The sequence below is a fragment of the Oryza sativa genome, chromosome 12, assembly GCF_034140825.1.
Source record: "Oryza sativa Japonica Group chromosome 12, ASM3414082v1".
Lineage (NCBI taxonomy): Eukaryota > Viridiplantae > Streptophyta > Magnoliopsida > Poales > Poaceae > Oryza > Oryza sativa.
In genome coordinates, this window is record NC_089046.1 from 13,693,214 (window position 1) to 13,765,302 (window position 72,089).

Here is a 72,089-nt window from a genome sequence, read left to right on the forward strand (position 1 = left end):
GTTGTTCGTGCTAGAATCTATAGATACGAATCCGTCTGAAGCTGATTTTGAATTTGAATTGCAAGTTGGCTTGCGAGTTGCGACACAAGCAGCTCGCTTCCTCCGTGCACCGTGCCTTCCAGAAGCCAGAAGGAATCAAACCGGAGCACGTAACTAACCACCATCAGCGAGCGTCTTCCTCCTCGTCGTCTTCAACCTCTCGACTCTCGTGTCTCGTGCCGCCATTAGCCACCACCAAATCCCCAAACAACCACTGCTCCCACTCCCGTCTCTCCAATGGCTGACGAGTTCCCGCCACCAGGTCCTCCTCACCCTGCACCAATGGCTGATGGTGGCGAGCCTCCGCCGCCATGGGCGGACCTCCCAATCCACATCGTCCGCGGGATCGCCAGCCGCCTCCTGTGCAAGATCGACCGTCGCTTCGGCGAAGGCGTCTGCCGCTCCTGGCGCGAGGCGTTTCTGCAAGTCGGGCCGCCGCCTCCCCCGCTCCCGCTGCTCGTCGTCGCGAACGCCGGCGAGCACGCGTTCCACTGCGTCCCCAGCAACTGGCGCACCCACCCCATCCCCATCCCCATGCCACGCTTCGCGCACCACCGCTACTTCGGCTCCTACGACGGCGGCTGGCTCTTCCTCTCCATCAGCCAATCCAGCCGCCACGGCCTCCACAACATCAACAAGAACGTCAACTCCAAGCGCTTCAGATTCAGCCTCCCTGACCAGCGGCTATACCAAATCCGGCCGACGACAGCGGAAGCGGATAAGTTTATTGTTATCGTCGCCGCCACCCTCTCGTGCCAGCCAACCGAACCGGGATGCGTCGCCGCCGGCATCATCGACTTGCACAGCTTCCCCGACCACCCAAGGTACATCGCGTTCTGGAAGATTGGCGACAAGTCCATTCCGGCGATGAACTAGGAACCGGAAGTGGTGGAGGACCTCCTGTACAGCCGCCATGGCGCTGGCGCCTTCCTCTTCCTCACCAACGGAGAACACATCCGTGAGCTCCCTCAACCGATATTCCCGCCCCCAGGCACGGCGAAGCGAGTCAGGAACGAGCTCTACTTCAAGCCGCGCGGCGACGACGGCGGCGGCGGCCGGCCGGTCCTTGCTCGCTACCTCGTGGAGTCCCGAGACGAGCTGCTCATGGTCGTCAGGTTGGGTACCCGTAAGTCATGTACTGCTCGACCTCGCCGTGGCCGCTCGCAGTAGCCGCCGCCGCCGCCGCCGACACCGACCTCGGCGTTCCAGGTGTTCCAGCGAGAAGACCAGAAAGTCAAAAGCATCAACGACATCGACGGCGTGGTTCGAGTTGAGCACTCCTGGATCAAGCTGGCCGACCTTGGCGGCCGCATGCTGTTCGTCGGGAGAGGCTGCTCCAGATCCTACGAAGCGGCGGATGGGTACCCCGGCATGGAGGGAGTCTACTTCCTGGATGACCGGAGCTTCTACGACCGGACGACCGTGTTCAAGAATGACGACAAAAGGAAGTATCACCGCAGCGACATCGGGAAATGGTCGGGATCACCACCGCAGGTCAGGCACTGCTTACCGGAGCAAGGTCCGTCGAAAACCTCCCCTCCGTTTTGGATTCTCCCCTAAGTGAGGTGATAAGTTTCGGCAACAGATGAAGTAGTTAATTAGTTAGAGATCATGTTAGCGATATGTTTTGGCAACAGATCAAGTAGTTAGTTAGTGCAGTGCGTGGTTGATGCCTTCATCAATGCTGTGTTGCTTGTTTGATTCGAGCTTCTTGCTGAGTTCGATGGTGATCTCGTGTTGAAATACTGAAATTGTAGCTTTGCTGACGAAAAATCCCATAATTGGGTGAAGAAATTCTGAAGATGATGAATTACCATTCACTTAGTTTCTCTGTACTTGCACTGCAATTCAATGCCGTGCTGTTTGTTTGTTTCAAGCTTCTTGTTGAGTTCTATCATCGATGGTGAACTCGTGTTGAGATTGTTGCTTGCTGGTGCAAGCTGATGAAACATTCCTCAATTCAGTGAAGAAATTCTGAAGATGAAGAAGTACTTTTCACCTTGTTTCTCTGTACTCGTTTTAACAAATTTGCATTGCAATTCAAGCTTTGTTAAGTTGTAGCGATATTGCAATGCACGGATTCTTCTGTTTCTTTATGACAGCCAGTTGATAATTATACCTTGGTAATCATGATACAGTTGTAATGATCTGCACTGCTGAACTTGATTTGTCTGCATATTTAGTCCTAAATCATGTGCACAATGAGGCTGATCGAGTGGCTGATAGAGAGTTTGATGGTATTGCGCTGGTGAGATAATCCTGAAATTATTCTAGCTGAAACCTGAAACTGCACTCATTTACCAAAAATCACCTGCCTAAAGCCAGCTATGATCGACCTGCACTTCAATTGTTGTACACCTTTTGATTCCTGATAAATTCAGTGCGGACACCTTTTGTGACGCAGAACACACCCCTTTTTACTTCTTTGCTTTTATTTGAAGCTGGTTTAATTTGCATGCAGTCAAATTATTTCTGTATGTTAATTGAGTCCACTTTCCTTGGTTGAACCGTTGAAGTCATTTATGTGCTCAAATCGAGAACATTGAGGTTCTTGGCTCAAATGCAAAACTCACAAAGTCTTCCATGAACATTAATGGGATGCATGGTGCTTCTTATGTCGATTTTACAAACCTGTGAGCTTCTATAATAGTAACACACAATTTTTCCAGCTTGTCCATGCACTGTCCCTTTTTTGTTCTTCTGAAAAGTAGCTGCTTGGTTCATTTCTCTGAAGTATTGGCTTGTTGCATACGGCTAGTTGACCTTGTAAATAGGCTTTTAAAACTGAACACTTGTAGCCAAGAATTTTGTTTGTGTGTGTTACTCTGCACTTACCATCTCCTTTTTTTAGATCATACTTGAGCTATTGTTCTGGTACCCTTTCGCATTTGGATTATTCATGAGCTTACTACTTAGCGCTTTGTGTTTCAATGGACAATTTGCAGACATGTACCGCATGGTTATGCTTTGATTTTTGTGGCCAGTCCATGTAATTTCCTGATCGATGGAGTTATTATACTTTGACTTGCTAGAGGATGCAAGAATTCTGAATGGGTTTATCTTCCTTTAATTGATTTACCATGTGCAGAGCTCTCTGAGTAAAACCTGAGAAAAAAACGTCAACAGGATTAGGTTTCAAGCTGAATATGCAGATTCCTCGTTGTCTGAATGTGTGTGCAACTGTGCATTGCAAGATCATTCATGTGAAGCTAGGTTATGCCACCAAAAAAGAGTATTAACATGATAACATCTCACCTGTAGATGTAGATTGAAGATTCTAGCAATGCAGATTGTTGAAATGTTTTTGTTCCCATACTGCCAGCTGTAGTAATCTAGGAATCCTCCTAATTTGAACTGAAAATGAATGTGATTCAGTCATTGGGTTTTCTGTACCTGCTATTTTCTGGTACCCTATTCATTTTTATTCCTATGAAGTTGCATGTAGAAACGGTTAGGTTGGGCTTACATCATTATTGTCCTGAAATTGGTAATTCCATGTGAAAATTTAATTGAACAGTGCTTCATTGCTGGATGTAAAGTGTGCTTGTGGTATCTGGTAGCTCAGGTATTAACTCACTGTGAAATGAGAGGGTCAAAGCAGAACTGCAAACATGAAACAAATTGACTGACTAACCTGAACTCATATCTTGTTCATAAGAGTAACATGAACTCATTTTCTGTCCACAAGAGTTACTAGTTCTTTGATACTTCACTGAAGATTTGTAGACCATCTCAACGGTGTGGAATACAGATAAGATAATGGATAATTGTACCTTTTGCTATCTGCAGTCTGCAGACTGCAGATTATCCATTTTATACCTAGTACGATGCCAATGCCAATTCAGTATTATCTAAAAGGTATAATGCCAATTATCAGCACCGCTGAAATTAGGCCAAGTTTAGTTCCAAACTTTTCTTCAAACTTCCAACTTTTCCATCACATCGAAACTTTCTTATACACACAAACTTCCAATTTTTCCGTCACATCGTTCCAATTTCAACCAAACTTCCAATTTTGGTGTGAACTAAACACACCCTTAGTCTGCAGGTTCCAGAAATGAAGTTTCATGCAGAAATGGTTGTGCTGGTATTACATCATTTTGGTGCTGAAATGGATAATTCGGTGGGAAAATATGCTTGTCAGTTCTTAGGCATTCCTGATAGATGGTGTCAGGCATTTCACTGAATGATCTAAATTTTTATGCATATAATGTAAAGTCCGCTCGTGTTATTGGTAATTGAACTACTAAGCTAGTCTGATATAATCGTCAACATTATTTGACATTTCAGTAATCTTTTGCAGATGAGCATATCGATCAGCTGCAAAGGAATACAGAAAATTGGATTTTTTGGGGGAAAGATAATTGGATTTTTTTTAATCTGCAGATTGTCCTGGTTCATCAGTATTGCTGTAGTTGCTAACCGGTACTCATAGACTCCTTGGTACAACCGTACAACGCTAATTCGCCATCTTAAAGAAATGTTACAATGCCAATTTATCTGCACCACTGAATTTAATCTGTACCCAATATTCAGTCCCAGATCATGTGGAGGTTTGCACTTTGCAGAGTGCCAGTTCTCTGGAACTTAAATTTTCCAATACCTTTTAAACAGAACGAAATTAAGGTGCTTCTCAAAACTAGTTTTGAATTCAAATTGCAACCTGCAAGTTGCCATCGATCAAGTCTTGCAACGCAAGCAGGCTCCGCTTCCTCCGCAGCTTCCAGAATTTGTTCGAAACGAAGCAAACTGGAGCACGCAACTATCCAACATATATACTACTAGCAGCAGCGTCTTCCTCCTCGTCGTCTTCAACCTCTCTCGTGTCGCGTGCCATTCGCCATCGCCACCACCTCCACTACTCGATCCCCTCCCATCCCTCCGGAACCTCCACTACTACTCGCCCCACCAATGGCTGACGGCGAGTCTCCGCCATGGGCGGAGCTCGTCCCCGACATCGTCCGCAAGATCGGCCGCCACCTCCTGTGCGAGATCGACCGCCACCACGCGGATGGCCTCTGCAGGTCCTGGCGCGACGCGCTTCTACAACTCCGGCCCCCGCCTCCGCCGCTCCCGCGGCTTGTCCTCCCGGAAGCCGACGGGCCCGCGTTCTACTGCGTCCCCAGCGGCTGCCGCCCCCACCCCTTCGTCCTCCCGCCCGCCGCGCTCCGCGCGCGGTGCTTCGGCTCGTACAACGGCGCCTGGATCTTCCAGGCCGTCGACCAGGCGGCGAACCACGTCCTCCTCAACCTCATCACCCACCAGCAGCTCAACCTCCCCAACCTGATCCGTTTCCCCTCCTTCCGGCTTCCGGGATTGACATTTGACTTCGAGGTCGCCTTCGTCGCCGCCACCCTCTCTAGCCAGCCGACTGATCAGGGATGCGTCGGCGCCAGCATCATCGGCTTCAAACGCAGGCCCCTCAACCCACGGCACATCGCGTTCTGGCGCATGGGCGATGAGGCGTTCTCGCAGTCCATCGAGTCGAGGTGGATTGACGAGGAGCTGGAACTGGATGTGGTGGACCTCCTGTACAGCGGCCATGGCGCTGGCGCCTTCCTCTTCCTCACCCGAGGGGAAAACATCCGTGTGTTTCGTCAACCGATATTCCCTCTCGGAGACATGCAGACGACAGTGCTCTACTTCGAGCGGCGCGGTGACGACGACGACGACGACGGGCGGCCGGTCCTTGATCGCTACCTCGTGGAGTCCCGGGGGAAGCTGCTCATGGTCGTCAGGTTAGGAGATCGTGAGCCTGGCCGCTTGCCGACCACGACGTTCCGGGTGTTCGAGAGAGAAGACGAGCTGTTCAACAACTACTGGACCAAGCTGCCCGACCTTGGCGGCCGAATGCTGTTCGTCGGAAGAGGCTGCTCCAGATCGTACGAAGCGGCAGATGGGTACCCCGGCATGGAGGGCGTCTACTTCCTGGACGACCGGAGCTTCCACGACCCGATGGTTGTGTACAAGGATGCCGCCCAACGGCGGTATCCCTGCAGCGACAACGGGAGATGGTCGGGAGCACCGCCACCAGCGGAGGTAGAGCGCTGCTTCCCAGAGCAAGGTCCGTCGAACTACTCCCCTCCGGTTTGGATTCTCCCATGAGGCGCACGACACATGTTTTTGGTTGTTGAAATTGTTGCCGGTGATCAGGCTAGTCTGTGATCGTTGCTAAGCTTTCATGCCTTCATCAGCATGTACTGTGTTAGTGTGTTTATTCGTTGAGTTTGGATGGTTTTCTCGTGTTAAAATTGTTACTGGTGTAAGCTGAAGCAGGATTGCTCAATTCAGTGGAGAAATTGATCTGCAGGTGACTTACCGTTCCCTTAGTTTCTGTCTTCATGTTTTTTCTCAAATTTGCATTTCAATTCAAGCTTCTTTTACTGAAGTTGCAGTGTTCACAAATGTCTTGGGAATTGGAAAATGCAGATTGTTCTGTTTCTTTATGATCGATAGTTGTAACATGATGCAGCGCTAATGATCTGCAGTGCTGAATTTAGTAGCACTAGCTGGCAGAAATATTAATATGTAGTAGGATTGACCTTATTCCACTTCATTGTTTCTGATGTAGATGATACTGTACTGCAGAGATAGTTACTTGTTAGTCCAGTATTATTAACTGAACAAAACTCATTTTCGAACAAAATTCACTTGCAGATAGCCAGCAATGATGGATGCGTAGTTTATTTGCACCTTTTTGCTGCCTTAAGTGCCTTTTTCCCCTTGTGATTTTGGATTGCAGCTGATAATTTCTGTGTGGATATGTGCATGTTTGTGCTCAAATTTTCTGTGTCAGAACACATCCTTTTTTGGTGGATGTCCTTTGATTTGTCCGAAGTGAATTTGCATGCAGTCAAATTTAGTTGTAAACTCTAGCTGTCTACTTACGCTTGCAGTGAGCTGAGAATGTGAAAACATTGAGTTCTTAGGTCAAGTACAGAATCCACATGGTCTGAAATCTGAATGTTGGATGCCCGGTGCTTCGTGCGGTCTCTGGTATACAAAAGTGGTGTGCATCCATAATAGTAGCACACTATTCTTCCAACTTTTCCATGCATTTTCCACTTTGGTTCTTCAGATACAGTAAATAGCAGCTTGGTTCATTTCTCTGAAGTTATAGTTTGCTGCGTATGGCTGGCCTTTTGAATTGGCCGTTATAACTGAACATTGTTAGTATGTTTTGTTCCTTCTTTCTGGTTTTGTAGCCCAAAATTGTCTTTCTGCTTACGATATACTAAATGTTGTCTTTCTGCATGAAGATGCAGATACCGTAGCACATCCAGCAGACCGAGCCCGACTGTTTCTTTTTCTCGATTTAAGATTTTCATGCTTTTGATATCTCGCTCTACATATTGTTGGCAACTTTTTGTGACAAGTTGATAAGCACGATCGCAGCAACTAAACGCCTTGCGGTAATATGGAGTCGCCAAAAATCGTGATGGCAACTTTTTGTGACAAGTCGACAAGCATGATCGCAGCACCTAAACGCCTTGCGGTGATATGGAGTCGCCAACCACCTCGATCTAGCCAAAAGGCCAAATCAAGATGGGTTTTGTAGAAAAACAGCTAAACCGGTTAGCAGAGCCGATTTAGAGATGAAAATCAGTCTCTAGACCGATTTAGATCGATATGAGGATAACTACCCGTCTCGTGGGCAAAACGGAAGGTTTTCAGGACAAACCTACAAAGAGGTGTCGCACTCTCGCAGCGGCGGCGGATGATTTACGACACAAATAGATAAAGATGGACTAAAATTAGTGTAAAGTAGAAAACATAGCAGAAAAGTAAACATAAAAGAGAAAACGATTCAAGTATATTGTGTGTTCGGGGGATTACAATTGAACCGGCCTTGTCCCTCTTAAATAGGGGTTGGTCTTGCCCTCTACAGACTCTTCTCCACGTCCAACTCGTGATAGAACCAAAGGAAACACGAAACATGCCTTCCCAAGCAAGGAAACCCGAGACCCGTTGAATACAGACTCGGGCTCGGACCCTGACGGTTTGACCGGCCAAATACCTGCGGTCAGACCGGAGTTCAGGCCGCGGTCAGACTGCCCACATACCTGCGGTCTGACCGGTCCTGTGAAGGAAACCCATCACTTTCCAAACTTTGGCAATTTTCCCCTATTTCGCCTATAGGTGCCAAATTTGGGTGTAAACAAATGCCCCCCTTCCTTTTTTATGAACATCGTGAATCTAAAAGCATAGAACATGTTTGTCTTAGGGTGATAATACGATTACCGGCCATAGAACCTCCTAAGCATATTGCCAAACACTCGGGAAGTATTTCTTCAAGTATTTCCCATTGATTGCTCGCAGAAAAATGCTGTCCTTGAAGTGTCTCTATGTCTTTCAAAGTTTTCAAATGCTTGTCGATGACGTCTTCAAAATTGCTTCGCATTAAGGTTTTGTAATCTTTGACCAACAAATCGTCTTACTTGATATACCGAAGAGAGCCAAGATTTACCTCAAACGGCAAAACGGCTTTTTGTCCATAAACCAACTCGAAAGGAGTGACTTTGGTAGCACCATATTTAGATATCCTATGAGCCCAAAATACTTCCGAAAACACTTCATGCCACTTCTTTTGAAGTTCTTCAATCTTCTCTTTGACTAATTTTAACAATGTTTTATTACTTGACTCGGCTTGTCCATTAGCCTAAGCGTAGTAAGGAAAAGAACTCAACAACTTAATCTCGTAAGATTCTGCAAAACATTTCACCTCCTTGGACATAAAAGAAGCTCCTCGATCCGTAGTCAAAGTTTAAGGAATACCGAATCTATGAACAATATGCTTCAAGATAAAGTCAATTACCTTCATATGAATCATGTTCTTGAGCGCTTCGGCCCACTTGGTGAAGTAATCCATCGCAACTAGCACGGACCGATGCCCTTTTGATGTCGAAGGATAAATTTGACCAATGAAATGCAAAGCCCATCCTCGGAACGGCCATGGTTTGATGATAGGATTCAATATAGCGGTAGGCGCCAATTGAACATTGCCGATCCGTTGACAAGCTTTACTCTATAGTACTTGAAACAATCATCAATCATCTTCGGCCGATAGAACCCCGCTCTCCTAAGCAATCAATTCATCTTATGAGCCGATTGATGAGTTCCACGAATCCCTTTAAGTACTCCCATAGCAACTTTAGAAAAAGTACTTCGTCTATATTTCGGCGATATAACTCTCCATTAAGCAAAGTGTATTTGAATGCTTGCCGCCGAATTTTTGATCAACCCTAAAACTAGAATCTTCAAATATTCCATCAAAGGGATTCTCTAGTTTTCTTCTGACTCTTGGGCACAAATGTCTGAATTTACAATTAATTTGGCCTTTGAACCAATTGTAACATGCCCCCCAGCTCTCTGCCCGGGATCGGTCAGACCGGCCACGCAATGCCGGTCAGACCGCCCTGTCTACCCGGTCAGACCACCGGTCATCCGCGGTTAGGCCGGCTATAATGCGACGGTCAGGCCATCCCCAATCTGGAACTTCACCAATTTTGCCCAAAGATTTAAAATCAAGCACTGGCTTTTCTAATATCAAAAATACTCCTTTCTTCACATATTAACCAGATGCTTGGTGTATCAAATTATTGGACTAAAATTCCTTCTTTCTAGACATATGAGAAAATTATAACACCCAACTAATATGTCTAGATGAATACCAATTTAAGTGGCTTTTGAAACAATAATCATCAAGGTATCAAAACACTTAGCCACTTGAAGTATGATCAATAACGAATCACCAAAGTCATATGCCTCTCACACATGAACTCTAATAAACTACAAATGTTAGTAATCGGCTTGAGCATGTTGGCAAAATATTAAAACAAAGCCAATGTTCGAAACATAACAACTCTAGAACAAATCATCACATTGACCATTGACATTAGACGAATTACTAATAAGCAAAACTTTCATGGTGCAATAAATATGAATTATATATATTATATGGTGATCCATAAAAACACATATGATTTGGCTTTAAATAAATATCAAAGACTCATGAGCCAAATTAGACTTTAAACAAATCATATGCCAACTTACCAATTCCACTACTTAGAACTAGCATTTGCAACATGTATGTATAATATCAATTTGATAAGCAAAAACACACATGTGCTAGATAGCAAGCAATGTTCTAACATGGCATAGGCATATAATATAATGATGAACACAATAAACCCATACCTTGCCTTAGCATCCAACAAACGGCGGCTCAAAGATGTGACATTGTATCCATCGCCGTTCATCTCTCTCGATTTCTTCATAAGCATATTAATGTCTTGCCCCCCCGAGCAAAATCAGCTCTCTTGATTGCACGATTTCGAAGGCAAGATGAACACCGCACCAACATCCATAGCATCATGTGGAGGAGAGTTTTCTCTAATGACCGATGATTCTTCTCTCATGAACTTACCACTACTCTGGGAAATCACCGGTCTCTTAACTTTTACTTCTTTAGGTCTTCACACTTGCTTAGGTGTTGTTCGAGGCTCTAAATTTTCACAGTTTTGTCCTTCACATCTTTGGCCTTCTTTTCTTTTTGACCTATGGCTCGAAGACGCTGTAGCCTCCTCATTTGAGAGCGAGATAAGCCAGAAGGTATCCACTTCGGCTGTGGTTGTTTTTCAGGAACCAAGCAATGATTCTTGATGTATTTGGTTGAAGTAGAAGCTCCTGTGTTACTCTCAATTTTCCCACTCTTCTCCAATTCCCCCCGGTCAGATCGGCCTCTAGGCCTGGTCAGACCGGCTACAAGTTGTCGGTCAGACCAGTCAGTAGGGTCGGTCAGACCGGCCACAGGTTGGCGGTCAGACCGGCGAGATGTCTCGGTCAGACCTCCACTTTTGACAATCACGGTGTCGGCTCCGATCTCCTTTGCTTGTATGGTTTCCACCGCATCTCCAGTAGGTCTTTGAACATCTTGAGACTCCTACTTGATAGCAACGACCTCCGGAGCTTTGGCTTATTTTCTCACCCACACCTTCTTCACCTTTTTCACCTTTGATCCACTGGACCGATTCTTTTGTGGGAAATGGTCTTGACTAGAGTTAAATGAATGACTTGGTACTGACCTAGGTGATTGCTTCCATTCTTGATGAAACATCATAGATGGTTGAGGCATCCACGGCATGTAATACATAAAAGGATAACCGTATAGTGACATTGGATATGGATAACACGGTGTTAAAACTAGAGGTTTGTATGAAGTTGGTATAGTTGATGGCTCCGATTGCTTTGGTGTTTGACCAAATCTCTTCCTACGAGATGATCTTGGTCTTTTCGAATCACTAGTTTGATTATCAAATCGTTGACCAGCTAATCCTTTTTTGTACTTAGCCATAAACATCTCAAAAGTGAGCTTCGGCTTTTTGGTCTTGTTGGAACTAGATGACTCATCTTTTGTAACCTTACGATCTTCAGCCTTCACATTATTGATCTTCATTGTCTCGGGCCGAAAATCCCCAATAATAACACTTTTCCCTTTCGTAGATTCGGTTTGACTAGACTGAATCACTACTTTCTTGTTGTCAAAATCAATAGGACTAATATGAAGAGGATTACTAACAATTCTGGTCTTAGGCATAGGTGTAACCGAAATAGTTTCACAAATGACTGATGAATGATCAATCGGTCTTTGCTCCATCAAGCTTGCATCTTTGAAATAATCATGAAACTCATGCTCCATTTGTGACCATGTAGAAATTAAATTGCAAGCAAGTAAACTATACCATGTTGATGCAAAGTTTGACAAAGAAAGAGGAAACAACTTTAACTTAAGCAAATCTTAGGGATAAGTCCATTTTACACCCCCCAAACTATTACTTTTGTCTAAACTACACCCCCAAACTAAAAAACCGGGTATTCAACACCCTCCAACTGTCAAAACCGCTGAATTAACCCCCCCAGTTTCAGATCTGATGGTTTTAGCCTACGTGGCAAATGACATGGCATTCAGATTGATGAAAAAATATTTAAAACTTTTTGGGCACAATCAACAAATCAAAGTCTTCTCCTGTGCTCCCCTCCTCTCTCGATCCTGTTCTTCGCATCCATCCATCGCTGCTGGTCGCACCGTCCTCGACATCCGCGTCCATCTGCTGTTACGTTCCTGGCCCTCTCCTCCCACCCTCTACAACCGGGTGAAATGCTACAATGGTATATCCATGCGCTTGCGGATCATATCTGTAACCGCAATATACCAGCATTATTTCTAGTGCTATTGCTGGGAATTATATTTCCATTAATGTCGCTAAGAAATACCAACAATATTGCAGATGTAAACTAGCATAATCGTATCATACGATCTACACATGTAAACTAGACAGCAAACCATGAACAGATTGAATATGTGAAACATGTTGAATGCATACCGAAGGTTTTTGGAAAACCAGCTTCTCAGCAAGGACTCGTGGTACCATGCGTTGACGACAGTGCACATCACGCGAGCGAAGAGGAAGACCAGCCGTTGTGGACGAATATGAAGCAGTCGTGCAAAGCGCTTTCTAAAATCCTTATTGCCGCCTTTTCCCGGTGAAGGACGTCTAAGGCGAAGGTTCCGGAGACCTGTTCTCCCGATCGCCGGTGCACGCCGGCGAGCGGGATGGAGTAGAGTACGAGCGAGGGCATAATATAGAGGAGGAGGCAACCCTATATTGATTTTGCATGTGCCACGTGGAGGCGGTGACTCGATTTATATAGAGATATCAGGACGCTTGATCAGGGGCACCTGCACGATCTCCACTCCGCGCAACCGAACTAGATAAGTCGTGCGTAACTTATTCGGACTTTATTCCGTTTTCATGCACTAGATTATTCGGCATGTTTCCAAAAAATAAAATCGAATTTCCTGCAGCAAAACAAAATTGCAAAAGGAAACAAAACAGAATTTCCTGCAACAAAACAAAACTGCAAAGGAGACCACATGTCACGTCTAGAAATTCACTAGTAATTTCCGAACTAATTTGTGCATTAAAACCCTCGTCCAGGAATCGGCCGAGGTACACAAACTGACAATTTAATATACGGATTTATCAAAATAACTAAAGCAATAAATACTTATATAAGAGGCACTTAGTCCTCACCACGAAGAAAACTGCAGCGGAAAATAAAATCTAGCGAAGCTTTAGCTCCATACCCATAGGCAGCTCAACTGGGGTATAAGCCAAACGTCTTCTCCTTCACAACTTCTTCAACTGAGGTTTGATTGATTTTCATAAGGCAAGTCACACGGATCCCAAATAACCCTTTGAGCATATTGAACCCGTTTAAAGCTATTGTTTTATTTCAACTTATGCATTATTTTTGAATGTCATCGGGTGGTGAGCCTTTCCCATTTAATTATGGCCGAAGATGACTTTATTTTCCTATGGGTTATAATTTGATTAGCGTGAACCTTATATATTGGTTTGGTTCAGCTAGATGCTTATAATAGATGCTTAGCCATGCTTAGAAACACTAGCACACTATTGGGATGATTAATGTTTCACTGTTACTTAATAATGGATATTTAATGGTAGCTCACGATGGTCAATCGTGATTGGTTATTAATTACTTGCCAACTAAAATTTGATTAATGGTAGGTTGTGAGCACATAGTTTTGATGGTCGTGCTCATGACAATTAAGGAACGATTCGCGAGCTACTGTTGTGAGACATTAACTGTACTAACCACAAGCCAGCTTGGGCAATGGCTGGACACTTTGTGTAGCAAGGCTCATTGTGGTGCGCCAGACTGTGAAGCGGCGAGAAGTGCGTGATGCCTCTGGTTATTCAGGGGGTGATTATGATCTAGAAAAGGTGCACTACTTTGAGTTGAGTTATGCGAGGGGTCTTGTCACAACTACATAAATGGTGACATGTTCAGCATGGGCACATAATGATATGGTGACATTTTGTGGAGTTGTGTCCTGTGGGTAAATATGTACATCTCTGGCTATAGTAAAACTATTCGAATAGCCGTTCCTGTGGTTATGGGCGGGGTGAGCAATGTTTTTCGTGATTAGTCCCACACTGCTCATTAATGATAATAATGTGATAATTAATTTGGCTCCTGGTTTGGAATGGCTAATTTCTGGTTTGGAGGTTTGATCTGTACGACCGGGGTTGGTTGTTCAGGTTTGGTTGGGCCTGTGCAGCATGGATGTGCTGTTCAGTGTTGATTAATATTGATGATTAATTACTCTATTGTATTACAATTCTTAAATGTTTGCTAAATGCTGCTTTTGCAAACGAGTCTATATTATACCATCCTTTGGTATCCTTGTGCACTTGCATATTTGTTGTGTGGCTTGCGGAGTATTCCATGTACTCACCTTACAATAATCAATCAAACCTCAGTTGAAGAAGAAGGATCCAGAAGGAGAAGACGTTTGGCTTATACCCCAGTTGAGCTACCTGTGGGAGTAGAGCCAGAGCTTCGCTAGACCGTTATTCTGCTGCTCTTGTTTTTCTTTTCTTTTGTAAGTATGTAATGTTATTATTATGATGGATTTGTATATTAAATTACCAGTTTGTGTACCTCGGCTGATTCCTGGATGAGGATTTTATGCACAAATAAGTTTGGAAATTACTTGTGAATTTCCGGGCGTGACAAGTTGGTATCAGAGCCATCTGGACTGTAGGATAAGCCAAATGGTCAAACTTTAAGGACAAATTTTCCGAAAACATGATTTGTGAAAAATTTCCTTTCTTCTTTCTCCAGAATTCTCTGCAAATCATTTTATCATCCTCTCGCCTCCCTCTTTCAACTTGAGTAGTTGTTAAACTTATTGGAGAAACCCGAAGACGTCAATGTGGTTTACTTATGGAGGCCAAGTCAAGTGAATCAAGGAATAAGAAGATGACGGTCGAACTGAAGTGCAGAGCTTTCATAATGGGATGAAGTTTGGATCCTACCATAGAACCTAAACCACCAAAGTGACTTTGAAGAATAGTTAGTAGGGTAGAACGTTTGTTGCTTGCTTGTGTGTAGGTATGGTTGCATTCCCAACATTGTTGTAGTTCAGTGCTGAGTGTGTAATTATACTAGGTTGCTTACTTAATCAACTTAAACAATATAATGGACTACATACACCAGAGAAGAAGAGGGTGGCCAAGGCGTACAACAAAAGGGTGAAAGCAAAGTTGTTTCAAGTTGGAGACTTGGTTTGGAAGACAATTTTGCCTTTGGGTACTCGATCCAGGAAGTTCAGTAAGTGGTCTCCTAGTTGGGAAGGTCCTTATTGAGTATGCGGCATTGTTTGAGGGAACGCATATTTTTTGGAGACACTTCAAGGGGAGCGTTTTCAGCGAGCAATTAATGGGAAATACTTGACGAAATACTTCCCGAGCGTTTGGCAAGATGCTTAGGAGGTTCAATGGTCGGTAATTGGATTATCGCCCTAAGACCAAAAAACATGTTCTGTGCTTTTAGATTCACGTTGTTCATAAAAAAGGCAGGGGGCATGTGTTTACACCCAAATTTGGCACCTAGGAGTAAAATAGGGAAAATTGCCAAAGTTTGAAAGTCTGTCGGTTTTCCTATGTGAGGGCCGGTCTGACCGCCGTGTATAGGCTGGTCAGACCGCCGAGTGAGGGCCGTTCGGACCGGCGGTGTGTGGGCCGGTCTGACCGGCAGAGTCCGAGTCATGGACTGTTTCGTCGGGTCTCGAAGTTTCCTTGCTCGGGAAGGCATGTTTTGGGTTTCCTTTGGATTATATCCTGAGTTGGACATGTAGGAGGGCTTATAGAGGGCAAGACCAACCCCTATATAAGGGACATGGCCGGTTCAATTGTAACTAATCAATCTACAATCAATCAATCGAATCGTTTTTCATATTACTTTTAGTTTTCTCTTAGTTTGTCCATCTTTGTTAATTTGCGCTGTAAATTGTCCGCCACCGCTGCGAGAGTGTGACACCCCTTTGTAGGTTTGTCTTGAAAACCTTCCGTTTTGCCCACGAGACGGGTAGTTATCTAGAATCGGCTCTGCTAGCCGGTTTAGTTATCAAAACCCATCTTGATTTATCTTTTGCTAGATTGAGGTGGTTGGCGACTTTAGGATCACCGCAAGGTGTTCAGGTGTTGCAATCATGCTTGTCAACTTGTCACAAAAAGTTGCCAACACAACGTACCCCAGTACCCTAATCATCCGGTCTACGAGTATCACTCGTTGATAATGGCGTGCTAGGTAGGGGGACTTGGTGCTCAAGGTTCTGCCAATATGACTTCAAGCCATCCTGACAACAGTACCAACAGTACCAATACTGGCGTCAATCAAGGAGTTTCCACATTGCTGGTGTGGACTTAAGTCGGATCTATTGCCTCTCTAGTCTACACCGTTACGCCAATCTCGACTTCGAGAAATGACATCTCGCCGACAATTCCTCCCACGCAAGTGGAGAACGGAATATCGACGACCCCAACACCTGGAAGAAATCCTCAAGTGGCTGCACAGAAACCTAGAGCCGACAAGGATATCTACCCAGAAACCCAGATCTTGGTGTCCTGTTCATAAGACATCCAAGCATACTGTACAAGATTGCCCGGTGATACTCCACACGAAGGCCGAACTCTACGCCTGTTGGGAGCGTGGGATTCAACGCACTTCACCGACGGGTGTCACATACTGCCCAATCCATAAGTCAAGATCTCACTATCTCACGAGTTGCAAAATCTTCCTTAAAATACTCAAGTCGACGTGTCCTTATGTCCAACAACCACAAGTTCAACTTCAGTGCGTTGCCAAGGAACGAGACGTAGCAATGACTTCAGATTGGTTCGTGGGTTTTGTCAGTGTCAACCCTGACGAGCCATCTGTACTACACCTATTGGAAGATCAAGAGTCCTCTTCGTCGAGTTTGCCACGAGATGTAAACGTGATCAATATTGGTGAGACAAGTACGTCCGCAACAGCTAGGACGCCTGCTCAACAACTGCAGAACCTCGACGTGATATTGAGATAAAGCCCTTTTGACCCCATCCTAAACCCTGACGTCGATATGTGGGCAACACGACAATGAGAGACTGTGACCAATCTCAATAGCGCGTTTGCAGATACAACAATCGAGCCTTCACCTCAAGATCCATCACGAGGAAATGGTGAACCAGCTAATGGGAACGCGGAAGCGGAAAACCCTATTGGAGAGCGTCCTCACCGTGCTCAGTCACCACGGGCAACACGATATCCAACTCCGCCACTTCGTGAGAATCGCAACCTTCGCGAACATGTAGACGACCGGCAGAGGGAACGACGAAATCGGAATGACACTGACTGTCATCGGCGTCGTTCTCCCTCTCGACAAGGAGGGAACACCATCTACCGTCGACACCGACACCGCTCCCCTTCACGTTGAGGAGGGAACAACGATCGAGAAGGACGCCCCAATGAACATCGAGATCCGCAGGCCCGCAATGATCGCCGAGATAACGATTGTTGTGACGGTGGCGGTGACAATCGGCGAGATCAGGGAGCCGATGGACGAGTTCAGGGAGACCATGGTCGAGATCAGAGGCGAGATGGCGACGACAGATGGGAACGTAACTCTCAATCTCCCGCGTTGGGACGAGACCGACGACACGACCACTGATCGGGTAGCCGAGCCCCCGACCCAAGTGATCCCTTGTCTTCATCTACGTCATATTCTTCATCAGACAGACCAACTCAACGACACCAGAAATGCGGGCCACCCTTTGCTCTAGATGGCCGATGCAGAGCATTCAGAACCACACTACGAGACGTACGATGGCCCGAAAAGTTTTGACCAGGAGCGATCGAGAAGTATAACGGAAGTACAGACCCAGAGGAGTTCCTTCAGGTCTACTCCACAATTCTGTACGCTGCTGGCGCAGACAACAACGCACCAGCGAATTATTTACCAGCTGCGTTGATAGGTTCTGCTCAATCATGGTTGGTCCATCTCCCGCCCCACTCAATTCCCTCATGGGAAGACTTATGGCAGCAATTTGTCGCCAATTTCCAAGTAACAAACAAGCGCCACGCGATCGAGGACTATTTACATGCTCTAACTCAGAACCAAGGTGAATCATTGAGGGACTATATCCGGTGCTTCAATGAGTGCATGAAATCATCGATGCTTTTGTTATCCATGCATTCAAGTCAGGCGTCCGAGATAAGCTGTTCAAAATTATCGACAGATGCGCTCACACAGACGACGCCCTAAGATGGAAGGAAGGAAAAAGCAAGGTAGGGGAAGAGAATAAGCCAGCCAACAAAGACGCACCAGAGTCGAGCAAGAAGAGAAGTCATAAGAGTGGGAAGCGCAAACCTTCGGGAGAGGTCCATGCTGCCAAGCAAACGGACCCACCCATGTGCCCAAACCCCCAGAATGACAACTCACGAAAACAATGGTGCCCTATACACAAGACGAACAATCACTCCATGGAGGATTATTACGTCTTCAAAAAGGAGCTGGTGCGACAATTAGCAATCGAGAGAGGGTAGCGAGTACGAGTTGTCGAAACGGCTGTAGAGACGGCCACTCCCGACTTGGACTCCGCATTCCCAGAATACGACCTCCATGCCTCGAACATCTTCGGCGGTTCTACATCGTACACCTCAAAGAGGGAGTACGAAAAGATAGAGCGAGAAGTCTGCTCCACGTCGTGGGGGCTATTGCCAAGATGAGATGGTCCAAACACACGCCCAAACTCCCAGACAGACGACTCATGAAAACAATGGTGCCCCATACACAAGACAAACAACCACTCCTTGGAGGACTGCCATGTCTTCAAGAAGGAACTTGCGCGACAACTAGTAATCGAGACGGGGAAGCGAGTACGTGTTGTCGAGGCGACTACTGAAGCAGCCACCCCAACTCCAACTTTGCATTCCCAGACTTCGACCTCCATATCATGCATATCTTCAGCGCTTTTCCATCATACACCTCGAAGAGGGAATTCAAGAAGATAGAACGCGAAGTATGCTCCTCATCACAGGGGGCGGCTACCAAGATGAAATGGTCCCAACACAAGATCGAGCTCTCAGAGGCGGACCACCCAAAAATTGCAACCACACCTGGCAGATATCTGATCGTGGTCGAGCCCACTATTCGGAATATCAAGGTAGCACGGGTTCTCATCGACGGCGGCAGTTCCATCAACCTGCTTTTCACCAGTACCTTAGACGCCATGGGGATACCACAAAGCGAGCTGACAACCACTCCAGAATCATCATTGAAGCCGTTGGGTAAGATCACACTACCTGCCACTTTTGGACAAACCCATAACTTCCGAACAAAGCATATCATCTTTGATGTCGCAGAGTTCGACAGTACATACAACGCCATTATTGGGAGTGCACTCACGAAGTTCATGGCAGCATCTCACTATTCCTATCAAGTGCTCAAAATGCCAGGACCAAAAGGGACAACTACTATCCAGGGAAAAGTTGGTGGTACAGTTCGATAAGCGGAACCTCGACATGGTCGAGCATAATCCTAACCTGCTCGCCACAACTGAGCAACCCAAGAAAATGAGCAAGCCCAACAAGATGCCGAAACTAGACGACGCGATCAAAATCATACCGTTGACCAGCTCCAACCCCGACAAGACCGTCAAGATCGGGGCAACACTGGACGAAAAATAGGAACTCACGCTCATCACCTTCCTCCGCGACAATGCAGACGTGATCACTTGGCAAATGTCAGACATGCCGGGAGCCCCAGGGAGGTAATTGAGCACAACTGATGGTACGACCCGACGCCAAGCTAGTTAAGCAAAAACAACAGAGATTCACACCCGATCGGAAACAAGCCATACGAGAAGAACTCGACAAACTTCTCAAAGCTGGCTTCATCAAAGAAGTCTTCCATCTAGTGTGGCTCGCTAATCCAGTAATGGTACGCAAAGCCAATGGGAAGTGGAGAATGTGTGCAGACTTCACCAACCTCAATAAGGCGTGTCCCAAGGATCACTTCCCTCTCCCTCGAATAGATCAACTAGTGGATTCAACAGCCGGTTGTGAGCTCTTGAGTTTACTTGACGCTTACTCCGGCTACCACCAGATCAACATGGCAAAAGAGGATGAGGAGAAGATGGCATTCATCACGCCCTTCGGTGTATTCTGCTATGCCAAGGTGCCGTTCGGATTAATAAGCACAGGAAATACCTATCAGCGCGGGATCCAGAGAGCACTTGGTGATCAACTTGTACGAAACATCGAGGCCTATGTGGATGACATCGCCGTCAAAACCAAGACGAGCGATTCGCTAATCAACGACCTTAGGGAAACGTTCGACAGCCTCCGACGATATCAAATGAAGCTTAACCAGGAGAAGTGCACGTTAGGAGTACCGTCAGGGAAAATACTCGGCTTCCTAGTCTCGGGATGAGGAATCGAGGCCAACCCTGAAAAGATCAAGGTAATCGAGAACATGAAGTCACCCACAAGACTCAAGGAGGTCCAGCGGTTGACAGGATGCATGGCTTCGCTTAGTCGTTTCATCGCAAGGATGGGTGAACGAGGACAACCTTTCTTCACCCTGCTCAAGAAGCAGGACATAGTCAAGTGGAGCTAAGAAGACAAGAACACGTTCATCGTGCTCAAGCGCTACTTGTCAAACCCCCCTGTACTCGTTGCTCCACAAATTAATGAAGAGTTATTCCTGTATATCATTGCCACACCTTAATCTGTGAGTACGGTTATTGTCGTTGAGAGGGAAAGAGTACAATACCCAGTGTACTACACCAGCGAGGCCCTCCACGACGCAAAAACTAGATACCCACAGATCCAAAAGCTACTCTATGCTGTGATTATGACATCAACAAAGCTACGCCACTGCTTCCAAGCCCACAAGGTCACTGTCATCTCTTCCTTCCCTTTGGGTTTCTAGCTGAATATGCAGATTCATCGTTGTCTGAATGTGTGTGAAACTGTGCATTGCTAGATCATTTATGTGAAGCTTGGTTATGCCACCAAAAAGGAGTATTAAAATGACAACATCTCACCTATAGGTGTAGATTGAAGATTGTAGCAATGCAGATTGTTTTGTTTTTGTTCCCATACGGCCAAGGGTGTGTGTTTATTCTTTGGGTGTAAAGTTTTTGAAGTATACAGTCACACATTTGAAGTATTAAACATACACTAATAACAAAATAAATTACAGATTCTGCCAGTAAACTGCTAGACGATTTTATTAAACCTATTTAATCTGTCATTAGCAAATGTTTACTGTATCACATTGTTAAATCATGGCATAATTAGGCTTAATAGATTCGTCTCGCAATTTACACACTAATTGTGTAATTGTTTTTTTTCCCACATTTAATACCCCATTGTCACGTTCTGATAAATTCATCCCGAAATAAAAATCATTCTCTAAAAGGAATAATAGAATTAATTAAAATTCGAAAAGAAATTGACAAACACTAAAATATGTACTAGAAAAATTCGAATGTGGCCCGAAGAATTTTTGTTAAATTCTCCTTGGTCTAAAAGGAGCTGTCAAATTTTACTTGAATTTTCAAATACGTACTAGAAAAATTTGAATGTGGCCCGAAGAATTTTTGTTAAATTCTCCTTGGCCTAAAAGGAGCTGTCAAATTTTACTTGAATTTTCAGAGCAACGGAATTATTTATTAAGCAACAACAACAATTAACAAAGTTTACTAAAAGAAAACTAAAAATAAATCCTCCTTCCTCCTTTGGCCCAAAGCCTCCCTCTCTCTCTCTCCCTCGGCCCGCGGCCGAAGTTCCTCTCTCCTCCCTCTCTTTTTCCTCCCCTCTCTCCCTCGGGCCACCCCTCTTCTCCCTCCTCTCCTCCTCCCGCCTGGGCCTACCCCGGCCCAAGCCGAGCGGTCGCCTCCCTCCAGCGCGCCGCCCTCGCCCCGCGCGTGCGACCTCATGCGCTGATCGCGCGACCGCGTGGGTCCCACCCACCCAGGACGTCTTCCTCCTCCCGCCGGCCTCCCTCCTCTCTCTCCCGTGAAACTCTATCCGTTTCCTCCCTCAATTCCGCGCGATTCAAGCATTGGATTCCAAAATTGATTTGGGGGAATTAATCCCCTTTCCTTCCTCTTCAATTCCCCTAATTTCCCTCATCAATCGCGCATCATTGCACCCGGAACGGCCGCGCCATTCATGGCCACCTTCCATGGCCGCCGGCTGCCAATCCCGCCGCTGTTCCCCGCTCCTCCCGTGGCCGGCCTGTTCCCCTCCGCTATAAAATGGGATCCCCTTCCTCCGTTCTCTCGTTTTAGCCTCCTCCGGCATCTCCCCGTGGCCGCATGTCACGCCCAGAAATTCACAAGTAATTTCCAAACTTATTTGTGCATAAAATCCTCGTCCAGGAATCAGCCGAGGTACACAAACTGATAATTTAATATACAGATTCATCAAATTAACTAAAACGATAAGTACTTACTTAAGAGGCACTTAGTCCTCACCATGAAGAAAACTGCAGCGGAAAATAAAATCTAGCGAAGCTCCGACTCCACTCCCACAGGCAGCTCAACTGGGGTATAAGCCAAACGTCTTCTCCTTCGCAACTTGTCTTCAACTGAGGTTGATTGATTATTGCAAGGTGAGCATATGACATACTCAGCAAGCCACACAGCAAATATGCAAGTGCACAAGGATACCAAAGGATGGCATAATATAGGCTCATTTGCAAAAGCAGCATTTAGCAAAACATTTAAGAGAAGTAAAACAGTGGAGTAATTAATCAGAAATTTTAATCAACACTGAACAGCACACCTATGCTGCACAGGGCCAACCACCCTGAACAACCATACCCGGCTGTACAGATCTAACTCCAAACCAGGAGCTAAGCAAATTATTACCAGGTATAACATCCATACTTATTGTGAGAGGTGTGGGACTAATCACGAAAAACATTGCTCAACTCGCCCATAACCGCGGGCACGGCTATTCGAATAGTTTTACTCTGGCCAGAGGTGTACCACTGTACCCACAAGACACAGCCTCAACATCATGTCTACCATGCGTCACGATACTGGAAAGTACCCGAATAGAGGCTGTGACAATACCCTATGCACAACACAACTCACCACAGTGCACCATTCCCGGATCATAGTCACCCCCTTATAAACAAGGTATGGACTCCCCAGCGACCCCCATGGGCTTATCTCTGCCACTTCTCAGTCTGGTGCTCCGCAATGAATCATGTTATACAAAAGGTAAAGCTGTTGCGATTGTCCTTGACCAACGGAAGAAGATTCACCAATTTGGAGTGGCTTGATACGCTGCCTCTGGCTACTACCTTGTGCCTCCTGGAATACAGTCATTTTCCTTTTACGATTGTCCATCCTGTTCTTCTTGTCTTCAAGTCGAATTGCTTTGTCAACCGGCTGCTGAAAATCAACATAGTCATGGGAGATCAACGTAACTGACAGTTCATCCTTTAAGCCTTCAAAGAACTTCTCCTGCCTTTCCTCGTCAGTACGCACATCTTCTGGAGCATAACGTGCCAGACGGTTGAACTCATGAAGATACTCTGCCATGGTATGATCCTTTTGCTTCAATGCCCTAAACTCACGTTTCTTCAAAGCAACAACTCCTACAGGTATGTGTGTCTTCTTGAATGCCTCCGTGAACTCCGCCTAAGTGATTGGTTGTCCTTCTGCTCTGTTCATCCGGAAGTGATCCCACCATTCTGATGCAGGTCCTTGCAACTGATGTGAAGCGAAAACAACTTTCTCCTGATCTGTGCACTGGAGCAATTCCAACTTCTTCTCAATAGTGTGTAGCCAATCACCTGCTTCTACTGGGTTGGTAGTGCTAGAAAAGGTAGGTGGTCTCACACGAAGAAAATCAGCTAACTTGTTCTGCGGCGGTGGAGCATTGTTGTTTCCTTGGTTAAGCTGGTTCTGCATCTGCTGTATCATCATATTCATTAACTGAGTCTGTTGAGCCAGAACTTGAGCAAGAGTTGGGTTCCCTTCATTGTTATTATTTCCACTTCCACTGGCGCGAGTGTTCACCATCTGTTGCATATTAGAGAAGATAGGAGGAGAGGGGTTACACTAAAGTTAAGACCTTAACCAGGTTAACACTGATCTGATGTGTGTAGACCATTATATTGTTCAAGTTGATTAAGCAAGCAACCTAGTATAGTTACACACTCATCAATGAACTACTCCAATGATGGGAATGCAACCATACCTACACACAAACAAGCAACAAACGTTCTACCCTACTAACTATTCTTCAAGGATAGTTTGGCGGCATAGGTTCTAAGGTAGGATCCAAACTTCATTCCATCTTGACCACTTGGCACTTCGGTTCTTCCTCGATCCACTTGACTGACCTCCATAAATTGACCACATCAACATCTTCTAATTTCAACAACTAGTTTCAGAACTACTCAAGTTGAAAGCAGGAGGGGAGAGTAGACAATGAAACAATTTGCAAAGAATTCTAGATAAGGAAGAAAGGAGAAATTTTCACAAATCATGTTTTCGGAAAATTAGTCCTTAAGGTTTGACCATTTGGCTTATCCTACAGTCGAGATGGCTCTGATACCAACTTGTCACGCCCGGAAATTCACAAGTAATTTCCAAACTTATTTGTGCATAAAATCCTCGTCCAGGAATCAGCCGAGGTACACAAACTGACAATTTAATATACAGATTCATCAAATTAACTAAAACGATAAGTACTTACTTAAGAGGCACTTAGTCCTCACCATGAAGAAAACTGCAGCGGAAAATAAAATCTAGCGAAGCTCTGGCTCCACTCCCACAGGCAGCTCAACTGGGGTATAAGCCAAACGTCTTCTCCTTCGCAACTTGTCTTCAACTGAGGTTGATTGATTATTGCAAGGTGAGCATATGACATACTCAGCAAGCCACACAGCAAATATGCAAGTGCACAAGGATACCAAAGGATGGCATAATATAGGCTCATTTGCAAAAGCAGCATTTAGCAAAACATTTAAGAGAAGTAAAACAGTGGAGTAATTAATCAGAAATTTTAATCAACACTGAACAGCACACCCATGCTGCACAGGGCCAACCACCCTGAACAACCATACCCGGCTGTACAGATCTAACTCCAAACCAGGAGCTAAGCAAGTTATTACCAGGTATAACATCCATACTTATTGTGAGAGGTGTGGGACTAATCACGAAAAACATTGCTCAACTCGCCCATAACCGCGGGCACGACTATTCGAATAGTTTTACTCTGGCCAGAGGTGTACCACTGTACCCACAAGACACAGCCTCAACATCATGTCTACCATGCGTCGCGATACTAGAAAGTACCCGAATAGAGGCTGTGACAATACCCTCTGCACAACACAACTCACCACAGTGCACCATTCCCGGATCATAGTCACCCCCTTATAAACAAGGTATGGACTCCCCAGCGACCCCCGTGGGCTTATCTCCGCCACTTCTCAGTCTGGTGCTCCGCAATGAATCACGTTGCCCACGCTGGCTTGTGGTTGGCACGGTTAATGTTTCACAATAGTAGCTCGCGAACCGGTCCTTAATTGTCATGAGCACGACTCTCAAAACCATGTGCTCACAACCCACCATTATCAAGTTTTAGTTGGCAAGTTATTAATTAACCAATCACGATTGACCATCGTGAACTATCATTAAGACATCATTAAATAATAGTGAGTCATAGGTTATCCCAATAGTGTGCTAATGTTTCTAAGCATGGCTAAGCATTCATATCTAATATCTAGTTGAACCAATATATATATAAAGCTCAACTAGTCCAATTATAATCACCCAAGGTATCAAAGAATAAAGTAATCAAGAACAAAAGGGCCATAACAAAGAATAGGTTAATTCCACCCAATGACATTCGAAAATAAATGCACAGTTGAAATAAATAGAGAATTTAAATATAGGATCAACATGCTCAAAGGATTGTGTTTAGGATCTGTGTGACTTGCCTTGCAATAATCGGTCTTCAATTAATCTTCTTGAATACTTCCGGCGCACTCGCGAACCTTCGCAACGACGGAAACGACAAGCTAACACGCAAAACAAGAAAAAGACTAATAAAAACCAAATAAACAATACATAAAAAGTAAACAAACATGTAGATCATAATTTTAGATGAATTATGAGACTTGAACGGCCTCATTCTGACTTCAAATGAATTTATTATGAATTTTACAAGATTAAATCTAATTAAAGCCCATTTAAAAAGAATTAAATAAATTTAATTCAATTTATGGACAATTTTAATATGTAGATCTTTATTTTATACAACTTTTGCAACTTGAACCACATTAAACTGAGTTCAAATGAATTAGTTATGAATTTTTAAAGATTAAATCGGATTAAAACACTTATATGGATTTTAATTGAATTATGACGCAATAATGAATTATTTTTGAAAAGGAAAAGAAGGATTATTGTGTCAGCGGCTAGGGTTTGCGGTGGACCAGGTGCACGGCAGCGGTTCACGGGAACAGCGACGACGATGACGTCAGCGATGACGGCAGCGATGACGTCAGCGATGACGGCAGTGATGACGTCAGCACCGGCGGCGGCTCGGGCGCGCATGCTCGCCGGCGAACGACGGCGCGGCGACGCGAACGGAGGGCACCAACGGGTAGAGGGCGACGCGGCGAACTCACCGGTGACCAAAACCACGGCGGAAGAGCAACGGACGGCGCCGGCGACGAGGAAGAAGCGGCGGCGGAGATCGGGTCGACGGCGGCGACGGTGCTCCGGCGGTCTTCGGCGGCGGCGAAGGAGCGGACGAGGACGGCGGCGACTTGGCGACCACGATGGCGGTCTTCCCGAACGACGGTGACGACTGGAACGACGGCGAAGGACGACTGGAGCGGCGGCGACGACGGCGGCGCAAAAGCTCACGAGGCTAGGGCGCTACACACGACGGCGGGCGAAGGCGAGAGAGGCGGCGGGTAGAGGAGACACCGGGGGTGCTTTTAAAGGGGCAAGGAGGCGGCGGCGGAGGCCCACGGCTGCCGGCGATGAGAAGGAAAGGTCGGGGTTCGGAGGAAAGAGGCCGATCCGAATCGAACTCGAATCCACGAATTTCCAAACGATTTTAGCCGACGATTCCAAAAGAGAAAAGGAAGAGGAGATCGAGAAGATCATTTCTCCTCTAAAGATTTCACCGGAGAAGGAAAGACGCGGCCGAATTTGGAAGGAGACGGCGGCGGCTTGCGCTAGGGTTTCGGGCGGCGGCGGCGGCGCGAGGAGGACGACGGGTCCGACAAGCGGGGCCCACCTGTCAGCGACAGAGAGAGAAGAGAGCGGCGGCTCGGCGGACTGGGCCGGACTGGGCCGAGGGAAGAGAGAGAGAGGGGGTTTTGGGCCGGCTTTCGGCCCAAAGCCAAAACAGACTTTTTAAAAACCTTTTTCAATTTAAATTATTCATGAAATGCAATTCCATTTATTAAAAATACTTCCTTAGCTCAAATAAATCCCAGAAAAATCTAGGAATTATAGAATTAAGCAAAGTATTTAACAAAATTTTATCTAGCCCAATTTTATATTGAGATTTAACAAATTAAAATTAGATCTTCTCTTTTAGGCTTTTAAAATCATTTCTAATAATTCCTTTTAAACAACAATTTATAATTTAAGGATTTTAAACAAGAAAAGCACTTAACAATTATAATTAGATCATTAATGATCAAATAATTACTGAACTGTTCTTTGTATCGTTTAGGAATTGAGCTCTGAAAAATCCGAGAAAATTTCAGAGAGTTGACTTAATCATGGAGAATTTAATAAAAATTAAATCCATCCATGCTTTATATTTAGGAAATTTTATTTCCCACATTTAACTTCACTTGTAAATTAAAGAACATTTAATATAAATTCTATTAATAATTTATTAAATAATTTATAAATCCTGAAACAAAAATTAGGATGTGACACCGTACCACCTCTCCCCGTCGTCCTCGTCTCTCTCCTGTGCCGCCGGCCACCTCCAGCCGCCTCTGCCGCCTCGCCCGTGTGCCGGCCGGCCGTGCCGTAGCCATCCTCAGCGTCGCAGCCGCCTCCTGTCCTCCGGCTTGCCTCTGTTTCTTGCGGTGACTGCCGGAGGCGCGTCCTCGTCGACGTCCAGTGGAGTTGCCGCCACTGCACCCCTCCAGCCGCCTCTGCTGCCGCGCCTTAGCGTCGGTCGGCCGTGTCGTCGCCTTCCTCAGCTCCGTGGCGTCGTCCTCCTCCCTGGCCTCACCATCTCCTCGCTCGAAGCTCGCTGGAGTGGTGTCCTCGCCGGCGGGTAGTACCTCCCATCCTCCTGGCCAGCTTCTGTTCCTTGTCGGTGCGCCGGCCGACGTCGTCGCCATCACCTTCGGTATCACAGCGGCAACGTCGTCCTCGGCATCGCCTCCCCTTCGGCCGAACCAGCCGGCGTTCGTCGTCGCCTCCTCGCCGGTTCCCATTGTCGTCCTCTCATTGTTCCCGGTCGTCGTGGTGTTCGTCCCTCCACCAAGCCGATCGCGTTCGTCGTCCGCGTCCGTCAAGTGAGCCGCTGCAGCCCTGTCGTCGCTTCGTCCTCGGCTCCGCGTCATCACGCCTTGAGCCGGCCTCATCTCGCCTTCGTCCCAGGATCGCCGCCGAAGTCGTTCCCTCGCCGTTCGTCTCCGTCGTCCCCGAGCCGTCTCCGCCGCGCCCGTTTGTTGTCGTCGTTCCCATGCCTCGTTGCGTGGTGGTAAGGGTCCATCCTCTCGCTGCCCCCGTCCTCGTCCTTTCGGTGTCGCCCGTGCCCGTTGTGCGGTTGTTGACCCCGGTACCCGTGTACTGGTGTCGGTAGTCGTTTGTGTGTGCGTGTGGTGACCGTGTTAGTGTGCTCGCTCGGTAGCCGCGTGGTTTCCACGTGTGCAGCCCGCGTGGTGTCTAGTGGAGTCCGTTTGTCGGTCACTCGCCTCGGTTGACACACGGGGTCCGCTTCCGTCGACCCATGGACCGTCTCTGTGTACTCGGTCTACCGTGATCCCTTAGGTTGACATGTGGGGTCCGCATGTCAACAGCGCAACCTTCCTGTATTTTTCAGGCTAGCGCTTACATATATTTTATAGTTGCAAAACCTAATTATAATAATCCGTTCGGATGATCATATCTTGATCATACAAACCCCGAATCGACCCGTTCAAGTCTCCTAATGTTTGTTATAACCTAAAGAACCTTGTGCTTTTCTTTTTATGTATTGTTATTGCTTCTCTATAGGCTTGTAGCTTTGCTTGTGTGCTTTGCGTAGCTTCTGTCATTTCGAAGGTTCCTGAAGCGTGGCTCGTGGTCGTCGCTGAAGGTTCGGAAGGCCGTTCTCTCTGAGCAAGGCAAGTTGCATCATCCTTGAGCATATTGAATCCCAGTTTATAAAATTATTTTGATTTGAATTATTGCATTACTGCTTTATTTAAATTCCCGCATTATCACTGTTTTATTTAGCATTACCTATTAATCCTTGTTATAGCCTTATCATTGCAATTGTTATTATCACCTTGCTTACCCTAGGCAAACAAAACCCCAACTAGTGGGTACTCTATTAATGGTTCCACTAGTATGAATTTAGGTAGATGCTTCGCTGGTTAATTAGTCAACACTAGGTGGTTTGATAACTTTAGACTTTGGGAGTTCTCATATCACTTGGACACTATGGAATGGTTGGCTTATGTTGGAATTGGACATACCCCTCTCTTCCTCTTTCAAAACCCCTAAAACCTGTTTTCCGGTGGGGTTTGGGTGCACGCCAGTTGTGGGAAGTAGCACCCCGGCCAATATAAGGATTACGCTCGGGCCTCTGTTGCAAAGCACTACCGTACTAATCACATGTCTAATGGGTAAGGCTTAACTCGGTGCTCAGTCTAGTCCTGAACAAAAGGACACGGATAGAGATGGATGAAGTCGTTGTGACGATGGATATCTCTGAGGCAAATGAAGGCTACGCGAGCTGCGGCTTGTTAATCGAGATGTCTAGGCAAATGAAGGCTACATGGGCCAGTGTCCGTTAGTCGAGATGCCATGGCACTGGACTAGTACGCGGGTGGTCTCACCCTTATGTGTGTGGCGCACCTGGTCTAGATCCTGTTGCTAGGGGCGCAATCCTGGCCTGCCTGTCCGGGATACCGGCCGTAGGCAGGGTTGAGTCGGTATTTTTGTTCACGGCTAGGATGGGTAAAGGGTTATGTCACATTTTTTATGATGGGTTCCAATTGCAATGGAATGCAGAGTAAAGGCGTGTCTTGTGGGTAAAGATGTACACCTCTGATCAGAGTACAATCTATTCGAATAACCGTGCCCTCGGATATGGGCAAGCCTAGCAATGTACCCAAGTTAGTGGTTTAATTCTTAAAATTTGCTTAACAACTAAAATATGGAATGGTAGGCCTGGGTTGGCTTGGGATGAGCTAGGACCCAGGTCGGGTTGCCAGTTCGGTCTGAATCATCGTAGGCCTTGGGTTAAGGCAAGTTCGTGAGGGTTCACGGCCTTGATTAATAATATTGTGTAGCTCTAGGATCGTGTTTATAAAATAGCTTTGAGCAACTAAGTGTCTTTTAAATGCTCTTTACTGCGAAACCTAACCCTATTATTATTACTCCTTGTACCCCCTTGCATTAATCATGCATCTCCCGGTGTGACTTGCTGAGTACTGTGGTTGTACTCATTCTTGCTCAATCTCCCCCCCTTTCAGTAAGAGAAGCTTTGGAGAAGAAGTCTAGGTGGAGTCCTGGCTTATACCCCAGTTGAGCGCCTGTGAAGATGGAGCCGTAGGCTTGCTAGTCCGCTGCTGTTTATTTTTGATTGTCAAGCCTGAAGTGCCTTTGTAATAATGTAAATATTATCGATATAATAAAGATGTGTCTTTTGTATCATGTTTGTGTGGTGTACCCCGGCTTTTTCTGGGACGGGGATTAATACACTAGCGTTCTGGAAAAAAGCAATTTTTCCGGGCGCGATACCCATGCATGTGTCCAAACATTTGATGTGATGTTTTTGGCCAAACTTTTTTGGATCTAAACAAGGCCTAAAAATGTATATGCGATTCAGACCCTGTTTGGATCAGGGACTAAAGTTTTAGTCCCTGTCATATTGGATGTTTGGAGACTAATTAGAAGTATTAAACATAGATTAATGACAAAACCCATTCCATAACTCTGTACTAATTCGCGAGACGAATTTATTGAGCCTAATTAATCTATGATTAGCCCATGTGATGCTACAGTAAACATGTGCTAATTATGGATTAATTAGGCTTAAAAAATTTATATCGCGAATTAGCTCTCATTTATGCAATTAGTTTGCAATTAGTTTTGTAATTAGTATATTTTTAATACTCCGAATTAGCGTCGAAACATCCGATATGACAAAGTTTAGTCTCTAGATCCAAACACCACCTCAGTCATTGAGTTTTCTGTACCTGCACCTGCTATTTTCTGGTACCCTATTTGTTTTTATTCCTATGAAGTTGCATGCAGAAACGGTTAGGTTGGGCTTACATTATTATTATCTTGAAATTGGTAATTCCATGTGAAAATTTAGTTGCACAGTGCTTAAGCATTGCTGGATGTAAAGTATGCTTGTGGTATCTGGTAGCTCAGGTTTTAACTCACTGTGAAATGAGAGGGTCAAAGCAGAACTGCAAACATGAAACAAATTGACTGACTAACCTGAACTCATATCTTGTTCATAAGAGTAACATGAACTCATTTTCTGTCCACAAGAGTTACTAGTTCTTTGATACTTCACTGAAGATTTGTAGACCATCTCAACGGTGTGGAATACAGATAAGATAATGGATAATTGTACCTTTTGCTATCTGCTGTCTGCAGACTGCAGATTATCCATTTTATACCTAGTACGATGCCAATGCCAATTCAGTATTATCTAAAAGGTATAATGCCAATTATCAGCACCGCTGAAATTAGGCCAAGTTTAGTTCCAAACTTTTCTTCAAACTTCCAACTTTTCCATCACATCGAAACTTTCTTATACACACAAACTTCCAATTTTTCCGTCACATCGTTCCAATTTCAACCAAACTTCCAATTTTGGTGTGAACTAAACACACCCTTAGTCTGCAGGTTCCAGAAATGAAGTTTCATGCAGAAATGGTTGTGCTGGTATTACATCATTTTGGTGCTGAAATGGATAATTCGGTGGGAAAATATGCTTGTCAGTTCTTAGGCATTCGTGATAGATGGTGTCAGGCATTTCACTGAATGATCTAAATTTTTATGCATATAATGTAAAGTCCGCTCGTGTTATTGGTAATTGAACTACTAAGCTAGTCTGATATAATCGTCAACATTATTTGACATTTCAGTAATCTTTTGCAGATGAGCATATCGATCAGCTGCAAAGGAATACAGAAAATTGGATTTTTTGGGGGAAAGATAATTGGATTTTTTTTAATCTGCAGATTGTCCTGGTTCATCAGTATTGCTGTAGTTGCTAACCGGTACTCATAGACTCCTTGGTACAACCGTACAACGCTAATTCGCCATCTTAAAGAAATGTTACAATGCCAATTTATCTGCACCACTGAATTTAATCTGTACCCAATATTCAGTCCCAGATCATGTGGAGGTTTGCACTTTGCAGAGTGCCAGTTCTCTGGAACTTAAATTTTCCAATACCTTTTAAACAGAACGAAATTAAGGTGCTTCTCAAAACTAGTTTTGAATTCAAATTGCAACCTGCAAGTTGCCATCGATCAAGTCTTGCAACGCAAGCAGGCTCCGCTTCCTCCGCAGCTTCCAGAATTTGTTCGAAACGAAGCAAACTGGAGCACGCAACTATCCAACATATATACTACTAGCAGCAGCGTCTTCCTCCTCGTCGTCTTCAACCTCTCTCGTGTCGCGTGCCATTCGCCATCGCCACCACCTCCACTACTCGATCCCCTCCCATCCCTCCGGAACCTCCACTACTACTCGCCCCACCAATGGCTGACGGCGAGTCTCCGCCGTGGGCAGAGCTCGTCCCCGACATCGTCCGCGAGATCGGCCGCCACCTCCTGTGCGAGATCGACCGCCACCATGCGGATGGCCTCTGCAGGTCCTGGCGCGACGCGCTCCTACAACTCCGGCCCCCGCCTCCGCCGCTCCCGCGGCTCGTCCTCCCGGAAGCCGACGGGCCCGCGTTCTACTGCGTCCCCAGCGGCTGCCGCCCCCACCCCTTCGTCCTCCCGCCCGCCGCGCTGCGCGCGCGGTGCTTCGGCTCGTACGACGGAGCCTGGATCTTCCAGGCCGTCGACCAGGCGGCGAACCACGTCTTCCTCAACCTCATCACCCACCAGCAGCTCAACCTCCCCAACCTGATCCGTTTCCCCTCCTTCCGGCTTCCGGGATTGACATTTGACTTCGAGGTCGCCTTCGTCGCCGCCACCCTCTCTAGCCAGCCGACTGATCAGGGATGCGTCGGCGCCAGCATCATCGGCTTCAAACGCAGGCCCCTCAACCCACGGCACATCGCGTTCTGGCGCATGGGCGATGAGGCGTTCTCGCAGTCCATCGAGTCGAGGTGGATTGACGAGGAGCTGGAACTGGATGTGGTGGACCTCCTGTACAGCGGCCATGGCGCTGGCGCCTTCCTCTTCCTCACCCGAGGGGAAAACATCCGTGTGTTTCGTCAACCGATATTCCCTCTCGGAGACATGCAGACGACAGTGCTCTACTTCGAGCGGCGCGGTGACGACGACGACGACGACGGGCGGTCCTTGATCGCTACCTCGTGGAGTCCCGAGGGAAGCTGCTCATGGTCGTCAGGTTAGGAGATCGTGAGCCTGGCCGCTTGCCGACCACGACGTTCCGGGTGTTCGAGAGAGAAGACGAGCTGTTCAACAACTACTGGACCAAGCTGCCCGACCTTGGCGGCCGAATGCTGTTCGTCGGAAGAGGCTGCTCCAGATCGTACGAAGCGGCAGATGGGTACCCCGGCATGGAGGGCGTCTACTTCCTGGACGACCGGAGCTTCCACGACCCGATGGTTGTGTACAAGGATGCCGCCCAACGGCGTATCCACTACACCATGACACTAGATTACCAACATACATCTGTCGGTAAAGATAAATAATTATTGATAGACTATTTGTTGGCAAAGGCTTTTGGCAAATTATATGTTGGGAATACTATGTAATAAGACATATTATATGTCAGCAATTATAAATTTTTTTGGGGTCAAAATAACTGTCAACAATTTTAAGACTAGAAACCAATTATATGTCAGGAAAACTTAATGATAATCCATCTGTCAGCAATACTTCATCCGTCAGATCTTGATTCAACGGCTAGGATAGAGCGCGGTGAAAGCTCAGGCAGGAAATAAAAAAAACCGCCGATATTCTGTGCGCCAAAAAAAAAACACGCCAAAAAAAACCCTAGCTAGGTCGCCGCCTCCTCTCCCCGCTTCCACCGCGCGCCGCCACCTCTCACCCTTCCACCGCGCGCCGCCTCCTCCCCTCGCTTCCACCGCGCGCCGCCACCTCTCCCCCTTCCACGCTCCTCCCCATCCACCAGGCGCCGCCACCTCCTCCTTCACCAAATCCGCCGCGCGCCGCCACCTCGCTCCCCATCCACCGCGCCCCGCTTCCCCCTCCGCCTCGGCGAAATCCTCCCACCTCCTCCACACCTTCCTCCAAGTCGGCGGCGGCGGCGAGTTCAAAGTTCGAAGCTGCAAGGTACGTGGTAGAAACGAAATCATATTTTCCCGCAAGATCATCATGATGATTTTCTATGTGTGCCATGCAGCGCGGTGGTTCCCTGAGCCAGAGAAGGTGTGTTTCGATTTGGGAAGAAGAAGGCCTTGCTGTCCAGTGAGCAGGTACCTCAATTAACTCTCGATCTGATTAGCTGTGTTTCTGAATTCGATGTGATTGCAACATGTACAGCATTTCCTCCCTCTCCTATTAGCTGCGATGGCAATAAGTTAATCCCATGCATTTTTTCCCCTTGGATTGATGTGGTGTAGCTAGCTAGATGTTTTTTTTTTTGGATATTAGCTTCTTTGGCTAATCTACTCAGTGTACTGGAAAACATCTCCGCAGACATAGCCTGGAAATATGACAGACTAAGTTACATAATAAAATTAAAATAATGCAACATACCAAGTTGTTTCACACTTCAGAGTTATGCACTTTGTTTTTTTCACTGCCACACTGTGAGTATTCTGAAATAAATCCAAAATTAGCATGTTTAACCTTTAAAAAATTTAGATCAACAAGATTTTTATCAGATTAGTACCTATATATTCTCCCATTATTCTATAATCTGAGTACATAAAAATCATACTATTTATACTTGGTAAGCTGCAATGTAGTGTATATTGTCTCTAGCTCAGTTGCTTCAGGAAAAAATACACTGCAAGATTACTCAAGAGAAAGGGACCAATATCATGTCTTAATTTGTGTATTTAGAAACTGGACTTGTACATAGGCTGGAAAAAAATCACAGTTGCTCAACTATGTTTATGCTACTGTTTGCTGATTCTGTCAACTAATATATCAACTAATATATCAAAAGATTACTGTGGACTCAAGTTGGACGTTAGCTAATCATCATGGATAAGGCGTGGATGGATGAGCCTAGGCACACACAAATCTATATACAAGGAGTGGACAATTTCCTTGATTTTGCATTTAGCAAGTCTGCAATAGGAGATAAAATATTATGCCCATGTAGAAAATGTGTGAACTCATCATGGAAAAATCGAAGTGACATACGTGAGGACTTGATATGCGATGGATTTGTAAAGGGTTATAGAACATGGATGTTTCATGGAGAAACAAGTTCCTCTTTTGTTGATAATCATGACAGTGATGAGGTTGGCAGTGAGCACTCTAGAGAAGATGATGACATTTCTGATTTGGTTCGAGACTTAGCATTTGGACTAGATGATCGAGGGGAATTCGAAGATGCTAGTAGTGAGCCCATCAATGATGATGATTTAGAGGCTCTACAGAAGTTAGTAGAGGGTGCTAGTCAAGAATTGTACCCAGGGAGCAAGAACTTTTCAAAGCTACGCTTTGTAGTACGGCTGCTGCATACTAAATTACTTGGGGGCTGGACAGATAGAAGTTTTGACATGCTGTTAGATCTACTGAATGATGCCTTCCCGGAGGGGTCAGCACTACCTAAAAATTACAATGAAGCTAAGAAGTTGATAAAATCTCTAGGGCTTGGCTATGTTAACATTCATGCATGTAAAAATGATTGCATTCTCTTCCACAAGGACCATGCTAATGAAGACGCATGTCCAAAATGCAAAACTTCAAGATGGAAATCAGAAACCAAGAGTCTTGATGGGAAACGTGTACACAAGGTTCCTGTCAAGGTTCTTCGCTATTTTCCGATAAAGAGAAGGCTGCAGAGATTGTTTGTGAACCAGAAAATAGCAACTCTCACAAGGTGGCATGATGAAGGACGTATACGAGATGGTTTGCTTAGGCATCCGGCAGATTCACTTGCATGGGAGGACTTTGATCAGAAGCATCCTGAGTTTGCTTCTGATAGCCGCAATATTAGATGTGCATTAGCTACAGACGGTTTTAACTCATTCAGGTCCATGAACATTAACTACAGTATTTGGCCTGTTATTTTGATTCCTTACAACTTCCCACATTGGATGTGCATGAAGCAACCAAATTTCATCCTCTCATTGTTAATACCTGGGCGTGAAGCTCCTGGTAGTGATATGGATGTCTATTTTGAGCCACTAGTTGATGACATGAAAGATATGTTTGTTGAAGGCATTAGAACATATGACTCTTCTAGGTCTGAGTACTTCCAATTGCGTGCTGCCATATTGTGGACCATTACTGATTATCCGGGGCTAGGATATGTGGCAGGATGCACTACCTCTGGTGAAGGAGCATGCCTTGATTGCCACTCTTATACTTGTTCGCTGTTTTTAAAGAACGGGAGCAAGACATGCTACATGGGTCATCGTAGGTTCTTAGATGCAAACCATGAATTTAGGTTTGATGCCCATTCATTTGATGGTCTTACTGAGCTGCGGCCAGCACCTAAACCACTGAACCAGCGGCATGATCATGTATTTATATTAGGGCAAATAACCTCACTTGAAACAACTAGTGATCACTCAATAGTTTACCTTGTGAGTGATAGGAACAATATACAAAATGCTGAATCAGTACTACAAACTTTTTTTTCATGAGTGTTTTATAAATTGCATGGCAATTTGAGTGTGGAACCATGAAAACATTCATAGACATGATCACTTAACTGAACACTTCTTGGTGACAAGTGAAATGCCATTGTATCTGCAATGATTAGTTCATTTGAGTCCTCTCCATGAGGGTTATACTTAACATTGTATCTGCAAGGTATTGTGGTCTATTGGACCTTGGTACTCCCATCACTGACTGTCCTGTTTGTAGGTGTGTCTACATTTTTGCATAGCATGTAATGTTTTGTCATTATTGGGGCATCTGAATCTGTACAGTTCATTGATTATAGCATTGGATGTTAGCTTACATATATTGATGATAGTAGTTCTGAAGTCTATCAATATAGTATTCCCTTATCATGTGCTATCATGTGCTGCTTCTATGAAAAAAATAGTCCATGGAACTGTTAGATGAAAAAAATTGGGCTTTCACATATGGTGGCAGTATCTTCTATACTGTTTACATTTTTTATTTCAGCAAAGGGAATGTGATATTGTGGACTGAAGCATAGCTTTCCTTATTTTGCAGGCAACCATAAAAAGGGCTAGCAGAGGTGCTGAAAAAAAAACCAAGAACCTACAAGAACCATAAAAGAGATGATTTGTATTGTTTTTGGGACCTCGATACACCTACAAGAACCTTAGTTGCATCTAAGTTATGTAATTATTGCTATGTACTTGAAGAACTCCATTATATCTAAGTTGGACATTTATGTAATAGCTATTTGAGCTGATGGACAACTGCTATTTGTATCAGAATACTGCTATTGTGATACTGGTACTTGAAGGCTACTTGATGGATGAACAATAGTTATGAATAGTTTAATATTGTGTTATGCATGTGTGTAACTTACTAAAAGTGATAATCTCTGTTGCAAAATTTGGAGTGGTATTCATCCATGTATGTTGCAAATTTAATTTGAGGTATGGTTCATAAAATGGATGCTAATAGGTAATTAGTATATTTTTTTGTGTGGATTACCGACTGATTGCTTGTAAGTTATTGTGCTAGCCATCTATACATTAATTGTCGGCAAATCTATAACACAATGATATGCTATCTGTTGGGAATCTTCTTAAGTGTCGGTAAATGCCCATCTGTTGGTAAAACTATCTGTCGGTAAATATGTAGCAACACTATCAGTCTATCTGTCAGCACATATTTATCTGTCGGGAAAGACCTTTGCCGGCAGCACTTGGCCTGACAGACCCTATCTGTCGGGAAAAGTTTTGCTGACAAATAATTTGACAGCATATAGGTCCTTTCCTGACAGATATGTAGTAAGCAAACTAGGGGCATGGTGTAGTGATCCCTGCAGCGACAACGGGAGATGGTCGGGAGCACCGCCACCAGCGGAGGTAGAGCGCTGCTTCCCAGAGCAAGGTCCGTCGAACTACTCCCCTCCGGTTTGGATTCTCCCATGAGGCACACGACACATGTTTTTGGTTGTTGAAATTGTTGCCGGTGATCAGGCTAGTCTGTGATCGTTGCTAAGCTTTCATGCCTTCATCAGCATGTACTGTGTTAGTGTGTTTGTTCGTTGAGTTTGGATGGTTTTCTCATGTTAAAATTGTTACTGGTGTAAGCTGAAGCAGGATTGCTCAATTCAGTGGAGAAATTGATCTGCAGGTGACTTGCCGTTCACTTAGTTTCTGTCTGCATGTTTTTTCACAAATTTGCATTTCAATTCAAGCTTCTTTTACTGAAGTTGCAGTGTTCACAAATGTCTTGGGAATTGGAAAATGCAGATAGTTCTGTTTCTTTATGATCGATAGTTGTAACATGATGCAGCGCTAATGATCTGCAGTGCTGAATTTAGTAGCACTAGCTGGCAGAAATATAACATGTAGTAGGATTGACCTTATTCCACTTCATTGTTTCTTTTACTTGTTAGTAACTATCTCTGCAGTACAGTATTATTAGCTGAACAAAACTCATTTTCGAACAAAATTCACTTGCAGATAGCTAGCCAGCAATGATGGATGCGTAGTTTATTTGCACCTTTTGCTGCCTTAAGTGCCTTTTCCCCTTCTGATTTTGGATTCCACCTGATAATTTCAGTGTGGATAAGTGCATGTTTGTGCTCAGATTTTGTCAGAACACATCCTTTTTTGGTGGATGTCCTTTGATTTGTCCGAAGTGAATTTGCATGCAGTCAAATTTAGTTGTAAACTCTAGCTGTCTACTTAGGCCGTGCTTAGTTTCCCCCCTATTCCCAACTTTCCATTACATCATATCACATAAAAAACTTTCCTATACACATAAACTTCCAACTTTTTTTTTCCAAACTCCCAACTTTCTTCAAACTTCCAACTTTTTTCAGGAACTAAACACACCCTTACCCTTGCAGTGAACTGAGAATGTGAAAACATTGAGTTCTTCGGGTGTGTTTAGTTTACGCTAAAATTAGAAGTTTGGATGAAATTAGAACGATGTGATGGAAAAGTTGGAAGTTTGTGTGTGTAGGAAAGTTTTGATGTGATGGAAAAGTTAGAAGTTTGAAGAAAAACTTTGGAACTTAACTCGGCCTTAGCTCAAGTGCAGAATCCAGATGGTCTGAAATATGAATGTTGGATGCCCGGTGCTTCATGCGTCTCTGTTATACAAACCGGTGTGCATCCATAATAGTAGCACACTATTCTTCCAACTTTTCCATGCATTTTCCACTTTGGTTCTTCTGATAGACTAAATAGCAGCTTGGTTCATTTCTCTGAAGTTATAGTTTGCTGCGTGTGGCTGGCCTTTTGAATTGGCCGTTATAACTGAACATTGTTAGCATATTTTGTTCCTTCTTTCTGGTTTTGGAGCCCAAAATTGTCTTTCTGCTTACGATATACTAAATGTTGTCTTTCTGCATGAAGATGCGGATACTGTAGCACATCCGGCAGACCGAGCCTGGCTGTTTCTTTTTCTCGGTTTAAGATTTTCATGTTTTGATATCTCACTCTACATATATCATCTGTCACTTTGTTTTCTGACGCAAGAAGATAGAGCATGCTCTACCTTATAGTCATTTCATTGATAGAAATGAAGATTATGCGTTCACGAATAGAAATGAAGATTACAGAGATTATTATACAAGAATAGAGGTTATAAAGGAAGCATAAGGAAGAGAGAAGTAAGACAATGATAGAGGGGAGGAGGAGGGTGGTGGGATGGATTTACAGAGGTATATACACTGGGCTGTACCCTAGGAAAGCCTTGAACACCAAGATATTTTGCCTGGTTCTCTCATTGGCCCTATGATTCCATAGTTCCAGAATATCGGCGATCTGCTGTGTTATATATTGCAGGTGATCTATTTGTCCTTCAAAGATCCTATTGTTGCGAGATTTCCACAGCTTGTATGCACATGCAGCAAACCATATTGGTTCTATTCCACTTGTTGAGTGATTCCTGTCCATGACAGCTTGTATGAAAGTCGGGGCTGACTTGGACTTGTTGGCTAGCTGTAGTAAATCCAATTTTTTCCATAGGTTGTTGGCATTCTTGCACCTTAAGAGAATATGATCTGCTGATTCAAGGGCAGGGCAGATGTTGCAGTGGGGGTTGTCATCCCAGTTCTTTTTGACCATATTGGCTTTAGTGTTCAGTCTATCTTTGAATGCCAGCCACAAGAAGATTTTGCAATTCAATGGGATTGTGTTGAGCCAGATGTAGTCAGCCAGTTTCCAAAGGGATCCATGGTAAGTCAGTAAGTGATATGCATTTGCAGTTGAGATCTTAGGAGCAGGGTATAGGAGTTCTCTTGTGTCCGTTACCTCCGGGATGGGTGTGATGTCTTGTAGGATGTGCAACAGTGTTTCCAGCTCTGATTCTGCTTGGTAGGAGTGGTTGGGGTGGAGCTATATTTCCCAGGAATTTTGTTGAAATTGTGATTGTATCGTGCATTATGTGTTCACAGCGTATGAGAACAAAATTGGGTAGGCAGATTCCAGGCGTTGTGCCAGCCATTCGTCCTTCCAAAATAGAGTTGTTCTGCCATCTCCTATCTTTACATGTGTTGTTGAGCTTAGGATTTGAAAGTGTGACAGAATAAGTTTCCAAGTTGGTGTATCACTGGTTTTGGGCTACAGCTGTATACTATTTTGTAGATATCTTTTCCTGAACCAGTTGGCCATTATTGGGTCATCTGAGCCTGTGAGCACTTTGTTACCTAATTTCAAAATCAATGCTGTGTTATGTGCCCTCAGGTCCTTAATCCCTAATCCTCCTTGCTGTTTTTCTAGCAGTACTGTCTTCCAAGCAACTAGGCATTGACCTCCTTTTACTGATTTCTCACCTTTCCAAAAGAAGGGACGTCTTTGCTTATCTATTGCCTCAATGAATTTATCTGACCATAAGCAACAAGCCATGTAGTATGTTGGAATGGATGATATCACAGAATTTATCATGGTTAGTCTTCCTCCTGTGGACGGAGGCATCCAACCAGCTAGATATCTGTCGACCTTTGAGATGACTGGTACTAACATGTTATGTGTAATTTTTGTCATGTTATGTGTAATTTTTGTGGTTGACAGGGGCAGCCCAAGGTAACTGCACGGTAGGGAGCTTGGACACTGCAGATTTGTGTTACTAGTTCCTTGGTTAAATCATTCAGGTGTATTGGAACAAGAGTGCTCTTATGGTAGTTGATCTGTAGGCCTGAAAAGCTTGCAAACGAATCCAGAATTTCTTTGAGTGTTGTTGCTTGATCCGCATCTCCTTTTATGAGAATCAAGGTATCGTCTGCGTATTGCTGTGTTGGTGATTCACCTTCAATATCTAGGGGGTGAATTAAGACGACTGTGCTGTATGCCCGTTGGATCATTTTTTGTAGAACGTCTGCAACTGGTATGAATAGGTATGGTGATAAAGGGTCCCCTTGACAGACTCCCCTTCTGTATAGAATTTGTTCTCCCTTTTCTCTGTTGATGATAATTAACCTGAGCTTTTCCTGTGCAGAGTAGAGATTTCATCCAACAAATCCATTTATCCGGAAACCCTCTTACCCCAAGAACATTAAACAGAGCGTCCCACCTGACCGTATCAAATGCCTTGTGGAAGTCAAGCTTGAGTACTATTATTGGTTTCTTCTTCTTTAGGGCTGATTGTACCATTTCTAAGACGAGAATGAAGTTTTCATGGATACATATGTTTTTTATGAAGCCTGATTGCATGGGGTCAATTAACTTGATTATTTCCATCTGTAACCTGTTGGTTAAGGTCTTGCTGAGAAGTTTTGGTACACTGTGTAGCAGGGATATAGGTCTGGAATCCTTGATTTGAACTGCTTTTGCTGTTTTTGGTAAAAGGGTAATATAAGACTGATTAACTCTAGACAGGTCGATGTTATTGTCAAACATGTCTTGAAAGATTACTTGTAGATCAGGCAATAACTTATTGAGGAAACGCTTGTAGAATTCGTTTGTTTTTTTTTTTTTTTGCGGGGGGTAGAATTCGTTTGTTAATCCATCGGGCCCAGGGCTCTTGTTTCTTGGTGCACTGTGGACGATCCTGATAGGTTGACACCAGCTCTGAAGGTTTTCTTGTTGAGGGTAGAGCAGAGACGGGGGGAAATTTCCATCAGACGTTGAGGATTCACTGAACAGAGGATGAAAGAACGAAGTTGCAATGTCCAGTTTTTTGTTGTTGTCTTAATGTTCTACCACATTGTCCATCAGTAATTTCATGCAATTTTTTTGCCTGTTGACTGATGCCACTATGTGATAAAATCTTGTATTTTCGTCTCCTAGAGTGCAGAATCTTATTCGGGCTCTTCTTTTCCATTTTAGTGTGATGAAGCCATTCAGGTCTTTGATGTTTTTTTGCAACCTCTGACGAAGGTAGAATTCTAAATCGGTGAGTTGGCGCCATTCTTCAACTTTGTCCAGGTAGTCCACTATCTCTTTGTTAGCTGACAGAAGTGTTGGGAGGTTGCGCCTGCTCTTGTTCCAGGCTTTCGCATTAGCTCGCAGATGTTTGATTTTGTGATTGAATTGGGTGATTGTTATCATGGGTCTTGTTCCATTATTCCAGTTAGTTTCAGCCAAGGTAACGGACTCTGATATTTGCAACCAGATGTTTTCTAGACGGAAGATGGCTGAGTGAGAACTGTTTGAAAATTCAGCTAGTACATGTATATGGTCTGAAGTTGTAGCCATAAGTGCTCGAGCTGAACAGTTGTCGAAAGTTTGTATCTATCAAAACTCTGTCTAATTTTACCAATGTGGGATATCTTCTTTTGTTTGACCAAGTGAACCTTCTGTTTGGAATGTCAAGATCTATTAGACCCTCTTCATTTATTCAATAATTAAAATTTTCCATTCCTCTTGTATTTATACTGTCATTGCTTTTTTCATGTGGGTATCTGTAGATGTTAAAATCGCCAATACACATCCAGGGACCTTGGTTTGTTGATCTGAAGGCAGTGAGAAGATGAAATAGGTTTTGCCTGTCTGAATCATTATGGGGAGCATAAATGTTGGTGATCAGGAAGGTTGTTCGATCTGTTGTGGACTGGAAGGAGCATGACAGGGCCAAATCGCTTCTTTCTTTCAAGGTGGCATTGAACTTGATGCAGTTCCATGCTGTGATTAAGTCCCCAACAAAGCCATTGGAAGGTTGCCAGTGGAAGCTTCTTAGGAAGTTTGGAAGGATTGTCGGAACTGTGAATCTATCCAAAGTGTGCAACTTGGATTCCTGAATGCAGATAATATCTGGCTTGTGCTCTAATACTGTTGACAGCACTAGTTGTCTCTTATCTTTGTCACCAAGTCCTCTTACATTCCAAGAGAGGAATTTCATTGCGATTGTGCCGGTACTCCGGGGAAACATGCGAAAAAACAACGAGAGGTCCGGTAGCCAAAAAACCTCCTTGGGTCTTAGCATCCCTGTGGAGATTATGGATACCCCATACCTACACGGCATGTATAGTCCGACTGGGTATGGGGTGCCATGTATAAATAGAATATCTTTAAAAGGACTCGGGTTGAATTCCAAACTTGTGCGTCAAGAAAATACCCAGGATCCTAGTTGGTTACAATTGTATCTTATCTGTAATTACGTATTCCGTTAGGGATATGGACTGTGCTTTGTAATACGGACCCCTTCCCCGATATAAGGAGGGGTCCGGGTGCCTCTAGGGGCACGATTTTCTTCCAGATCATACGATCAATAATATACTCGGCGGATCAATCCCCGGACAGGAGTAGGGTATTACTTCTTGATTAAGAAGGCCTGAACCTGTATAAAATTCCTTGTCTCTAAACCTATCCACTTTTCTAGCTTGATAGCCACCCCCTATTAGTATTGCTGAAATCTTGTTTCGACAGTTGGCGCGCCAGGTAGGGATAGCCTCAAGTTCTTCGCCGACTAGTGCGATTGGTTTCGTCTCCGACATCGACGACTTTGTCTTCCCACCCGGGCAGGCATTCCGGTTCGGCAGCCTCGACTTCATCACCAACGACTTCAGCAAGATTTATCTCCTCGACTCGGATTCGAACCAGTCGGGAAGAGGCCAGGCCTCCGCCCCATTTGGTATCCCGAACTAGGCTGAGATATACCCCAAGATCATCTCAACCAAGTTGGCCCCAAACCACTGGGACGAGATCCAATCTACTACAACACGACCTGATCAAGACGATGGAGCCTATCCGCCAATCCTGACGAAACTCCCCGATGATTTGGTTGCCATCTTCACCACAAGGGCGTCTTCTCCCCGTAGGTCTAGGCCGGATCCGGCCTCGGCCCCGATCCAGTCTAGCTCCAGGGAAGTGGGCGTCATACTCCAGCCTCTCGGCACAGTTTCGACGGAACAACTGGACGGCTACCTCAGCTCCCCCGGTGTCGACTCACGACCAACGGAGATCGTAGAGTACGACGACTTCGGCTACCGCTACGACTATCGCAACCTCGACGACTTCGACGAAGGCTTTGAAGATAACTACATGCCCCTCTACTTCGGCATTTTTATGGCCGACAACGAGACAGAAGGACAGCGTAAAGCCCGAGAAGCAGAAGAGCAGCGCGTGCGACAAGAAGCCGAACGACGCCGACTGGAGGAGGAGCGCCAAGCACAAGAGCGAGAACGGCTGCAGCGTGAGCAACAGGAGCGCGAGCGGGCTGCAAAGGAGGCCAAGGACCGGCGACAGCGTGCTTTGGATGCCAGGCGACGAGCACGAGAACTCATTGGGCAGCAAGACGTCGAGGGAACGGCGGTTTTCCGCACCCCTCAACAGAACGCGGTTGCAGCGATCACCCTCCTTGACACCCTCCTCAAGGAAGACGCACTCAATCAAGCCAACCACATCGTCAACATCTTGAATCAGACCAAGACCATGATCGCAGCTTCGGTCCCAGTTAACTCTGCAAGCGTCCGCACGACGACGGGCAGCCGAGTTCCCCCTCTTCGATCTCAAGACTATCACCAACCAAGGCTCAGCGTCATCGGCGCGGGATCCAGTCGCAGGAACAGGGATCACGACGAGCGATCCGTCCACTCGCCTCCTGATCAGCGCAGGGAGCGTCGAGCTGAACGTCCCCGCTCCCCACACCGCAGGCGTCCCATCGATCTTCGCGAGACTATCAACCAGCGCCGCGCGGCGAGGGGCTATGTACCACACCATTCACCAGATCGCTACGACGACGACGTGGATGGAGTTGCTGCCTTCACAAGCGACCTGCGTCGAGTGGATTGGCCAGCTGGCTTTAAGCCGACTGGAATCGAGAAGTATGACAGCACCACCAACCCTGAGTCTTGGCTCACCGTCTACAGTCTCGCAATTCGCGCAGCAGGAGGAGACAGCAAAGCTATGGCAAATTATCTGCCCGTGGCCCTAGCGGATTCTGCCCGGTCCTGGCTTCACGGGCTACCCCGCGGCACAATCGGATCTTGGGCGGAACTCCATGACCACTTCATCACCAATTTCTAGGGTACTTTTGAACGCCCTGGCACCCAGTTCGATCTTTATAACGTTGTTCAGAAGTCTGGGGAATCTCTCCGAGATTACATCCGATGTTTTTCAGAGCAACGCAACAAGATCTCCGACATCACCGATGACGTCATCATCGCCGCCTTCACCAAGGGCATTCGCCACGATAACTTAGTCGGTAAGTTTGGACGCAAGCCTCCCAGGACGGTCAAGCAGATGTTTGAAAAAGCCAATGAGTACGCCAAAGCCGAAGATGCCATCACCGCATCCAAGCAGTCGGGCACCACTTGGAAGCGGAAGAACGATACGCCCACCACAGGGGGGAGTGGAAGTACCAATCACAAGGATCGCAAGCGTAAGCCCGAGGAACTTGTGGCAACCACTACACCATCCTCCCAACAACGTTCGCGCGTCAACACTTTCGACGAAATCATGAAATCCCAATGTCCGCATAATCCAAATTCTAATCATGCAGCCAAAGATTTCTTCGTCTACAAATAGTTCATAGAGCAATACGCCAAGAACGCACACAAGACAACTGACGGAGATCAAAGCACGTCAAAGAAGGATGATAAAGACGATGCCCCGACTGGTTTTCAAGACCATCGCAAGGAACTCAACCACATCTTTGGCGGACCCCTGGCTTACGAATCCAAGCGAAAGCAAAAGCTGACCGAACAGGAGATCAATGCTGTTCAGCCTGACACGCCCCAATACCTTCGGTGGTCAGAGACAGTAATTAAATTTGACCGCTCAGATCATCCTGACCGAGTGGTCCACCCGGGGCGTTACCCCATGGTACTAGACCTAGTGGTTCGCAACGTCAAGCTCCGACGATCCCTCGTTGATGGTGGCAGTGCACTCAATATCCTTTTCGCTAAGACTCTGGACGATATGCAGATCCCTAACACAGAATTGAAGCTGAGTAATGCGCCCTTTCATAGAGTCATCCTCGGGCTATCTTCTACTCCACTCGGCCAGATCACTTTGCCTGTTACTTTCGGCACTCGGGAGAACTTTCGCACAGAGAACATCTGCTTCGAAGTCGCTGATTTTGAAACAGCCTACCACGCCATACTCGGACTACCGGCGTTAGCCAAGTTCATGGCTGTCCCGCACTACACCTACATGATGATGAAGATGCCAGGTCCTCAAGGAGTCATATCCCTGCGGAGCGACATCAAGCAAGCCGTCACTTGCGACAAGGAAAGCTGCAAGATGGCTCAGACCCGCGAGATCACGCTCGCCCGAGAAGAAATCCGACTGGCTGCGTCCACAGCAACCGAAGGAGAAGTGCCTGCAACCAAGATGACAAAGATTGGAGAAGGCGACGCCAAGACCAAGAAGATTCCTCTAGATCCCTCCGATCCTACTAAGACTGTTGTAATAGGCGTTGAGTTAGATTGTAAATAGGAAAACGCGCTCATCACCTTTCTTCAAAATAATAAAGATATCTTTGCGTGGAAATCATCTGATATGCCTGGTTTTCCTAAAGAGGTGATTCAGCACTCTTTACATGCTAAGGAAGATGCTAAACCTATCAAGCAACTACTCCGCCGTTTCACAAAAGATAGAAAGGACGCGAGCAAGGAGGAATTGACCAAGCTGTTAGTAGCAGGCTTCATCAAGGAAGTCCTTCATCCCGACTGGCTGGCCAATCCACTCCTGGTTCGGAAGAAGACGGGGCAATGGCGCATGTGTGTTGACAACACCGACCTCAACAAGTCTTGTCCCAAAGATCCGTTCGGGTTACCTCGCATTGACCAGGTAGTTGACTCAACGGCCGGCTGTGAGCTACTCAGTTTTTTGGATTGCTACTCAGGATATCATCAGATCCGACTAAAGGAGTCCGACTGCTTAAAGACTTCATTTTTTACACCCTTCGGGGCCTATTGCTACATCACCATGCCTTTTGGATTGAAGAATGCAGGAGCAATTTATCAACGCATGATCTAGAGATGCTTTTCAACTCAGATCGGACGTAACGTTGAAGCCTATGTTGATGATGTGGTCGTCAAGACCAAGCAGAAGGATGATTTTGTCACGACCGGAAATAACCCAACGGGCGTTCCTTACGTGCGTGCATTAATCCTTGTCCCAGGAGGCAAGGTACACCAAAAGTTGATACAATTCAGAGTTTAACAAGCGGAAGCGTAAATAGTTAATCTATTACATGGGCAGCCAAGGCCCAGCACACACAAAGACAAACGAGAAACAGCGGAAGACTAGGGCGACGACCACAGGCACTTGACGGCAGGCACGAGCTAGACACCGAAGCCTTCATCCTCCAGGAACTCCTCTTCTGGGTTTGGGAAAAATTGAGCAAGACTGAGTACAACCACCGTACTCAACAAGACACACCCACAAGTGCAGAATAAATGCAAGGGAGTACAAAGGAGTTATACTATAAAGGGTTAGGGTTGCAGTAAACAGCATTTAAAGACATTAGTTGCTCAGGGCTATTTTGCAAACACGATTCTAGTACTATGCAATATTATTTATCAAGGCCGTGAACCCACACGAACCTGCCTTAACCCAAGGCCTACGATGATTCAGACCGAACTGGCAACCCGACCCTGGGTCCCAGCTCGTCCCAAGCCAACCCATGCCAACCATTCCACATTTTAGTTGTTAAGCAGGTTTTAAGAATTAAAACACTAACTTGGGTACATTGCTCGGCTTGCCCATAACCGAGGGCGCGGCTATTCGAATAGATTATACTCTGATCAGAGGTGTACATCTTTACCCACAAGACACATCTTCCTCACGTGTAACCACGTGCCACATACCACCACTGTCACGACCGGAAATAACCCAACGGGCTTTCCTGACGTGCGTGCATTAATCCTTGTCCCAGGAGGCAAGGTACACCAAAAGTTGATACAAATCAGAGTTTAACAAGCGGAAGCGTAAATAGTTAACTTATTACATGGGCAGCGAAGGCCCAGCACACACAGAGACAAACGAAAAACAGCGGAAGACTAGGGCGACGACCACAGGCGCTTGACGGCAGGCACGAGCTAGACACCAAAGCCTTCATCTTCAAGGAGCTCCTCTTCTGGGCTTGGGAAAAATTGAGCAAGACTGAGTACAACCACCGTACTCAACAAGACACACCCACAAATGCAGAATAAATGCAAGGGAGTACAAGGGAATTATAATATAAAGGGTTAGGGTTGCAGTAAACAGCATTTAAAGACATTTAGTTGCTCAAAGCTATTTTGTAAACACGATCCTAGAACTAAACAGTATTATTAATCAAGGCCGTGAACCCACACGAACCTGCCTTAACCCAAGGCCTACGATGATTCAGACCGAACTGGCAACCCGACCCTGGGTCCCAGCTCGTCCCAAGCCAACCCAGGCCAACCATTCCACATTTTAGTTGTTGAGCAAATTTTAAGAATTATAACACTGACTTGGGTACATTGCTCGGCTTGCCCATAACCGAGGGCGCGGCTATTCGAATAGGTTTTACTCTGATCAGAGGTGTACATCTTTACCCACAAGACACATCTTCCTCACGTGTAACCACGTGCCACATACCACCACGGTATACAGACGGAAGACGTGACATAGTTTCCAACCCATCCTAGCCATAGACAAGAGTACCGACCCAATCCCGCCTACGGCCGGAATCCCCGGGACAGGCAGGCAGGACTGAGCCCCTAGCAGCAGGGCACCAACCCTCTGCCGTATGACATCTCGACTACCGGGCCGCAGCTCGTGTAGCCTTCATTTGCCCTGGAGAATGTCCATCGACCCCCGACTTCATCCATCTCCAATCCGTGTACTTTTGTTTATGACTAGCCTGAGCCACAAACTAAGCCTTACCCACTAGACATGTGGAAGTACGGTAGTGCTTTGCAACAGAGGCCCGAGCTTAATCCTTATAGTGGCCGGGGTGCTACTTCCCACAACTGGCATGCACCCAAACCCCACCGAAAACAGGTTTTAGGGGTTTTGAAAGAGGAAGAGAGGTGTGTGTCCAATTCCAACATAAGCCAACCATTCCATAGTGTCCAAATGATATGAGAATAACCCAAAGTCTAGAGTTGTAAAACCGCCTAATGTTACCTAATTAAATTGCGAAGCATCTACCTAAAATTAAACTAGTGGTGCCATGAGTAGAGTGTCCACTAGTTGAGGTTTTGTTTGCTCTAGGGTGAACAAGGGAATAATAATAACAATAGCAATAATAAGGTCATAACAAAGGTAAATAGGCATGGCTAAATAAAACAGTGATAACGCGGGAATTTAAATAAAGCGATAATGCAATAATTTAAATCAACATAATTTTACAAACTGGGATTCAATATGTTCAAAGATGATGTGACTTGCCTTGCTCGCTTTCCCAACCGACGGCTTCGACTTCCACGAAGAGCGGATCTTCCGAAGCTGCAGCGTCTACACGACCAACGGAAAAGAAAAAGGCTTTTACTCTAATAAACTCCACACAACAACAGAAACAAAGCACAAAAATGGGTTCTTGACTTCTTAAGGAAAAATTAGAGACTTGAACGGTCCAATTCCGAGTTCAAATGGCCAAGATATGGCCATTTGAAGTTTATATGCTCTTTAATGGATATTTGCGGATTTCTTCATTTAAAGTTTTAATTAAAAAATCTCATTTATTGCGTCAGCCGAGGGAGGGGGCGCGCGGACCGGGTCCACGGGAGTGGGGCCCACGCGTCAGCCTCTCGGTCCACGGTGGACCGGGTGCACACGGCTGACGGCGGCCGGTGCCGTGGGTCCCACGCGTCAGCCGCACCCGCGGGCGCGGGCGGCTGACGGCCGGGCCCACTTGGCAGCCGCGAGGGCACGCCCGAAGGCGGCCTCGCCGGCACGGCCGACGGGAGGGGGACGCGCCCGCGCCCCGATGGTCACCGCCGGCGACCACCGGCGCGGCGGAGCGGCACCCGAGAGAGAGGAGGGAAGGGGGAAGCGAATGGAGCGGTCTTCGGCTCACCCCGGTCGACGGCGATGACGGGAACGGCGGCCGAAGCGGAAGAAGGCGGCGGCGCGGTTCGGGACGACGAGGACGACGGCGCTCCGTCGGTCGGCGAGCGAAACGGAGGCGCGGACGAGGTCGACGGGAACGCGGTGAAGCCGATGGAGGTGACGCCGAGTGGGGAGGAAGTCCGGAGCGACGGCGGCGGCGAACCGGAGCTTGTCGGCGACGGCGGAGAGAGAGGAAAGCGGCGCGAGCGCGTTTCCGACGGTGAGAGCGAGCGGCGAACGGCGGAAACGGAGGAGAGAGGCACGGGAGACGTTTAAATAGGGCCGAGAGGAGGAGAGAGCGGCCGGAGGAGATGGAAACCGGCGCGGAGATCTCGGCCGCCATTGATTGCGCCGGCGAACTTTGCGGGCATGAATCGGGACGAATCCGAGGGAGAGAGAGAGGGGAAAGTGGGGGAATCGGGAGAGGGAATCGCGGGGAATATTTCCCCCCTCTTTATGGCGCGCGGGGACGGCGGGATGCGGCGGAATCCGCGGCGGCGGCGGCGCTAGGGCACGGGCGAGCGGCGGACGCGGCGGGAGGAAGGCGATGACAGGTGGGTCCCACCCGTCAGCGAGGGTGGCGGGCGGGCCCGCCTGTCAGCGGCGCGCGCGCTGGGAGGAGCCGATGGGCCGCGGGGGAAAGGAGAGAGAGAGGGAAGAGAAGTGGGCCGAGCCGGCCCAAGAAAGGAAGGGGGGGAGAAAGAGGACTTCTTTTAGGGTTTTTCTTTTGATAAACCTTTTCAACTTTGTTTATTTCTTCTCAATTATTATTTGTGCTCTGAAAATTCCACTAAAATTTATTTACGCATTTTAGGCTTCTAGGAAATATACAAAAATCCTCCAAGCCTCATTTGACTTTTATCTTTGCACATTTTAATTGTTGGAGGCTTTCACATGAATTTTAATTATTCTTTGCACAATTTCGAGGATGTATTTTAGAGTCGATTTGGGACGTGACAACCACGGTATACAGACGGAAGACGTGACATAGTTTCCAACCCATCCTAGCCATAGACAAGAGTACCGACCTAATCCCACCTACGGCCGGAACCCCCGGGACAGGCAAGCAGGACTGAGCCCCTAGCAGCAGGACACCGGCCCTGTGCCATGACATCTCGACTACCGGGCCGCAGCTCGTGTAGCCTTCATTTGTCCTAGAGATGTCCATCGACCCCCGACTTCTTCCATCTCCATCCGTGTACTTTTGTTTATAACTAGACTGAGCCACAAACTAAGTCTTACCCACTAGACATGTGGAAGTACGGTAGTGCTTTGCAACAGAGGCCCGAAGACCGGTCCTTATATGGCCGGGGTGCTACTATCAAAACCATGCACCCCGAGCCCAGCCTAAAACCATTTTTGGGGATTTTGAATAGAAGGAGCGGTGTGAAGCCAATTCCACAATAACCAAACCATTCCATAGTGTCCAGGTGATATGAATATTCCCAAAGTCTAGAGTTGTAAAACCGCCTAATGTTACCTAATTAAAAGCGAAGCATCTACCTAAAATCATACTAGTGATACCATGAGTAGAGTGTCCACTAGTTGGGGTTTTGTTTATTCTAGGGTGAACAAGGAAATAATAACAATAACAATAATAATAAGGTCATAACAAAGGTAAATAGGCATGGCTAAACAAAACAGTGATAACGCGGGAATTTAAATAAAGCGATAATGCAATAAGTTAAATCAACATAATTTTACAAACTGGGATTCAATATGTTCAAAGATGATGTGACTTGCCTTGCTCGCTTTCCCAAACGTCGGCTTCAACTTCCACGAAGAGCGGATCTTCCGAAGCTGCAGCGTCTACACGACCAACGGAAAAGAAACGGATTTTACTCTACTAAACTCCATATAACAAGCAGAAACAAAGCACAAAAATGGGTTCTTGACTTCTTAAGGAGAAATTAGAGACTTGAACGGTCCAATTCCGAGTTCGAATGGCCAAGTTATGGCCATTTGAAGTTTATATGCTCTTTAAATGGATATTTGCGAATTTCTTCATTTAAATTTTAATTTAAAATCGGATTTATTGCGTCAGCCGAGGGGAGGGGCGCGCGGACCGGGTCCACGGGAGTGGGGCCCACGCGGCAGCCTCTCGGTCCACGGTGGACCGGGTGCACGCGGCTTACGCCGGCCGGCGCCGTGGGTCCCACGCGTCAGCCGCACCCGAGGGCGCGGGCGGCTGACGGCCGGGCCCCACATGGCAGCCGCGGGGCGCGCCCGAAGGCGGCCTCGCCGGCACAGCCGATGGGAGGCGACGCGCCCGCGCCCCGATGGTCTCCGCCGGCGACCACCAGCGCGGCGGAGCGGCGCCCGAGAGAGGGGAGGGAAGGGGGAAACAAAACGGCGGTCCACGGCTCACCCCGGGTCGACGGCGACGACGGGAACGGCGACCGGAGCGGAGGAAGGCGGCGGCGCGGCACGGGTCGACGGGGACGGCGGCGTTCCGGCGGTCGGCGGGCGAAACGGAGGGGTGGACGAGGTCGGCGAGGACGCGGCGGAGACGAAGGAGGCGACGCCGAGGCGGGAGAAGGTCCGGGGCGACGACGGCGGCGGACCGGAGCTCGGCGGCGACGACGGAGAGAGAGAACGACGGCGCGAGCTCGATTCCGACGGGGAGAGAGGGCGGCGAGTGGCGGAAACGGTGGAGGGAGGCACGGGGAGCGTTTATATAGTGTTGGGAGGGGGAGAGAGCGGCCGGATGAGGGGGAATCGGCCGCGGAAGATCCGGCCGCCATTGATGCGCCGGCGAAGTTAGGGGGAAACTTTCCGAACGAATCCGAGGGAGAGAGAGAGGGAAAAGTGGGGGGAAAGAGGGAGGGAATCACGGGGAATAATTTCCCCCTCTTTATTGCGCGCGGGGACGGCGGGAGGCGGCGGGATTCTCGGCGGCGGCGGCGCTAGGGCACGGGCGAGGCGGCGGGAGCGGCGGGAGGTAGGGGATGACGGGTGGGCCCCACCCGTCAGCGCGGGAGGCGGGCGGGCCCGCCCGTCAGCGGCACGCGCGCGGGGAGGAGGCCGGATGGGCCGCGGGGGAGAGGAGAGAGAGGGAGAGAGATGGGCCGAGCCGGCCCAAGAGGGGGAGGGGGGGAGAAAAGACTTTTTAGAGCTTTTCTTTTTATAAAACCTTTTTAGCTTTGTTTATTTCTTAATAATTATTATTTGTGCTCTGAAAATTCCACTAAAATTTATTTACGTATTTTAGGCTTTTAGGAAATATACAAAAATCCTCCAAGCCTTATTTGACTTTTAACTTTGCACATTTTAATTGTTGGAGGCTTTCACATGGATTTTAATTATTCTATGCATAATTTTGAGGATGTATTTTAGAGTCGTTTTGGGACGCGACAGATTTGATTACGGATCTGGAACCTTTGCGAGCATCCGCACTTTCAGGATGAAATTAAGCCCTGAAAAGTGCACCTTCGGACTACCGTCAGGGAAGTTGCTTGGCTTTATGGTGTCCCATAGGGGCATACAAGCCAACCCGGAGAAAATCAACGTCATCCTCAACATGAAACCGCCAAGCTCCTGGAAAGATGTTCAAAAGTTGACTGGTTGCATGGCAGCGCTCAGCCGGTTCGTCTCACGACTTGGCGAGCGGGGGATGCCCTTCTTCATGCTGCTAAAGAAAACCGACAATTTCCAGTGGGGACCCGAAGCACAAAAAGCCTTTGAAGACTTCAAGAAACTTCTCACCACTCCACTGGTCCTAGCTTCACCACATCTGCAAGAGCCGCTGTTGTTATACGTGTCGGCAACTTCCCAGGTTGTGATCACGGTTCTGGTTGTTGAGCGTGAGGAGGAAGGCCATGTCCAAAAAGTCCAATGACCGATTTATTTCGTCAGCGAAGTTTTGGCCGACTCCAAGACAAGATATCCTCAGGTTCAAAAGTTATTATATGGTGTTTTAATTACCGTCAGGAAATTATCTCACTACTTCCAAGGCCACTCAGATACGGTGGATACATCGTTTCCACTCGGGGATATACTTCACAATCGCGAAGCAAATGGGCGGATCGCAAAGTGGGCCTTAGAGTTGATGTCTTTGGATCTATCCTTCAAGCTGCGAACTTCGATCAAGTCCCAAGCTTTAGTAGACTTCGTCGCCAAGTGGACCGAGTGCCAAGAAGACACGCCTGCGGAAAAGACAGAGTATTGGACTATGCATTTTGACGGGTCAAAGAGGCTTTCAGGCATTGGAGCGGGGGTTGTTCTAATTTCCCCGACTAGAGAGAGGTTGAGCTACGTGTTGTGGATACATTTTTCTGCGTCTCACAACGTGGCGGAATATGAGGCGCTTCTTCACGGGCTAAGGATTACGATCTCCTTGGGAATTCGGCGTCTGATAGTTCATGGAAACTCTCAGTTGGTTGTTAATCATGTCATGAAAGAGTGGTCCTGCCTTGATGATAACATGACCGCCTATCTGCAGGAGGTACGCAAGTTAGAAGATAAATTCGATGGCCTTGAGCTACCCCACGTTCTTCAACATAATAATGAGGCAGCCGACCGGCTGGCTAATTTTGGTTCAAAACGAGAAGCAGCTCCTTCCGACGTGTTCGTTGAACATCTTTATGAGCCAACCGTACCAAGGAAAGAAATAATCGAGGCCACGGACACTCAAGAAGTAAGCATGATTGAAGCCGACTGGAGAGAGCCCCTCATAAGATTTTTGACCAAACAAGAACTCCCTCAAGATAAAGACGAAGCCGAGTGGATCTCCAGGCACAGCAGACTTTATGTCGTACATGAGACCGAGCTGTACAAGAAAAGTCCATCAGGAATCCTGTAACGCTGTGTGTCTTTTGAGGAGGGAAGACAATTGCTAAAGGATATGCATTCAGGCATCTGTGGCAATCACGCTGCCGCACGAACCATAGTTGGCAAGGCTTATCGACGAGGTTTTTTCTGGCCGACAGCTATATCCGACGCCGACAAAATTGTGCGAACATGTGAGGGTTGTCAATTTTTTGCCTGACAGACTCATCTACCGGCTCAGGAGTTGCAAACCATCCCGTTATCTTGGCCATTCGTGGTTTGCGGGCTCGACATGGCCGGCCCGTTTAAAAAGGTTGTCGGTGGTTATACTCATCTCTTTGTGGCTGTTGACAAGTTTTCCAAGTGGATCGAAGCCAAACCGGTCATCACAATCACGGCAGACATGGCTAGAGATTTCTTCATCAACATTGTGCACCGGTTTGGGGTACCCAATCGGATCATCACCGATAATGGCACTCAATTCATTGGTGGAGTATTTAAAGATTTTTGTGAGGACTTCGGCATCAAAATCTGTTAAGCCTCCGTAGCGCACCCCATGAGCAATGGACAAGTCGAACATGCCAATGATATGGTACTTCAAAGAATAAAAGCACGAGTTTTTGACCGACTGCATCCCTCTGCTGGCAAATGGGTAGAACAGTTGCCATCTGTCCTTTGGTCCCTGCGCACCACACCCAGTCGGGCTACGGGCCAGTCGCCTTTTTTTCTAGTCTATGGAGCAGAAGCGATGTTACCGAGCGAGGTGGAATTCGAATCTTTGCGATTTCGTAACTTCAGCGAGGAGCGCTACGGAGAAGACCGAGTAGATGATATCAACCGACTGGAGGAAGCCCATGAAGCAGCCTTAATTCAGTCGGCTCGGTATTTACAAGGGATGCGCCGTTATCACAATCGCAATGTTCGATCGCAAGCTTTCTTAGTCGACGACTTGGTTCTGAGGAAAATTCATACTACACGGGACCGGCACAAGTTATCTCCCTTGTGGGAAGGACCGTTCATAATTTCTAAAGTTACTCGGCTAGGTTCTTACCGACTCAAACGTGAGGACGGTACTCATATCGACAACTCTTGGAATATTGAACATCTTCGTCGTTTTTATGCTTGGGTATTACCTTTTGTATCTTCCTCTTTGACTGCTAACATCAAGTTTTTTCCTTGAGTTATCAGTCGGGGGCTACTATAATAATATGGAGTGTGATTTTTATCAATTCAATTTGCTTACTTGATTTATCATTGCCTATAGCCCGCTTTCTCTACGGTTTTGCTGAACTTGTCAAGCCCGGGGGGCCTTTAGGGAATTTTGGAGAATAATAGATTCTAGGATAACACTTTCTAAGGTTGAAAGGGATGGCATGGGTTAAGCATCTGACTTTGGACCTTCGAGCTAAGTTATTTAATAAGGTCCTACTAATTAATTGGAAATCCTTTTTACAAATCTCCTCCTCAGAGCGCCCTGTAACCTTACTTTTTCTGAATGTTGATTTTTTGGCTTAGTCAATGAGGACTGAATGTTTTTTAACAACTTTTGTGGGTTTTAGGCTCAATGAGGTTTGACAAAAACTTTTAAGAAATCAGGAGCTATGTTTAAATCATGAAGCACAATATAAATTCATCAGTATTGTACAAATTGTGCCTCCGTCATCATCACCATTGTTAGAATACAATATCAATTAGTATCAGTCTTTTCATCATCAGAGTTACTAGATCCAGTCGGCCAGAGGTCGTTGTCCTGGAATCTCTCAACAACATCGGCAGCTATCTTATCGGTAGCTTTCTGTGCGTCATTGATAAGGTCAAGAGCAGTTTCTTCACTTGTCCCATCTGCAAAGCCGTCAATTGCATCAATATCAATCTTCGGGTACAAGGACTTGGTCATCGCCAACGCCAGGCCTGCTCGCATGCTTCCAGCTTCCTTGATATTCTTAAAATATGTATCCGGAGCAATCCTCAGCTTGTCGAAGATCTTGGCAGTGTCAAATGAACTCGGACTATTGTTATTAAAGAACTTGGATTGGACGAGTGGTGTAGCGGCGTTGGCGACTTCATCTCTAGCTCCTTCAAGCCTCTTGATTTTGCTGACCAAGACGTCGAATTGAGCCTGGGATTTTATTTTATGATCTGCACAAGTGAATTTGCATCAGCAAGTGAGCATGGAGATAAGAGTGATTTTTTTAAGTTCCAGCTGCAAGTACCTTCGACATCTTTTAGGGCCGAGTCCCTCTGCTTTGTCAGTTCGCCCTTATCCTTTTCCAGCGCCTTGATCCGCTTTTCCTGATCGGATATCTTGGTCGTTTGCACTGTATTGCATTTTGTTGGTTAGTTGCACATGGATAGCAGCAGGAAACGAGTCAGACAAGGTTGAGAGTCACCTTTTGATGAACCACTCAGGTCGAAGTTGGAGTCTTGGAGCTCGGCGATCCGGTCTCTCAGATCATGCTCGGTCTTCCTAGCAAGTTCCTTGGCCTCACGAAGCTGGTCTGTGGTGGCTTCAAGGGTTCCAAGGTGGGGAACTAACTTTTCGAGGGTTGCAGTCTTCGCCTCATTTCTAAGATGGATTCTCTGCACCACAAATTTATCTTTGTTCAAGTAAAGTGGCTGACAAGATGATTGAGGCTGTGTAAACGTAGACTTACATTTACAAGACGAGTAGCTTGGCCGAGTGTCTTTTTCAGCTGGCATACTTCCTCGTCTTCTTTCTGCTTATTTATTACAATTCCTTGTGGCCGCATTTCATCGTCCCACCACTTGACTAATATTGGTGGGCGAGAATCTTCAGCCGATCGTATCCGGAGGACCTCTTCTTCATCACCAATCGTTGGCCCTTATATATTCATGAATAATGGTGAAGTAGTTGAATAAAGGTTGTCGGATCAAAGCAAATTTGGAGGACTTATTTACCTGTGATAATTTCCGGTCGGGGACGAGCAGGTCCTTGTACCTTGGCAGGAGAATTAGTTTAAAGGCCAGCACCATAGTCCGTTTTGGGAGGGCTGTTGGCTTGAGCTTCCACTTCTGGGATATCTCTATTCTGTTCTGTACCCGACTGGTTTCTAGTCGGGGGCTCCTGATCAGCACTGGCTTCTGCTTTGGCTAACTGGTTTCCAGTCGGGGGCTCGTTGCTGGTATCTACATTGCCGGTTGCCGGTTGATTATTACCCGGGCGGTCTTCGGTAGTCGGCCTAGTTTCTACTGAAGGACCAGTCTCTGTGCTAGTCGACGTGGGGTCTTTTCCAGAGGGATCTATGTTAGATGGTTTTCTACATTTTTGAAGACATGCTATCAGTTCTGTTTCAATAGTGAGTGACTAGCAAAACAGAGGAAATTGCCAGAGGACACATACCTGGACGACTTCCTGATTTTTGGCATGGGACGACTTGATGTTTTCTTCTTCATATTGGTTTGCTTTGGCTGTTTTCCAGTCACCCCTTTGTTGCCCGTCTTTCCCGCATCATCACCTTCGTCGTCACTTGAAATCAACTTTCTCTTACGAGAATCTGACTGGTTAGTTGATCTTGAAGCGTTGGGTTGGACGTCCGACTAAATCTTCAGCCCTCCACTGGTTTGGCCAGTGTGCCGGCGAGGTGAGAGCCGTTGAGCGATTGGAGGATCGGACTTCATCAAAGTAAATTCCTGTGCATGATATTCCAAGTTTTCAGTTGACTTTACAGAAGATAAAAGCATGCTTTGAGAAAAGCTGAGTTGTATAATACATACCTGTGGAGGAGGGTTGAAGGCATTGTATGGCACAACTGGTAATAAGTGTGAATAGCTGACCACGATGGCATTTGAGAAGATTTTGTACATTCTCTCCTGCATAATTTTGAACTCAAGAGACTCTGGGTCCTCTCGGTTGGGGTCATGCTTGCCATCAAACTCAAAGGCTGTCCTGGATCTTTCCTTGATTGGTGCCAGCCGGCTCTTGATGAAGTGCCGGGTGATTTGCTCCCCCTGCAGACCCTGTTCTTTCAGCTTCAGCATCCGATCCAAGAAGTCGAGCGCTTGGGCGATCTCTTCTCCCATAGGCAGTGAGTTCCAGGTATCGCGATATACTAGGGGAAGACAAGTGTATCCTGATTTTTGGCATGGGACGACTTGATGTTTTCTTCTTCAGATTGGTTTGCTTTGGCTGTTTTCTAGACGACTTCCTGATTTTTGGCATGGGACGACTTGATGTTTTCTTCTTCAGATTGGTTTGCTTTGGCTGTTTTCTAGACGACTTCCTGATTTTTGGCATGGGACGACTTGATGTTTTCTTCTTCAGATTGGTTTGCTTTGGCTGTTTTCCAGTCACCCCTTTGTTGCCCGTCTTTCCCGCATCATCACCTTCGTCGTCACTTGAAATCAACTTTCTCTTACGAGAATCTGACTGGTTAGTTGATCTTGAAGCGTTGGGTTGGACGTCCGACTAAATCTTCAGCCCTCCACTGGTTTGGCCAGTGTGCCGGCGAGGTGAGAGCCGTTGAGCGATTGGAGGATCGGACTTCATCAAAGTAAATTCCTGTGCATGATATTCCAAGTTTTCAGTCGACTTTACAGAAGATAAAAGCATGCTTTGAGAAAAGCTGAGTTGTATAATACATACCGGTGGAGGAGGGTTGAAGGCATTTTATGGCACAACTGGTAATAAGTGTGAATAGCTGACAACGATGGCATTTGAGAAGATTTTGTACATTCTCTCCTGCATAATTTTGAACTCAAGAGACTCTGGGTCCTCTCGGTTGGGGTCATGCTTGCCGTCAAACTCAAAGGCTGTCCTAGATCTTTCCTTGATTGGTGCCAGCCGGCTCTTGATGAAGTGCCGGGTGATTTGCTCCCCCTGCAGACCCTGTTCTTTCAGCTTCAGCATGCGATCCAACAAGTCGAGTGCTTGGGCGACCTCTTCTCCCATAGGCAGTGAGTTCCAGGTATCGCGATATACTAGGGGAAGACAAGAGTATCCGGGAAGCGCTGGCTCGGGGTTTTGCACATAAAATCAGTTCGCGTGCCAACCTTTGTTCGAGGTCTTGAATGGCATGGAGAAGTATTTTTGGCTCAAGGTTCCCCTCAGTTGAAATCCGGCTCCCCCAACTACGCATGGTTTGTTTTTGTTTGGCTGGGGCTTAAGGAAGAAGATGTGGCGGAATAGAGCGAAATGCAGCCTAACCCCCAGAAAGGCTTCGCAAGCATGGATGAAATTGGCGATGTGGACTATGGAATTAGGGTTTAGGTGATGCAAGCTGAACCCATAGAAATCCAAAATTCCCCGGAAGAAACTTGAGGTCGGAAGAGAAAACCCGCTATAAAAGAAATAGGAGAATACCACCACCTCGTGTGTGTCGGGGGTCGGAAACATTTCACCGCACGCTGGACGCCACCTGATGATTTCTTTTGCCGGAAGAACGCCGTGCGCCACCATCTCCTTCAAGTTCCCCTCTTTTACGTCGGAGGGTGCCCACTGGCTTTCAAAGCTTTGTCTCTCTTCCACCATGGATGTGAACTAGATGGTATGATTTGGTCCGGAATGTGGTTGGGAATGGATGGGAGATTGATGTGGTGGTTGCATGGGAATTTTTTTGGAGTTTTGGAGGACGGATTGGAGCGAATCGGTGAACCCTAGCTTCACCGGCGTGGTTTCGCACTGTAGCAGAGAATGGGGAAAGTGGCGAGAGTTTCGGCGGGGAAGACGAAGCGACGTTTGGCCTTTGGTGTTATTAGGGTATCGGAAGCACTAATGGGCCTGGGCCTAAAACAGTACTTCAGCCCAATTTTTCTATCAGCGTGGCTAAGTTGTGATCCTTAGGGACTTAGGCATTTTGCTTTGGCAATACTTGCTCGCACCAGTGTGGCCCAATGCTACTAAAATCCTCTTTGACGTAGTTAGATAATTCTTTGGAATTACTACGATGTAAATAAAAAGGTGCCCAACGGAAAAGTGTTATACTAATTTTGCAAGCTTTTTTAGGATGCAAAAAGCTGTTAGGGTTTTATTAAGATGACTGGTTTTTGAACAGTCATTCTCTCGGCATGTTATATGCTTATTTTGATTATGGCATGAGTTATAGCTTAGGCTATTTAGACTCTTCAATTGTCATGATTTATACCATATTTGATGGATCTTTTTGAGAGTTTTTACTCGGATTCTTGTCATATGTGTTGATTTATGGACCTTTAGAGTATTTTTTACTCGGGCCTCCTTATAACTCCATTTTTGGTATATTAAAGTTAAAGCAGTCGGCTGGATGTTTTATTAAACATCGCCTATGCTTAGCTGTATGATGTTTTGAATAATTCGGTTGTAAAACCACTCGGTTGGATGTTATTTGCAACTTGACTATATGTTTAGTTTTTAACTAATCACATAGTCGGGGGCTACACTAATTAGGTGCATCTAGTCAATGCACCCGATTTTTTATTTTCAGCCCTTCACAGTCTTTGATTTTGGTGCTCGGGAGATCAAGGCAGAAGGAGTCGAAGTACTCGGATTATCGTTTTGGATTACGAGAGAAGACTATTTCGTCGACTGTAAAGGTCTCTGTAAAGGTCTCAGGGGTTACTGTGGAGATTATGGATACCCCATAACTACACGGCATGTATAGTCCAACTGGGTATGGGGTGCCATGTATAGATAGAATATCTTTAAAACGACTCGGGTTGAATTCCAAACTTGTGCGTCAAGAAAATACCCGGGATCCTAGTCGGTTACAATTGTATCTTATCTGTAACTACCTATTCTGTTAGGGATATGGACTGTGCTTTGTAATACGGACCCCTTCCCCTATATAAGGAGGGGTCCGGGTGCCTCTAGGGGCACGATTTTCTTCCAGATCATACGATCAATAATATACTCGGCGGATCAATCCCCGGACAGGAGTAGGGTATTACTTCTTGGTTAAGAAGGCCTGAACCTGTATAAAATTCCTTGTGTGTAAACCCATCCACTTTTCTAGCTTGATAGCCACCCCCTTTTAGTATTGCCGAAATCTTGTTTTGACAATCCCTTTCCAGACCGAAAAGAAAAACAAGTTGTCGCAAAGAAAAACAAACTGAGAAGGAGGACAAAAGTAGCAGACGAGAGGAGACAGGAAAAGCCACTTGAAATGAAATGGAGAAGAAAAAAGAAGATGGGAGGACAAAGAGAAGAACATTGGGAAGCCCAAACAGGCTTACATTGCAAAGGTAAAAGGAGATAACAACGACGCGACTTAGGAGACAAGAGACACATAAATAAAGGAGACTACTAGCCAGGCCTTGAAGAGGCCGGGCGACGATAAGAGGACACAGCATAAAAGAAATGATACAATGGGCCAGGCCTAGGATAGCTGAAAGCACCCGAAGCTACTGTCCACCGGGCCAATCGGCAAGAAGCGATTGAGAGGGCATTGCTCATGCATTTGGGTCAGTTTGCTCCTTCTTCCTACTAAATTCCTTCTCAGCTTCAAGAACCAACTTTTTTTCGTCTAAGCCGCAGAAGTTGGCCAATTCTTTGATCTTCTTCTTCGGGGTTGGCTGGGGCGTTGCCAGGATAGGCATCTCCACAATTTCTTCCAGTTTTTTCAGCTTCTTCTTTGGCCTGGACTTACTGCCGTTGTTGCTGCACGAACCTGTTTTGTTTTGAGCTACCACCCGATCGCTGGCTCTTGCAACAGGATTTATCCACTTACCATTGTAGGTGTCGCGGATCCTTGCGTTGCGGCGGACGTATACCGTGATGTTGAGGTTTGGTAACGTTCCCACCAGCGGCAGCAGCTGGTCAATGCGTGGGTCATTTGGCTTGTTCAGGGCATCATCGAGCTCCTTCTGTACGTCATGCGCTTCTTTGGCCTTCCGATCATACGATGCCACCCTCTCAGCTAGTGGATGCCGAATCAGGGAGTAGGCGCCTTCAACATGAGGTGAAGTAGCCATCGATTGACTCATGCCAAAGACATCAAAGCGGGGATATTCTGTGATTGGGAGAGTAGGCGGCATGGTGCAGATAGATGGGGGGGAAGGGAGGAAGGACAGGAGGGGTTCGAGCTGGAGGAGGTAGATGGTTTGAGCGAGGAAAACTTGTTTGATGGCTGGCTGGCTTGTTAGCGGGGCAAGAGCGAGTGGTGTGACATCAACGGCAATCGGGCTGACCGGGATGGATGCTTTAGTGGAGTAGCGGCAATCAATGGATGGGAGGAGTCCTAGAGTTGGGCCATCTAAAGGCATTGGGCTAAAAAGCAAGGCGCAGGAAGAGGTTCTAGCAAGAACGCCAGTGTTCATCTAGGCTATTGATTTGGTTGACAGAAATCCAGAAGTGGATAGCAAGACTCAGTCTGACTGTAACCTTGTACGCAGCTTGCTCAAAAATGATAGAGGCATGTGCAGTTGCAACAGGCGGAGCGGGGAGAGCTAATTTAGGCAACAAGGTGAAAAAGGCAAGGAGATCACCTAGATTAGGATATGCATTTCGAGCAACCGCGTGCTGGGCTCGGAGAGCCATGTTGCCGAAGACTCCAATATAGCATGATATGGTTTTGGACGAGGAACCTTGGGAGAAGTTGCTTTCAAGAGCAGGAACTTGCCCTGCAGTCCTTGTCTGGTCACCGATGTCATCCGCGGGTGCCCGTGGAGCCCTGTTGGACCTGCTGTGAGCCCGATGAGAGGGTGGTGGAGGTGGCGGCGGCGGGGCATCACTGTTATCCCAGACCTCATTGATGAAGATGTCGGTGAAGATGCCTGTCTCATTCACCTTGTGGTAGGCCAAATGATGTGGGATATGCTTGAGGGCCTCCACCTTGATCATGGCGAAGATGGCTGCGAACTCGTGACCGTGTAAGCACTCGTGGTCTACATTCACGAGGTTTGCAAAACCCAAAATGCAGGACGACTACACCCCGCATGTGCCAAAATTCCAAACGAAACTTCTCCAAGGTGAGCAGACGATGTAGCGGTAGAAGAAGGTGAAAGCGTTCTCTCCACGGTTGTGGGGAAAAAGGTGATCTCCCGCCCTTCCTCCACAATGGGGCTCAGGCGGAAATCCCTAGCTTGGTCCTCTTGGTGCAAGAAGATGGCGAGTATGTGCCCCACCCCTCCTGCTGCAAAGCGGACCCTAGCTCCGCCCAGGTGATGGTGGAACACCCTTCTGAGCCATGGTACGAGGGAGACCAAAGGCGGTTCAATGGTAATGGCAGTGACATCAAGGATTGCCGGCCATGGATTGCCGGCTCCATGATGCGAGTTTTGGCGGGGAGGGGATGAGACAGCGCTGGGCGTCGAAGAGTATTTGAAATCGAGCAGAGAGGACAAAGGGAGCGAAATTGGCCCATCGACCTGCATAACTAGCAGATGATAGGATCCCTATAGGAGACTTTGCGATGGGAAAAGGAAAGGCATCTGAAGAAGTGTTTTTCAAGATTTTTTGGCTTGCCGGGGTAAACTAGGTGACAGTGTTTGTGGTTTGTTGTAGTTATGGTGGAAGAGGTGGATAGGAAAGCTTCTTTATAGGAGTTATGGTGCTGTTGAAGGGATCCTATTGGCTGCGAATCTAGGGTGGATTTATCTTGCCCATTAGTGCTGGATTGCATGCTAACCTTGCTTAGCTTCTCGTGAGCCATCATTAGCTTCGAAGGACACTTCGAGAGAATCTTCTGCTCGGAGGTGCACGAGTCACTATGCAAGCGTGGCGAACATCGAGCTGAAAAGCTCTGTCTGTCCTAGGGCTGGAAAGTGATCAAAATGCATTCGAAAGATAGACTGCCGTGCAGCAGAACTTCAGACACAATTTCTAATGAGGCTACTATGAAGAGAAAGTTTCCCGCTCTGGTTTGTTGAACCTGGAAAGCGTTAGGGTTGGCACCAAACTCGCCGGAGAGGAGGAAGGTGACTCTTTCAAGCGAAAGGATAACACCCGATGTCCTAACGATCGCCAGCAACCGAATCGGCGAACGCAGGGAGGGGATGATGGGGTCACACGTGCCAGAAAAGTATTTGGAAAGCATGGCAGATTCAAAGGAGGTGCCGCGAGACCCGTTCATTTTTGAACCAAGGACGGTGCTGTTCCTGGAACAGCGAACAATAAGAGGATTGGAGGCGAACTAACGAAGAGGAAGAGCTAGGGGGAAGGGGAGATGCGGAGAGAGCTGGGGAAGAGAAGGAGAAGAATAGGGAAGGGGAGACCTAACGACTTAGACAGACCGAAACCCTAGCGGACGACGGGAAGAAAAGAGACGAAGAAAAAGAAGAAAAAGAGAAGAAAAGGAAGTAATGGAAAGAAAAACGGCGACAACTTGCATTCAATGCGGAGTAATGGTGGGGACAAACTTAGATGATTGCCGAGGGAAGGCACCCGCTGTTGACTGCTGCCGGCGGCGCCCGTGGTGCTATTTCCCATTGTTGCGAAAGCTTTTGCCTTCAACGATGTCGCCGCCGGTGGTGTTGTTTGGGTGGTTGGTTGGCCGGCGGGGCCTGGTTGGCCCACCGTGAGGTGAATGGCGGAGCCGGAATGGCTTCCACCGTTCTTTATTGCCGGAGCCCGGAGCTTAGCTCATCCATCCAGTATCCCCCCACTCTTTATGATTTTCCACTCTTGGCTGTCACTTTGTTGTAACGAGTGTGCTACTGCTACCCAGTGCTACTTGGTTTGCTCACTCAGAAAAGTCGAACTTGCAGCTAACAACATACTGTGCACTAAACCTTTTCCGGCTGCCACACAGAGTTTAGGAAATCGTACTTGTTGCTCGACAGGATCAAATCATACTTATGACAGGATCAAATCATACTTATTTAGCTAGCTAACTCGTTCTCCATCTGCTTATATAATAGTGTTGTCTGTTTCCTTTTTATTCAAAAGTGTTAATCATGCTGAGATAGTTGCTGATTAGTCCCCGATACGATTTGTGTGCATTGTTTGTGTTGTAAGCCTATAAGCTAACGGAGAACTTCCTTCAGTGCAGACGCTACTTGCAGCTAAGAATATATTGTGTGGTTCCATCTGTACTTGCCAATTATTTTTTTAGTTGATACCTTGAGCTATCGTCCTGTTTACCTTCAGAATTTGCATGATTCATGCGTTGAATATATAAGCACATAATGATTTAATTTATTCCATAAATAAATCATGACATTGCAGATGTAAACTAGTGATTTAATTTATTTCATAAACAAATCATGACATCGCAGATGTAAACTAGCGTAATCGTATCATATGATCTACGCATGTAAACTAGAGAGTAAACCATGCACAGATCGAATATGTGAAACATGTTGAATGCATACCGAAGGTTTTGGAAAACTAGCTTCTCAGCAGGAAGGACTCATGGTACCATGCGTTGACGACAACGCACATCACGCGAGCGAAGAGGAAGACGAGCCATTGTGGACGAATAGGAAGCAATCGCGTAAAGCGCTTCCCAAAATCCTTATTGCCGCCTTCTCCCGGTGCAGGACGTCGAAGCCGAAGGTTCCAGAGACCTATTCTCCCGATCACCGATGCACGCTGGCGAGCGGGATGGAGTAGACTATGAGCAACAGCATAATACAGAGGAGAAGGCAACCCTATATTGATTTCGCGTGTGTTGCGTGGAGGCGGTTACTCGATTTATATAGAGATATCAGGACACTTGATCAGGGGCGCCGACACGATCTCCACTACGCGCAACCGAACTGGATAAGTCGCGCGTAACTTATCCAGATTTTATGCTGTTTTCACGCACCAGATTATTTGGCATGTTTCCCAGAAAGAAAACAGAATTTCCTGTAGCAAAATAAAACTGCAGAAGGAAACAAAACCGAATTTCCTGCAACAAAATAAAACTGCAAAGGAGACCACATTTGCGTAAGGGTGAGGAACCAATTTTGACGGACCATTCTACACGCACGTCGTGCACTCGCTTGGCGAGGCGAGGCGAGCAAGCGTGCGTGTTCCTTTCGTTCTCTCCACCTCATATGCCTCAAGTGGCTAGGAGAGCATCCCCCTTATAAGGAGGTATCTCCCTCTTCTAGAATTTGCAAGGTGATACTAAACTCCCCATGCATACCATCCTATAAGATGGACTTTTGTGATTTTCCAAAAAAATAATCTTCGTATGGGCTAAGGACCATCTATTAATTCCAACATCGTGAGTTCACTAATTATATTAAAAATCAAATAACTTAAACAGAGGATTAAAAAAAAAGCATGATTGGCTCTGACAATGGGATGGTGGGAACATGTGGCCCAGCATATTTGCTCTGAAACCATAATGTTAGATCATTTATCTTAGGATCTACTAATTCATTAGCTTAACACATGATCATCTTGATTTAAATGTGGAATTGAAGCCATAATTGCTATATTTGTTTTGTTCTTCTTCCTATTTCTTATGTTGCTTTGATTACACAGTGTACTGCATGTAAAGTTTTAAATCTCCTATTAGAGCTGCAGCTATCTCCAGAGGTAGCTGTTTAAAAAGGGAATCAACAGCGACACCGCATGGCAAGACATGCGCTTGAGAGGGAGAAGAGCTGACAACAACGCAGCTCGGTGGTTGGATAGAACCAGCACCACTAAGATCAGGGGTCCAATGAGATCAGCACCAAGCATTCCAATCTAGCATTATTTTTGTTGAAATCAGATCAAAATGCATTCACCCGCATTGTAAGAAAGCCCAAAAGCATACAGAGTCTTATACAAAATAGAAAAAAAAAGAGGAAACACTACTTTCTATAGAACACATAAATGCCAGCAAAGTCTCATCCTACAAAGGACACAACAGGTAAAAGCAGAGAAACCAGAGATAGCACGGCTTCAGCTGGTTCATTTTCTCCATCAGCAACTTACACCATCTTCGCATAGTGACTTGATTTTCTTCGCTTAGTATGATGCTCCACCTCTGAACAAAGGGCAGAGCTCTGTAAGAAATTTGGAAACAGAATTTGGCCAAACATCAGAAAAAACCCAGTCATTCCTAGTTAACCATAACACCCAGCAAACACTAGCAATAAGCATCACCCAAACCCTAATCAATTTTTCCCTTTCATCAAGCCCAAGCTCTCTCTAATTTTGGTAGAGCTATTTTTAAACCTAAGGTATATCTTACTACACACCAAGTGAAGGCTGCTAAAGGACATTGTCATGGTTACGGATAAGGCATACCTCCTATCCTACGACTTATGAAATATATGCGGATATAGTATACCTTCACGTACACGGATTGTTCCCGTATACGTTGTAGGAATCTGTTACAAATTATAGAAAATATCCCTACGAGTCAAGCAATTTCCAAAGTCCAGCTCGGAGGGGACAGAGTTTCTGTTATATCGTACAAGATCTGATGTCAACGAGTTTGACTTGGAGATCAAGATGATCCACGGTATAAAAGGGATCCCCAGGGAGGGGTGCAAGGCATCGAATCTCATAGCCAACACACCCACCATAGTTTACGAAGTCGAAGTACGCGAAGCCAAGTCGCCGGGAGATCTCGTCGAATACATAGACTACGATCTTGTCGGTAACATCGAATTCGTCTACTTCCATTTTAATATGTGGTTTTTCCATATCAATCTTATATAAACTAGAGTAGGGTTATTACCTGATAAGGGGCCCGAACCAGTATAATCCTTGTCTTCTATTTGCTTGATGTCATATTACGTAGATCCTCGTTCCAACATACCCCAATACCATAATCATCCAGTCCACGAGTATCTCTCGTCGATAGTGGTGCGCCAGGTAGGGGGACTTGGTGCTCAAGGTTCTGCCAATATGACTTCAAGCCACCCCGACAGCAGTACCAAAACCGGCGTCAATCAAGGAGCTTCTACCTCGACATCACTGGTGTGGACTCAAGTCGCATCTATTGCCTTTCTAGTCTACACCGTTACGCCAATCTCGACTGGCCCAATTACTATCGGGAATGAGAACGGCACGGCTACGACTTTGAGAAACGACATCTCGCCGACAATTCCTCCCACTTAGAAGAAATCCTCAAGCGGCCGAATTCTGTCATCCGCACAGAAACCGACAAGGATATCTACCTAGAAACCCAGGTCTTGGTGTCCTGTCGATAAGACATCCAAGCATACTCTAGAAGATTACCCGGTGATTGTTTGTATTTCTTAGCGACACTACTGGGAATATAATTCCCCGCAATAGCACTAGAAATAATCCTGGTATATTATGGTTACAGATGTGATCCGCAAGCACACGGATGTACCATTGTAGCATTTCACCCGGGAGTATTCCAAGGTATAGTATTTATTTTATCCCAAGGGAAGATATGATAAGAGAGAACTATGCTAACAATTCATATTTTACTCTATTACATATACGTCAAAGTCTACGTAGGGGTTAGTTTAGTTCAAAGGGTAGGTTGACACATATAAGAAAGAACTAAGAACTACTCTTACTAAAATATAGTCTAAGCTAAGTGGAGAAAGAATAAGAAAAGTATCATTCATGTACTTCTAGTATACATACATCCTTAGTCTATACTTGCTATTATACAGTCATGTAACCAATACCCCGTACCCAGTGTCCTCCTGGTGTTTCGAGAAGCCACCCCTGACTGCCGAGTTCCTTACGACAGCCCGTCATGACCATACAACCGGGGCTAAATACGGAGGAATACCCTTCCCAGGAATTAACTTAGGACTATATACACGCGCGGAGGAATACCCGTACTGAGCTGTCACCATCAGCGGCCCACCTCTCATCCGTAGCATATAACCCCAATTAATGGTATCTAATAATCTAAGCACTGCGCTTACATTACTAAATACTACTCTACATCCTTGCAACCGACATAGAGCAACCGAATAATCGGACACTAAACCCACACCAATACACCTATCTGGAAAGCTAGTTACATGCCTATATTGATTCAAGTATAAAGTAAAGTTGGCACTCAAGTAATATGAATGGAATAAATTACCAAAGTGTATAAAGAAGAATATTCTATTAAATCAATAAGTCTTGCAAAAGAAGAGAGGAAAGCTGCTAGAGCCATACCCGAAATCTCCTAAAGACTTGAGGACTATGAAGACTATTCTATTTTCTACTCCACTAGCACTAGAACTACTAAACAATACTTGAGAGAGCTCTTGATCTTCTTCTTGAGGTGTGTGAGGGAATGAATGAGAGGAGGGGTATTTATAGGTGGAGAGGTGCCTTGGGTGTGTGGAGATGCTCCAAGCATCCTAGGAGCATCTTTGCTCTCCTCATGACAAGTGGCATGATGAAGCATCCAAGGAGCATCTTTCTCCCTCCTTGTGACAAGTGTCCACGGCAGTTGCTTCAGGTAGAAACGGTCATAACCGCCATTGGATGTCGATAACTACCAGCCTGTGGAATTTCTAGGCCATCTGGGCTGCTTTTGGTTCGGCCGAACCTAGGGGTTTGGCCGAACCCTGGTCTGGTCCATTTGGCCCAGAACTTGGTAGTTGTACTCCTCGTTTATTCCTCATCCCATTGGTGTGAATTATGGGCTTGTTTGCTAATGTTAATTCTGTATTATCAGCCCAACTATCCACAAGTCTACTTCTCGATAGCGTCTGATTGATCGTTCGTCTATTTTCTATCGATTCTCCATTTATATGTTCTTCTCCTGCATACATGTTAGTAGCATAATATATAGTGGAAGTAGATATTTTATTTAGAATTTATGCATTGCAAGCATAGCTAGTCTTCATACATTGGGTAATATTGACGGTCGAAACTAGTCGATAACGACCATCAACAGTGATAGAACGCAAAGTCTGCTCCTCATCGCAGGGGGCTGCTACCAAGATGAAATGGTCCCAACACAAGATAGAGTTCTCAGAGGCGGACCACCCGAAAATTGCAACCATACCTGGCAGATATTCAATCGTGGTCGAGCCCACTATTCGGAACATCAAGCTAACACGGGTTCTCATCGACGACGGCAGTTCCATCAACCTGCTTTTCGCCAGTACCTTAGATGCCATAGGGATACCACGAAGCGAGCTGACACCCACTGATCAGCCCTTCCATGGGATCACTCCAGAATCATCATCCAAGACGTTGGGTAAGATCACACTACCCGTCACTTTTGGACAAGCCGATAACTTCCAAACAGAACAGATCACCTTTGATGTCAAGGAGTTCGACACTGCATACAACGCCATCATTGGGAGAGGTTCACTCGCGATGTTCATGGCAGCATCTCACTATACCTATCAAGTGCTCAAAATGCCAGGACCAAAATGGACAATCACTATCCAGGGAAACGCCAAGTTGGCGGTGTAGTGCGACAAGCGGAGCCTCAACATGGTAGAGTATACTCCCAATCTGCACGCCACAA

General features: G+C 46.2%; 2 protein-coding genes, 1 long non-coding RNA gene and 1 pseudogene across 3 annotated transcripts; all 4 read left to right on the forward strand.

Moving 5' to 3' along the window:
• Nucleotides 1-321: 321 nt before the first annotated feature.
• Nucleotides 322-3,010, forward strand: LOC136354546 (uncharacterized). The gene is made up of 4 exons (XM_066306051.1): nucleotides 322-863; nucleotides 948-1,165; nucleotides 1,310-1,558; nucleotides 2,985-3,010. The coding sequence occupies exons 1-4, from the start codon at nucleotides 322-324 to the stop codon at nucleotides 3,008-3,010; spliced, it is 1,035 nt and encodes a 344-aa protein (XP_066162148.1).
• Nucleotides 3,011-4,843: 1,833 nt separating this feature from the next.
• Nucleotides 4,844-6,368, forward strand: LOC4352087 (F-box/kelch-repeat protein At1g57790). Its single transcript, XM_015764107.3, has one exon. It carries the CDS (start codon nucleotides 4,951-4,953, stop codon nucleotides 6,142-6,144), a length of 1,194 nt encoding a protein of 397 aa, XP_015619593.1. The 5' UTR covers nucleotides 4,844-4,950; the 3' UTR covers nucleotides 6,145-6,368.
• A 26,448-nt stretch (nucleotides 6,369-32,816) lies between these two features.
• On the forward strand, nucleotides 32,817-38,695 carry LOC9267110 (F-box/kelch-repeat protein At1g57790-like; annotated as a pseudogene).
• Nucleotides 34,317-37,979, forward strand: LOC107279711 (uncharacterized). Its single transcript, XR_001542002.3, has 3 exons — nucleotides 34,317-34,636; nucleotides 34,707-34,779; nucleotides 37,673-37,979. It is a non-coding gene; the product is annotated as an uncharacterized lncRNA (long non-coding RNA).
• Nucleotides 38,696-72,089: the final 33,394 nt, after the last annotated feature.

Bases quoted from the DNA above. Each gene is read 5' to 3' on its own strand.
- LOC136354546 (XM_066306051.1), top strand. From the start codon at position 322: ATGGCTGATGGTGGCGAGCCTCCGCCGCCATGGGCGGACCTCCCAATC. The intron at 1,166-1,309 runs GTAAGTCATGTA...GCGTGGTTCGAG, and splicing joins GGTCGTCAGGTTGGGTACCC to TTGAGCACTCCTGGATCAAG. The intron at 1,559-2,984 runs GTCCGTCGAAAA...GACAATTTGCAG, and splicing joins GCACTGCTTACCGGAGCAAG to ACATGTACCGCATGGTTATG.
- LOC4352087 (XM_015764107.3), top strand. From the start codon at position 4,951: ATGGCTGACGGCGAGTCTCCGCCATGGGCGGAGCTCGTCCCCGACATC.